The sequence below is a fragment of the Salmo salar genome, chromosome 01 (assembly GCF_965601325.2).
Source record: "Salmo salar chromosome 01, fSalSal1, whole genome shotgun sequence".
Classification (NCBI taxonomy): domain Eukaryota; kingdom Metazoa; phylum Chordata; class Actinopteri; order Salmoniformes; family Salmonidae; genus Salmo; species Salmo salar.
Window position 1 is genome coordinate 7,626,365 of NC_138291.1, and position 72,089 is coordinate 7,698,453.

The following is a 72,089-nucleotide window of genomic DNA, read 5'->3' on the forward strand; positions in this document are numbered from 1 at the left end:
TTAGACTGATCCAATGAACCATTGCATTTCTGTTCTAAATTTTGTAACAAGACTGCCCAAATGTGCCTAATTTGTTTATTAATAACTTTTTATGTTCAAAATTTTGCACTCTCCTCAAACAATAGCATTGCATTATTTCACTGTAATAGCTACTGTAAATTGGATAGTGCAGTTAGATTAATAAGAATTTAAGATTTCTGCCCTTATCAGATATGTCTATGTCCTGGGAAATGTTCTTCTTACTTACAACCTCATGCTAATCATATTAGCCTATGTTAGTTCAACTGTCCTGTGGAAGGGACACCAATCCCAAAGAAGTTAATTAACAACGTCTACACTGTATTTCTGATCAATTTCATGTTATTTTAATGAACAATTTTTGATTTGCTTTTGTTTAAAAAACATGGACATTTCTAAGTGACCCCAAACTTTGAACGTTAGTGTATGTACACAAACAAGTGTGCAGTTACAATTGGCAAGAAATACACAGATTTCTTTCCTCAGTGCCGTGGGGTGAGACAGGGATGCAGCTTGAGCCCCACACTCTTCAACATATATATCAATGAATAGGCGAGGGCATTAGAACAGTCTGCAGCACCCGGCCTCACTCTACTGGATTCTGAAATAAAACGCCTACTGTTTGCAAATGATCTGATGCTTCTGTCCCCAAACAAGAAGGGTATAAGGCAGTACCTAGATCTTCTGGACAGATTCCGTCAGACCTGGGCCCTGACTGTGAATCTCAGTAAGACAAAAATAATAGTGTTCCAAAAAAGGTAAAGTAGAAAAGACTAGAAACTGTTGTCCCAAAAAGAATTACACCTACCTAAATATCAACACCACAGGTAACTTCCTCAAGGCTATGAATAATCTAAGAGATAAAGCAAGAAGGGCCTTCGATGCCATCAAAAAGGAACATGAAACTCAACATCTCAATTAGGATCTGGCTAAAAATACTTAAATCCATTATCAAACCCATTGCCCTTTACGGTTGTGAGGTCTGGGGTCCGCTCACCATACAAGAATTCACAAAATGGGGAAAAACACCCAATTGCAACTCAGCATGCAGAATTCAGCAAAAATACACTTTGCGTACAATGCAAAACCCCAAACAATACAGAGCAGAATGAGGACTATACACACTAGTTGTCAACATACAGAAAAGAGATGTTAAATTCTACATCCACCTAAAAGGAAGCGATGCCCACATATTCCACCACAAAGCCCTGACCTACAGAGAGATGAACGTAGAGAAAAGTCCCCTCAGCCTGCTGGTTCTGGGGCTCTGGTCACAAACACAAACAGACCGCACACAGCCCCAGGAGGGAAACACATTTACACTCAACAAAATTATGAGAAAACAAAAAGAACTATTTATTTGACACACTGGAAATAATCAACCAAAAAACAGAGCAAATTGGAATGCTATTTGGCCCTAAACAGAAAGTACACGTGCCAGAATACCTGACCACTTTGACTGACCCCAAATTAAGAAAAGCCTTGACTATGTACAGACTCAGTGAGCATAGCCTTGCTATCGAGAAAGGAGTGCCGTAGGCAGACCTGGCTCTCGAGAGATTAAAGGCTATATGCACATGGCCCACAAAATGAGATGGAAACAGAGCTACAATTCCTAACCTTATGCCAAATGTATGACCACATTATAGACACATATTTCCCTCAGATCACGCAGACCCACAAAAACAAATCAAACATTGATAAACTACCATATCTGTTATGTGAAATACTGCAGTGTGCAATCACAGCAGCAAGATGTGTGGCCTGTTGCCATGAATTAAGGGAAACCAGTGGAGCACAAACAACATTGTACAAATAAAACCTATTTTTATATATTTATTTTCCCATTCATACTTAAACTACTTGCACATTGTTACAACACTAATAATATGTGTGTATTATTAACCAGTTATGTGTGTATTATTAACCAGTTATGTGTGTAATATTAACCAGTTATGTGTGTAATATTAACCAGTTATGTGTGTAATATTAACCAGTTGTGTGTAATATAACATTTGAAATGTCTATATTCTTTCATGTTTACCTTGTTTATCTATTCCACTTGCTTTGGCAATGTAAACATACATTTCCCATGCTAATAAATCCCCTTAAATTGAATTGAGAGACAGAGAAACAGAGGGAGGGGGAGAGCGAGAGAGAGAGAGAGAGAGATACGGAGAAAAAGAGGGAGAGAGTGATGAACAGAGAGACAGTGAAAGAGATTAACAGAGAGAGAGGGGTAAGGGTATGTGTTTGTGTTAAGCCCCCGTGTGTGCTGATGTGTGTTAGTGTATCTACCATCAGCTCCGGTGGGAAGATGATCTCCTGAGTGGGGTCCAGAGGGAGGAAGTCAGCTGGGTTGTAGAGAGGAGCAGGAAACACTGAGGTCCTCTGAGATCAATGAGACACGCCATTGAAACATTATGAACTAGTTATATGTACATTATTAACCAGTTATATGTACATTATTAACTAGTTATATGTACATTATTAACCAGTTATATGTACATTATTAACTAGTTATATGTACATTATTAACCAGTTATATGTACATTATTAACCAGTTATATGTACATTATTAACTAGTTATATGTACATTATTACCTACCCAGTTATTATACATTATTAACCAGTTATATGTACATTATTAACCCGTTATATGTACATTATTAACTAGCTATATGTACATTATTAACTAGTTATATGTACATTATTAACCAGTTATATGTACATTATTAACTAGTTATATGTACATTATTAACCAGTTATATGTACATTATTAACCAGTTATATGTACATGATTAACTAGTTATGTACATTATTAACCAGTTATATGTACATTATTAACCAGTTATATGTACATTATTAACCAGTTATATGTACATTATTAACTAGTTATGTACATTATTAACCAGTTATATGTACATTATTACCTAGTTATATGTACATTATTACCTAGTTATAGGTACATTATTAACCAGTTATATGTACATTATTAACCAGTTATATGTACATTATTACCTAGTTATATGTACATTATTACCTAGTTATAGGTACATTATTAACCAGTTATATCTACATTATTACCTAGTTATAGGTACATTATTAACTAGTTATATGTACATTATTAGCTAGTTATATGCATATTATTATTATTTAACAGTTACATGTATATTATGAACTGTTTAAGAGTTGTATTTATTTTTATTTTTTTCGTTCATTTATGTTTCCTCTTTTATTTATAATTCAAACATTTTATTTGAAGTTAAAATTTGTATTTTTTTATAATATAGCGCTAAAGTCGTGACTGCATGTCACCTGTGTGACAGCACGGGTGGGATTGGAAAATAACTGTGGAACATTTCTCCAGTCATCCAACAGACATTAGAACCTTCATGTACAAGTGTGTGTCTGACTCACGAGGTCTACCCATCATGCCTTGTGGTTGTGATACAGGCACGGATAATCCATTTCTTCTCGGTTCTGTCATAATACTGTTCTTAATGTGTTAGAACACAGTTCTTTGTCACTTAAAACATATCTGAGTTTCTCAACTTTTACATGAATAACTTCAGCTATATGAGTTAAACTTGTTTTGTAAAGGCTTTTATGTAAAAAAAAAAAAGTATATCTCTGAGTTTTAAATGCAGGACTGTGATGGTATAACTCCTTGTTGGGCTTGGCTATCCAGCTGGCTAATGTATTTATTCAAATTTCAACTGGACATAGAACTGGCTTTTTTGTTTCACCTGCCAGTTCCTGGAAGGACAAGGACTGTGTGTGGAGATGGGATGACTGTTCAGGCTCATAGTTGCCTAGAGACGTGTATGTGAAGTGTGGCGTGCTTTGGCGATGCAGCTACCAAGGCATCATCCAGGTGGGTGCTACGCTTTCAGCCATAGAGGACTAGATATGTACCTAGAAGCAGCTTCCTCAGAGACGGTGAGTTGCCCTCGTGAAGACCAACAGACCAACAGCTCCGGTCAAACCAACAGACCAACAGCTCCGGTCAAACCAACAGACCAACAGCTCCGGTCAAGCCGACAGACCAACAGCTCCGGTCAAACCAACAGACCAACAGCTCCGGTCAAGCCGACAGACCAACAGCTCCGGTCAAACCAACAGACCAACAGCTCCGGTCAAACCGACAGACCAACAGCTCCGGTCAAACCAACAGACCAACAGCTCCGGTCAAACCGACAGACCAACAGCTCCGGTCAAGCCGACAGACCAACAGCTCCGGTCAAACCAACAGACCAACAGCTCCGGTCAAACCAACAGACCAACAGCTCCGGTCAAACCAACAGACCAACAGCTCCGGTCAAGCCGACAGACCAACAGCTCCGGTCAAGCCAACAGACCAACAGCTCCGGTCAAACCAACAGACCAACAGCTCCGGTCAAGCCGACAGACCAACAGCTCCGGTCAAACCAACAGACCAACAGCTCCGGTCAAACCAACAGACCAACAGCTCCGGTCAAACCAACAGACCAACAGCTCCGGTCAAGCCGACAGACCAACAGCTCCGGTCAAGCCAACAGACCAACAGCTCCGGTCAAACCAACAGACCAACAGCTCCGGTCAAACCAACAGACCAACATCTCCGGTCAAACCAACAGAGCAACAGAAGATGATGAACGTTACTACTAGTTACTTCCATCAATTTCATTCATTGCTTTGACCTACTGTATATATTTAGTTTACTGTGTTTTGGAATAGTATTTGGTTGATTTAAATTATACTCGCAATTCAGCCTGTTTCTGCCAGTTGTACAATGTTGTTGAAGAACAGTAAAAAAAAAAAAAAATAGAATGTGTCTGTCCCGCTCTCTTTCTTTTTGAATCAAACAGTCGAGTTCACTGCAGTAGTTGACGTTGTCAATGGTCATATTAATAAATAGTAGACTTCCAGATTGTTTGATAAATCCTGTTATATTGATGACTATTGTATTGATAGTTACTCTACGTTTTTAAATCTATATCTTTTTTTGGGGGGGGGGGGGTATTATGACACTTCATTGAGAAAGCATAGAAATCACATGAATCAGTAGAGAAGACGGATGCAGGGATTGACCTCAGGTCTCCAGTGGGGAGATTTGTACATGTGATTTATGCCAGCAATGTTACCAGTCAACCATGGCTCTGCACACTGGCTATTGAATGAGTATACTTACGGTGACATGATCGTCAGTGTACCCTTTAGTCTTGTCACCGTCGGTCATGCAGCAGCCGTTTTCCTTCCCCTTGCCACCACAACACGTCCTCTCCTGTGGCACGCAGATGGACACACACACACACACACACACACACACACACACACACACACACACACACACACACACACCACAGATTGGAGAAGAAATGATGGAAGTGAAAGCAGGAGGAAGACGATGCTTCTTACTCATCCTCGGGATGCTGCATGACGATCAGGGTGTGTTTGTGTGGTCTTACTTTGGTGAATGTCTTGTACCCCTCCAGAATTGGTCTGTAACCAGTACAGCGACACAGGTTCCCTGTGGGGACAACAACAGTACAACATTACCTGGCTCAAACCTGTCGTTGATGTGTGGTTCAAATGGGTCGAAATGTCTAAATATACATTGGTGAGGTTTTTTTTGCCAGGAAGACACTAGTTTGTAGGGCTGCAAAATTCTCATAACTTTTCCAAAAAGTCCTGGATTTACGAGAAATTGTGATTGGTTTTGCAACCTAAATGTTGCAACCCTACTAGTTTGACATCCAATATACCTTGGAAGGCCTCCTCTATGTCGGCCATGCGTGGTGTAGGGTTGTTCCTGAGCAGAGAATACATAGACATGACGATACCTGGGGTACAGAACCCACACTGAGAACCATGAGACTTAGCGATACGCTCCTACACAGAGAGAGAGAGAGAGAGAGAGAGAGAGAGAGAGAGAGAGAGAGAGAGAGAGAGAGAGAGAGAGAGAGAGAGAGAGAGAGAGAGAGAGAGAGAGAGAGAGAGAGAGAGAGAGAGAGAGAGAGAGAGAGAGAAGTTATGGAAGGCTTTGACTATGTACAGACTCAGTGAGCATAGCATTGCTATTGAGAAAGGCTGCCGAAGGAAGACTTGGCTCTCAAAAGAAGACAGGCTATGTGCAACACTGCCCACAAAATTAGGTGGAAACTGAGCTGCACTTCTTAACCTCCTGCCAAATGTATGACCATATTAGAGACACATATTTCCCTCAAGTCACACAGATCCACAAAGAATTAGAAAACAAATCCAATTTTGATAAATTCCCATATCTATTGGGTGAAATACCACAGTGTGTCATCACAGCAGAAAGATGTGTGACCTGTTGCCACAAGAAAAGGGCAACCAGTGAAGAACAAACACCGTTGTAAATACAACCATTATTTACGTTCATTTATTTTCTCTTAAACTATTTGCACATAATATGAGATTTGAAATGTCTTTATTCTTTTGGAACTTATGTGAGTGTAATGTTTAATGTTAATTTGTATTGTCTATTTTACTTGTGTTTATTATCTACTTAATTAACTTGCTTTGGCAATGTTAACATATGTTTCCCATGCCAATAAAGCCCTTACATTGAATTGGATTGATTTGAGAATGACAAAGAAAGGGGAGAGAGAGAGACAGTTAGGCGGGAGGGGAGAGAAGCGAGAGAGAGAGAGAGAGAGAGGGAAGGAGAGAGAGAGGGGAGAGAGAGGAGAGAGAGGAAGAGGAGGGGGGAAGGGGGGAGAGAGAGAGGGGGTGAGAGAGTGAGAGAGAGAGAGAGAGAGAGAGAGAGAGAGAGAGAGAGAGAGAGAGGGAAGGAGAGAGAGGAGGAGAGAGAGGAGAGAGAGGAAGAGAAGGAGGGGGGAAGGGGGAGAGAGAGAGGAAGAGAAGGAGGGGGGAAGGGGGGAGAGAGAGAGGAAGAGAAGGAGGGGGAAGGGGGGAGAGAGAGGAAGAGAATGAGGGGGAAGGGGAGAGAGGGAGGAAGAGAAGGAGGGGGAAGGGGGAGAGAGAGGAAGAGAATGAGGGGGAAGGGTGGAGAGACAGAGGCGGGACAGAGTTTTGGCTGCGGTGTGTATATGTGAGCGTACCTCCACGCGGTCTAAGACACTGTTCTTACCTGCACAGGGTGTAGTTTCCCTGCCACGCTGCCGATCCCTTCCACCGTCGTGACAGCACAGTGATGGAGAGAACACAGAGGGGCCAGACACCCATTCACCGAGTGGTGACTGGAGGGTTAAGTTAAACACACTCTCTCTCTCTCACACACACACACACACGACACTCAAGTACACACACACACACACTAACACACACACACACACACACACACACCACACACACACACACACACACACACACACACACACACACACACACACACACACACACACACACACATGACACTCAAGTACACACACACACACACACACACACACACACACACACACACACACACACACACTCTCTCTCTCGCTCTCACACAAACACACACCACACACAGATTGCTATTGCTATTTGAGTTAAGGATACAGCACTCTTCTGAGGTGGGGCTGATATTTGGAGAGCATCACAGTACAGGCTCCACATCCTCCCTCTGCACAGCCTAGCTTAGTACCTGTCAAACCCACTGGTACACACAGTCAAGGAACAACTGGATGGGGGGGGGGGGGATAGGGGAGAGAGGTAGAGTGTGTGAGGGAGAGAGGGACAAGAGGGGAGAAAGAGATGAAAAGAGATGAAAAGAGAGAGAGAGACAGTCGGAAGGGAAACAGAGATAAAATTGACACATCCCCTCAAATCAATACAGGAAAAATTCAATCTTAGCTTGAATTACCACTGCGACTATTACTGGAGGTTTTAACTTGACCCAGGAATCGTACCGGAAGGAATAACTTGACCCAGGAGTCATACGGGAAGCTTAACTTGACCCAGGAGTCGTACTGGAAGGAATGACTTGAGCCAAGAGTCATACTGGAAGCTTTAACTTGACCCAGGAGTCGTACTGGAAGGAATGACTTGAGCCAAGAGTCATACTGGAAGCTTTAACTTGACCCAGGAGTTGTACTGGAAGGAATGACTTGAGCCAAGAGTCATACTGGAAGCTTAACTTGACACAGGAGTCGTACTGGAAACATTAACTTGACCCAGGAGTTGTACTGGAAATAACGACTTGACACAGGAGTTGTTCCTGTCAGTTGTGTGCTGATTACACCTGCATCAGCCAAGCTGCTCTTTCCTGGACGTGTTTATTTGTTTAATTATATTATTCAACCTTTACTTTATAAGACGGTTGATACGTCCCCCCAGGGGCCAGAACTGTGATGGACCGATATTTAAAACTTTTCAGTATATTAATCTACCTCTCTGCTAAATTTGGTGCATGTTATCACAAAATGTGCATTAGTAATGGAAAAGTCATTTTAGCTCTGTTTATACAGAAAGGACAGTGTCATAACAGTCTATGTTATTCATTAACTTATGAATGTTTAAACCTTTGGAACAACCAATCCTCTGGCTTCTCTCCAAAACCATTCTTTCTCTAGCCGTGCAGACCAGCCCTGCAGACCAGCTAGAAAGGTCATATCTCTCTGTAGACCAGCTAGAAAGGTCATGTCTCTCTGTGGACCAGCTAGAAAGGTCATATCTCACTGTAGACCAGCTAGAAAGGTCAAATCTCTCTGTAGACCAGCTAGAAAGGTCATATCTCTCTGTAGACCAGCTAGAAAGGTCATATCTCTCTGTAGACCAGCTAGAAAGGTCATACCTCTGTAGACCAGCTAGAAAGGTCATATCTCTCTGTAGACCAGCTAGAAAGGTCATATCTCTCTGTAGACCAGCTAGAAAGGTCATATCTCACTGTAGACCAGCTAGAAAGGTCATATCTCTCTGTAGACCAGCTAGAAAGGTCATATCTCTCTGTAGACCAGCTAGAAAGGTCATATCTCACTGTAGACCAGCTAGAAAGGTCAAATCTCTCTGTAGACCAGCTAGAAATGTCATATCTCTCTGTAGACCAGCTAGAAAGGTCATATCTCTCTGTAGACCAGCTAGAAAGGTCATATCTCTCTGTAGACCAGCTAGAAAGGTCATATGTCACTGTAGACCAGCTAGAAAGGTCATATCTCTCTGTAGACCAGCTAGAAAGGTCATATGTCACTGTAGACCAGCTAGAAAGGTCATATCTCTCTGTAGACCAGCTAGAAACATAATATCTCACTATTTTCGTCCTGCTCCGTTGAACGTTGTGAAATATTGTCTATACTGTCTACTGTCTATTCAGAACAAATAGCCAACTGTCCAAAGTTCTGCCTCCATAAAACCCCAGAGAGAGTGAAAGTTCCTACAAGACAAACAACTGAAAGCACAGAACATTCAGAGCAGGCATGGCACAATGGGGCATTTTCCCCCTCAATATTTTAAGTGAACAAATGACATACATGTACTTTTATCAGGTGTGTGTGTGTGAATAGCAGAGGGAAGATTTATATATATATAAAACTATATATATATATATATATACTGCTCAAAAAAATAAAGGGAACACTTAAACAACACATCCTAGATCTGAATGAAAGAAATAATCTTATTAAATACTTTTTTCTTTACATAGTTGAATGTGCTGACAACAAAATCACACAAAAATAATCAATGGAAATCCAATTTACCAACCCATGGAGGTCTGGAATTGGAGTCCCACTCAAAATTAAAGTGGAAAACCACACTACAGGCTGATCCAACTTTGATGTAATGTCCTTAAAACAAGTCAAAATGAGGCTCAGTAGTGTGTGTTGCCTCCACGTGCCTGTATGACCTCCCTACAACGCCTGGGCATGCTCCTGATGAGGTGGCGGATGGTCTCCTGAGGGATCTCCTCACAGACCTGGACTAAAGCATCCGCCAACTCCTGGACAGTCTGTGGTGCAACGTGGCGTTGGTGGATGGAGCGAGACATGATGTCCCAGATGTGCTCAATTGGATTCAGGTCTGGGGAACAAGCGGGCCAGTCCATAGCATCAATGCCTTCCTCTTGCAGGAACTGCTGACACACTCCAGCCACATGAGGTCTAGCATTGTCTTGCATTAGGAGGAACCCAGGGCCAACCGCACCAGCATATGGTCTCACAAGGGGTCTGAGGATCTCATCTCGGTACCTAATGGCACCGAGAGGCTACCTCTGGCGAGCACATGGAGGGCTGCGCGGCCCCCCAAAGAAATGCCACCCCACACCATGACTGACCCACCGCCAAACCGGTCATGCTGGAGGATGTTGCAGGCAGCAGAACGTTCTCCACGGCGTCTCCAGACTCTGTCACGTCTGTCACGTGCTCAGTGTGAACCTGCTTTCATCTGTGAAGAGCACAGGGCGCCAGTGGCGAATTTGCCAATCTTGGTGTTCTCTGGCAAATGCCAAACGTCCTGCACGGTGTTGGGCTGTAAGCACAACCCCCACCTGTGGACGTCGGGCCCTCATACCACCCTCATGGAGTCTGTTTCTGACCGTTTGAGCAGACACATGCACATTTGTGGCCTGCTGGAGGTCATTTTGCAGGGCTCTGGCAGTGCTTCTCCTGCTCCTCCTTGGACAAAGGCGGAGGTAGCGGTCCTGCTGCTGGGTTGTTGCCCTCCTACGGCCTCCTCCACATCTCCTGATGTACTGGCTTGTCTCCTGGTAGCGCCTCCATGCTCTGGACACTACGCTGACAGACACAGCAAACCTTCTTGCCACAGCCCGCATTTGATGTGCCATCCTGGATGAGCTGCACTACCTGAGCCACTTGTGTGGGTTGTAGACTCCGTCTCATGCTACCACTAGAGTGAAAGCACCGCCAGCATTCAAATGTGACCCAAACATCAGCCAGGAAGCATAGGAACTGAGAAGTGGTCTGTGGTCCCCACCTGCAGAACCACTCCTTTATTGGGGGTGTCTTGCTAATTGCCTATAATTTCCACATGTTGTCTATTCCATTTGCACAACAAACAGCATGTGAAATTTATTGTCAATCAGTGTTGCTTCCTAAGTGGACAGTTTGATTTCACAGAAGTGTGATTGACTTGGAGTTACATTGTGTTGTTTAAGTGTTCCCTTTATTTTTTTGAGCAGTGTATATATTATTATTATTTATTTTTTTTCTTCTATTTTTTATTTATTTTTTGCCCGCAAACAGAATATATGGGTCTGTTAATACAGGACTAGTAGAGACCCAGCACTACAGACTATATGTGTCTGTTAGATTAATTAATACAGGACAAGTAAAGGCCTAGTGTACTACTTTACTGAAGGAAAAATGTAATTATATGTTTTTTCTATTTAGATTTTTCAAGGGGTGCTGCAGCACCCTCAACACCTCTACTTCCCGGGACCATGGTATTAATTCAGCACCCTCAACCCCTCTAATTCCTGTGTCTATGGTATTAAATCAACACCCTCAACACCTTTACTTCCTGTGGCTATGGTATTAAATCAGCACCCTCAACACCTTTACTTCCTGTGGCTATGGTATTAAATCAGCACCCTCAACACCCCTACTTCCTGTGGCTATGGTATTAAATCAGCACCCTCAACACCTCTACTTCCTGCGGATATGGTATTAAATCAGCACCCTCAACCCCTCTAATTCCTGTGGCTATGGTATTAAATTAACTCCCTCAACACCCCTACTTCCTGTGGCTATGGTATTAAATCAGCACCCTCAACACCCCTACTTCCTGTGGCTATGGTGTTAAATCAGCACCCTCAACACCTCTACTTCCTGTGGCTATGGTATTAAATCAGCACCCTCAACACCTCTACTTCCTGTGGCTATGGTATTAAATCAGCACCCTCAACACCTCTACTTCCCAGGGCTGTGTGTGAGTGGTATTTCAGGATACACTTTCTCCTGAGGTATGTCAGCAGTGTCATCTCTGGATCAGCATGCTTCTCTGTTATCTGGAGAGATAACATGTATAGTATGTATATCATGATATACATGTACACATATATGAAATATTCAGTACCTGTCAACAGTTTGGACACACCTACTCATTCAATGATTTGTCTTTGGTGTTTACTATTTTCTACATTGTAGAATAATAGTGAAGACATCCAAACTATGAAATAACACATATAGAATCATGTAGCAACCAAAAAAAGTGTTAAAAAAATCAAAATATATTTTCTATTTTACATTCTTCGAAGTAGCCACCCTTTGCCTTGATGACAGCTTTGCTCACTCTTGGCATTCTCTCAACCAGCTTCAATTAACTGGTTTCCCTTGTTAAAAGTTCATTTGTGAAATTTCTTAATGCGTTTTAGCCAATCAGTTGTGTTTTGACAAGGTAGGGGTGGCATATTTTGTAAAAGACCAAATCCATATTATATCAAGAACAGCTCAAATAAGCAAAAGGAAATGACAGTCCATCATTACTTTAAGACATGAAGATCAGTCATTCCGGGAAATTTCAAGAAAATGTCTTCAAGTGCAGTCGTATAAACCATCAAGCGCTATGATGAAACTGGCTCCCATGTGGACCACCACAGGAAAGGAAGACCCAGAGTTACTCTGCTGCAGAGGATAAATTAAGTCGTGTTACCAGACTCAGAAATTGCAGCTCAAATAAATGCTTCACAGAGTTCAAGTAACAGACACATCTCAAAATGAACTGTTCAGAGGAGACTGCGTGAATCAGCCCTTCATGGTCAAATTGCTGCAAAGAAACCATTAATAAAGGACACCAATAATAAGAAGAGACTTGCTTGGGGCAAGAAACACAAGCAATGGACATTAGAACGGTGGAAATCTGTCCCTTGGTCTGATGAGTCCACTTTAGAGATTTTTGGTTCCACCCGACGGTTCTTTGTGAGACGCAGAGTAGGTGAACGGATGATCTCCGCATGTGTAGTTCCCACCGTGAAGCATGGAGGAGGAGGTGTGAAGGTGTGGAGGTGAATGGATGATCTTTGCAAATGTGATTACCACCATGAAGCATGGAGGAGGAAGAGGTGTGACGGTGTGTGGGTGTTTTGATGGTGACACTGTCTGTGATATATTTAGAATTCAAGGCACACTTAACCAGCATGGATACCACAGCATTCTGCAGCGATACGCCATTCCATCTGGTTTGCGCTTAGGCTGGCTGTGTAAGGGCTATTTGACCAAGAAGGAGAGTGATGGAGTGCTGCATCAGATGACCTGGCCTCCACAAATACCCAACCTCAACCCAAATGAGATGGTTTAGGATGAGTTGGACTGCAGAGTGAAGGAAAAGCAGCCAACAAGTGCTCAGCATATGTGGGAACTCCTTCAAGACTGTTTGGAAAAGCATTCCAGTTGAAGCTGGTTGAGAGAATGCCAAGAGTGTGCAAAGCTGTCATCAAGGCAAAGGGTGGCTACTTTGAAGAATCTAAAATGTAAAATATATTTTGATTTGTTTAACATTTTTTGGGGTTACGACTTGATTCCATATGTGTTTTTTTTCATTGTGTTGATATCTTCACTATTATTCTACAATGTAGAAAATAGTCAAAAATAAAGGAAAAACCCTTGAATGAGTAGGTGTGTCCAGACTTTTGTCTGGTACTGTATTTCCCCACATAACCATATACACAGTATGATTAGGTAATTTGTTCTTATGGCGATAAATTTGAGTAAAGTTACTGAGAATGAAGAAGTAAGATAATAAACATTTCCCGTAGTGTTAAACATCTTTAGCCATTATATTTCAAATGCACAATTATCAAATGTATAGATCTTTATTAAGCATAGTCTCAGTAAAGTGTTACCCTACCAGCCCACCTACCATTATAAGTGGCTTACTGACCAACTATTGATCAAGTTGACTTGAAAGAAAAGTTGTGAATCTTACCTTTTTTCCATTTACAAAGAAAACAAGTTCATCTCCGCTCATGTTGTGATCCGTCAGATTATTCCTGTTAGTCTGCTCTCCGTAGGTCAGGTCCGACATGTTTAGGCTAGTGGTTTGCGCGCTCTACTGTTGTCAGTGAAGACTGCTATGTTATCGTGTGACAATGAATATGCTCATTCAGTCACCCTGTATCACCCTCTCTCTCTCCCGCTCTCTCTCCTTTTGTCTTTCTCTCTAGACCTTTTAAAGTTTAACTCCCTACGTCCGCCTGTCCCTGTTCCCTCTATATCTCTGTCTTCATGTAGCTAGACAAGAAGATATAAGCGTCATAAAAGGATAAAGTCTCCAACTTTGGACTGAATATGAGGATGACACACAGCAAAGTCATGTGTCACACGGGATGTGAGGCGGGAGATGACATAAGACAAACACATGATAGCATGTTATTGATTATGGATTAGCCTTATGGCCATGCATGGTGAGTAGTGTACTCATGAGGTGGCTTTCTGTCACTGACCTCCCGTCCTGTTTTTCTTTTGGTGTTTCAGACCAGACACTTCTTAATAAACATTCACTAACACTAAAAAGAGCTAGGCTTGGCATGAGCCGTGTGAGACAGCTGGAAGTATGTAAAACACAGGAGAGAGAAATGCCAATGCTAAGATTAAGACATGATTTATTCTTTAAAATAGATGAATGAATGAATGAATGAGTCATATGTCAAAAGAGAGTGAGAGTCAGAGATGACAATTCATTTTGACAAAACAGACAGTGTGATTGTTTTCTAATTTTATTGAATAGATTTGTAGTTTGTGTCAAGAGTTATGTTTCTTGAATACAAAACATTTATATTTAAATAAGTCTCCAGATATTAATTGTATCAGTTTCTCACAGCAGGAAAATAATCTTGCAGCAACAGGAAATCTGATTTATTGTGCGGATTATAATTAATGGATATTTTGGTATATTTTTAGTTAGGGGAAATCAAATCAGAAATTACCAACTTAAGAATCTGTTTAAACCTTGAATAAACTGCAAGTTTTCATGTCCTGCAACAACAGAGTGATCAAAATAAGATTTAATTTACTTTAGTTCCTTCTCACGCAATGCATTCAAATGTTACTCATAGACAGAGCTCTAGGATCAGCTTTCAGCTTTTCCACAAATCCTATGTCACGCATGTGTGTAGGAACGGACCAAGGCGCGGCGTGCGCATCGTTCCACAGCTTTATTATATTGTGAAACTTAGCCAAACAAACTATAAACAAACCGTGACGACAGCCGTGCACCATGCACTAATTCAAAATAATCTCCCACACACACCGGTGGGGAAAAACAACTACTTAAATATGATCCCCAATTAGAGACAACGATGACAAGCTGCCTCTAATTGGGAATCAAACAAAAACCCCACATAGAAAAAAGGAACTAGAACACAACATAGAAAAAAGAAACTAGATAAACCCCCCCAGTCACGCCCTGACCTACTCTACCATAGAAAATAAGAGCACTCAATGGTCAGGACGTGACATCCTAATTTATTCCAAGACACAGATCTAGGATCAGGGTCCATATCCACAAAGCATCTCAGAGTAGGAGTGCGGATCTAGGATCAGGTTTGCCATTTAAATCTTAATGAATGAGACTATATGGACAGATCCTAGATCAGCACTCAAACTCTGAGATGCTTTGTAAATATAGGCTTATTTTACATTCCTCAAATCCTTATTAGCCATATAGAGTATAGTACTGACTGTTACCATTAGAGGAGATAAAGCAACAGTCTAAAGCAACAAACCGAAAGCAAAATGGTTTAGAATGTCCTGGATAGATATGCCCCGCCAGCCGTCCCGAGGTATTAAAGTGCGTACAGTAAATGTTACAGATAGTTTATGACTGTTGAGGTTAATTATAAGTCAGTTCCATTTCAACTGTATTGCTATCGGGTTGCAAACAGCAGTGTATATAATCAAATGAATTGGGTTTGGTGTACTGTAGAGTCGTTAGCTCTACGCTGTTGTCCATGTCCTCCTGTATCACATCACATTGGATTTCTCATATGCTTCATAAACATCAGGTGTAGACTAACAATGAAATGTTTACTGACAGAGCCTTACCAACAAAGCATAGAGAAAAATAGAAAAATATTAGGAAGATAATAAAAACACAATGAGTAATGATAACTTAGCTATATCCACGGGGTACCAGTACCGAGTCGATGTGCAGGGGTCCGAGGTAAATGAGGTATATCTACATTTAGGTAGGGGTAAAGTGACTAGGCAACAGAATAGATAATAGACAGTAGCAGCAGCGTATGTGATGAATCAAAAAAGTTAGTACAAAACGTGTCAATGCAGAGTGTCCAGGTAGCTACAGTTCATTCAGAAAGTATTCAGACCCTTTTACTGTTTCCACATTTTGTTACGTAACAGCCTTATTGTAAAATGAATTAAATAAAACATTTTCCTCATCAATCAACACATAATACCCCACAATGAAAAAGGGTAAAACAGGTTTTTAGAACATTTTGCCAATGTATTAAAAATAACAACTGAAATACCTTTTTATATAAATATTCAGACTCTTTGCTATGAGACTCAAAATTGAGCTCAGGTGTATCCTGTTTCCATTGATCATCCTTGAGATGTTTCTACAACTTGATTGGAGTCCACCTGTGGTAAATTCAACTGATTGGAACATGATTTGGAAAAGCACACAACTGTCTATATAAGGTCCCACAGTTGACAGTGCATGTCAGAGCAAAAAACCAAGCCATGAGGTTGAAAGAATTGTCCGTAGAGCTCTGAGACAGGATTGTGTCGAGGCACAGATCTGGGGAAGGGTACCAAAAAATGTCTGTAGCATTGAAGGTCCCCAAGAACACAGTGGCCTTCATCATTTTTAAATCCCTACGGTGAAGAATGGAGGTGGCAGCATCATGCTGTGGGGATGTTTTTCAGCAGAAGGGACTGGAAGACTAGTCGAAATCGAGGGAAAGATGAACGGAGCAAAGTAGAGAGAGATCCTTGATGAAAACCTGCTCCGGAGCGCTCAGGACCTCAGACTGGGCGACGGTTCACCTTCCAACAGGATAACAACCCTAAGCAGACAGCCAGAGCCCGTTCTTGAACCTGATCGAACATCTCTGGAGAGACCTGAAAATAGCTGTGAAGCGACGCTCCCCATCGAGTTTGACAGAGCTTGAGAGGACCTGCAGAGAAAAATGGGAGAAACTCCCCAAATACAGGTGTGCCAAACTTGTAGAGTCATGCTCAAGAAGACTGGAGGCTGTAATCGCTACCAAAAGTGATATTTCAGTTTTTTTATTTGTAATAAATTTGCACAAATTTCTTAACTTGTTTTTTTGTTTTGTCATTATGGGGTATTGTGTGTAGATTGATGAGGCAGGAAAAAACTATTTAATCCATTTTTGAATTGTCACGTATACTCCCTCTCTGGCCTCTAGGTCACCAGACTGCTGATTATTACTCACACCTATCACCATCGTCACGCGCACCAGCGCTTATTAACACTCACCTGGACTCCATCACCTCCTTGGTTGCCTTTTTATGTCTCTCCCTTTGGTTCCTTCCCCAGGCGTTATTGTTTCAGTTTCATGTCTGTTTGTGTTTCTTGTTTTGTATTATGTTTCGTTCATTTATTAAATTATTCATTCCCTGAACTTGCTTCCTGACTCCCAGACCACAAGAATACGGCTGTAACAAAATGTGGAAAAAGTGAAGGGGACTGTATACTTTCTGAATGTACTGTATTTGGTTAACTATTTAGAAATATTGGGGGTATACGCTGTTCAGGGTACTGTTGGTTCCAGACTTGGTGCATCGGTACTACTTGCTGTGCAGTAGCGGAGAGAACAGTCTATGACTTGGGTGGCTGGAGTCTTTAAACATTTTTAGAGCTTTCCTCTGACACCGGCTGGTATAGAGGTCCTGGATGGCAGGAAGCTTAGCCCCAGTGATAAAACGCCTTGTGGTAAAATGCCAAGCGTAGCCATAACAAGTGGTGATGCAGCCAGACATCGTGTAGCTGTAGAATTGTACATTTGATTTGTGCCAGCAATGTTACCAGTCAACCATGGCTCTGCACACTGGCTATTGAATGAGTGTGTTTACGTTCTCATCAGTGTACCCTTTGGTCTTTACTTCGTTGGTCATGCAGCAGCCGTTTTTCTTCCCTTTGCCACCACAACACGTCCTCTCCTGTGGCACGCGGACGGACACACACACACGACCCCCTCCCCCCCCCCCCCCCTCCCCCCAACACACACACACACACACACACCACAGATTGGAGAAGAAATTATGGAAGTGAAAGCAGGAGGAAGACGATGCTCCTTACTCATCCTCGGGATGCTGCATGACGATCAGGGTGTGTTTGTGTGGTCTTACTTTGGTGAATGTCTTGTACCCCTCCAGAATTGGTCTGTAACCAGTACAGCGACACAGGTTCCCTGTGGGGACAACAACAGTACAACATTACCTGGCTCAAACCTGTCGTTGATGGGTGGTTCAAATGGGTGGAAATGTCTAAATATACATTGGTGAGGGGAGAAAGAAGGAGAGGAATGAAAAGAGAGAGAGAGACAGTTGGAAGTGAAACAGAGAGAAACTGACACATCCCCTCAATACAATACAGGAAAAATAAAATATTAGCATGTATTATCACTGTGACTATTACTGGAAGCAATGACTTGAACCAGGAGTAGTACTGGAAACAATGAATTGACCCAGGAATCATACTGGAAACAATGAATTGACCAAAGAGTCATACTGGAAAGAATGACTCGACCCAGGAGTCATACGGGAAGCAATGACTTGACCCAGGAGTTGTACTGGAAACAATGACTTGACCCAGGAGATGTACTGGAAACAATGACTTGACCCAGGAGTTGTACTGGAAACAATGACTTGACCCAGGAGTTGTACTGGAAACAATGACTTGACACAGGAATGAACATAAGTAATCGAAAAGTCATTTTAGCTCTGTGTATACAGAAAGGACAGTGACATAACAGTCCATGTTATTCATTAAGTTATGTTCAAACCTTTGGAACAACCAATCCTCTGGCTTCTCTCCAAAACCATTCTTTCTCTAGCCGTGCAGACATTTACATTACATTTACATTTTAGTCATTTAGCAGACGCTCTTATCCAGAGCGACTTACAGACCAGCCCTGTAGACCAGCTAGAAAGGTCATATCTCTCTGTAGACCAGCTAGAAAGGTCATATCTCTCTGTAGACCAGCTAGAAAGGTCATATCTCTCTGTAGACCAGCTAGAAAGGTCATATATCTCTGTAGACCAGCTAGAAAGGTCATAGCTCTCTGTAGACCAGCTAGAAAGGTCATATCTCTCTGTAGACCAGCTAGAATGGTCATATCTCTCTGTAGACCAGCTAGAAAGGTCATATCTCTCTGTAGACCAGCTAGAAAGGTCATATCTCTCTGTAGACCAGCTAGAAAGGTCATATCTCTCTGTAGACCAGCTAGGAAAGTAATATCGCACTATTTTCGTCCTGCTCCGTTGAACGTTGTGAAATATTGTCTATACTGTCTACTGTCTATTCAGAACAAATAGCCAACTGTCCAAAGTTCTGCCTCCATAAAACCCCAGAGAGAGTGAAAGTTCCTACAAGACAAACAACTGAAAGCACAGAACATTCAGAGCAGGCATGGCACAATGGGCATTTCCCCCCTCAATATTTTAAGTGAATAAATGAAATACCTGTAATTTTATCAGGTGTGTGGGTTTGAATAGCCGAGGGAAGATTTTTTGGGGGTCCCGCAATACAGACTATATGGGTTTGTTAGTACAGGACTAATATAGGCCTAGTGATACAGACTATATGGGTCTGTTAATACAGGACTAGTAGAGACCCAGTGATACAGAATATATGGGTCTTTTAGTACAGGACCAGTAAAGGCCCAGTGATACAGAATATATGGGTCTGTTATTACAGGACTAATAAAGGCCCAGTGATACAGAACATATGGGTCTAGTTGATTAATTAATACAGGACTAGTAAAGGCCTAGTGCACTACTTTTGTAAAGGAAAAATGTAATGCTGCACCATCAACACCCCTACAGTGGGGGAAAAAAGTATTTGATCCCCTGCTGATTTTGTACGTTTGCCAGCTAACAAAGAAATGATCAGTCTATAATTTTAATGGTAGGTTTATCTGAATAGTTAGAGACAGAATAACAACAAAAGAATCCAGAAAAAGCATGTCAAAAATGTTATAAAATGATTTGCATTTTAATGAGGGAAATAAGTATTTGACCCCTCTGCAAAACATGACTTAGTACTTGGTGGCAAAACCCTTGTTGGCAATCACAGAGGTCAGACGTTTTTTGTAGTTGGCCACCAGGTTTGCACACATCTCAGGAGGGATTTTGACCCACTCCTCTTTGCAGATCTTCTCCAAGTCATTAAGGTTTCGAGGCTGACGTTTGGCAACTCGAACCTTCAGCTCCCTCCACAGATTTTCTATGGGATTAAGGTCTGGAGACTGACTAGGCCATTCCAGGACCTTAATGTGCTTATTCTTGAGCCACTCCTTTGTTGCCTTGGCCGTGTGTTTTGGGTCATTGTCATGCTGAAATACCCATCCATGACCTATTTTCAATGCCCTGACTGAGGGAAGGAGGTTTTCACCCAAGATTTGACGGTACATGGCCCCGTCCATTTGATGCGGTGAAGTTGTCCTGTCCCCTTAGCAGAAAAACACCCCCAAAGCATAATGTTTCCACCTCCATGTTTGACGGTGGAGATGGTGTTCTTGGGGTCATAGGCAGCATTCCTCCTCCTCCAAACACGGCGAGTTGAGTTGATGCCAAAGAGCTCCATTTTGGTCTCATCTGACCACAACACTTTCACCAGTTGTCCTCTGAATCATTCAGAGGTTCATTGGCAAACTTCAGACGGGCATGTATATGTATTCTTGAGCAGGGGGACCTCAAGTCTTTCACGGCATAGTGTGTTACCAATTGTTTTCTTGGTGACTATGGTCCCAGCTACCTTGAAATCATTGACAAGATCCTCCCGTGTAGTTCGGGGCTGATTCCTCACCGTTCTCATGATCATTGCAACTCCACGAGGTGAGATCTTGCATGGAGCCCCAGGCTGAGGGATATTGACATTTCTTTTGTGTTTCTTCCATTTGCGAATAATCGCACCAAATGTTGTCACCTTCTTACCAAGCTGCTTGGCGATGGTCTTGTAGCCCATTCCAGCCTTGTGTAGGTCTACAATCTTGTCCCTGACATCCTTGGAGAGCTCTTTGGTCTTGGCCATGGTGGAGAATTTGGAATCTGATTGATTGATTGCTTCTGTGGACAGGTGTCTTTTTTACAGGTAACAAGCTGCGGTTAGGAGCACTCCCTTTAAGAGTGTGCTCCTAATCTCAGCTCGTTACCTGTATAAAAGACACCTGGGAGCAAGAAATGTTTCTGATTGAGAGGGGGTCAAATACTTATTTCCCACATTAAAATGCAAATCAATTTATAACATTTTTGACATGCGTTTTTCTGGATATTTTTGTTGGTATTCTGTCTCTCACTGTTCAAATAAACCTACTATTAACATTATAGACTGATCCTTTCTTTATCAGTGGGCAAACATACAAAATCAGCAGGGGATCAAATACTTTTTTCCCCCACTGTACTTCCCAGGGCTTTGGTATTAAATTAGCACCCTCAGCACCCCTACTTCCTGTGGCTATGGTATTAAATCAGCACCCTCAGCACATCTACTTCCTGTGGCTATGGTATTAAATCAGCACCCTCAACACCCCTACTTCCTGTGGCTATGGTATTAAATTAGCACCCTCAGCACCCCTACTTCCCAGGGCTATGGTATTAAATCAGCACCCTCAACACCTCTACTTCCTGTGGCTATGGTATTAAATCAGCATCCTCAACACCTCTACTTCCTGTGGCTATGGTATTAAATCAGCACCCTCAACACCCCTACTTCCTGTGGCTACGGTATTAAATCAACACCCTCAACACCTCTACTTCCTGTGGCTATGGTATTAAATCAGCACCCTCAACACCACTACTTCCTGTGGCTATGGTATTAAATCAGCACCCTCAACACCCCTACTTCCTGTGGCTACGGTATTAAATCAGCACCCTCAACACCCCTACTTCCTGTGGCTATGGTATTAAATCAACACCCTCAACACCCCTACTTCCTGTGGCTACGGTATTAAATCAACACCCTCAACAGCTCTACTTCCTGTGGCTATGGTATTAAATCAGCACCCTCAGCACATCTACTTCCTGTGGCTATGGTATTAAATCAGCACCCTCAGCACATCTACTTCCTGTGGCTATGGTATTAAATCAGCACCCTCAACACCCCTACTTCCTGTGGCTATGGTATTAAATCAGCACCCTCAGCACATCTACTTCCTGTGGCTATGGTATTAAATCAGCACATCTACTTCCTGTGGCTATGGTATTAAATGAACTCCCTCAACACCCCTACTTCCTGTGGCTATGGTATTAAATCAGCACCCTCAACACCTGTACTTCCCAGGGCTGTGTGTGAGTGGTATTTCAGGATACACTTTCTCCTGAGGTATGTCAGCGGTGTCATCTCTGGATCAGCATGCTTCTCTGTTATCTGGAGAGATAACATGTATAGTATGTATATCTTGTTATATATGTACACATCCATGAAATATATATTTCCCCACATAATCATACATACTCTGAACAGGCAATATGTTCTCCTTGCGATTAATTACGGATTAAGTTACTAAGAACGAACTAACATAATACAAATATTATATAGTGTTATACATTTGTTTAACCAATACATTTCAAATGGATAATTATCAAATCTATAGATCTTTAAACATAGTCTCAATAAAGATTATTTCTGGCTGGTTACTCTGCTGACATAATCTAATGTTTTGCTTTCGTTGTAAAGCCTTTTTGAAATCGGACAGTGTGGTTAGATTAACGAGAGTCTTGTCTTTAAAATGGTGTAAAATAGTCATATGTTTGAAAAATTGAAGTTTTTGCATTTCTAAGGTTTTTGAATAACGCGCCACGGGATTCCACTGGCTGTTACGTAGGTGGGACGATTTGGTGCCACCTATCCTAGAGAGGTGTTAGGGCTAGGGGGCAGTATTGACACGGCTGGATAAAAAACGTACCCGATTTAATCTGGTTACTACTCCTGCCCAGTAACTAGAATATGCATATAATTATTGGCTTTGGATAGAAAACACCCTAAAGTTTCTAAAACTGTTTGAATGGTGTCTGTGAGTATAACAGAACTCATATGGCAGGCCAAAACCTGAGAAGATTCCATGCAGGAAGTGGCCTGTCTGACAAGTTGTGTTTCATCTGGGCTCTTTTTATTGAAGATTTAGGATCTTTGCAATAACGTGACACTTCCTACGGCTCCCATAGGCTCTCAGAGCCCGGGAAAAAGCTGAAGGATATCGAGGCAGGCTCTGGCTGAAACTCATTATCGCGTTTGGCAAGTGGCCGCTCAGAGTACTGTGGGCTTAGGCGCGTGCCCGAGTCGACCGAATGCTTTATTTTCTTTCCTCTGTTTACCTAAATGCAGATTCCCGGTCTGAATATTATCGCTTTTTTTACGAGAAAAATGGCATAAAAATGGATTTTAAACAGCGGTTGACATGCTTCGAAGTACGGTAATGGAATATTTACATTTTTTTTGTCACGAATTGCGCCATGCTCGTCACCCTTATTTACCCTTTCGGATAGTGTCTTGAACGCACAAACAAAACGCCGCTGTTTGGATATAACTATGGATTATTTTGAACCAAACCAACATTTGTTATTGAAGTAGAAGTCCTGGGAGTGCATTCTGACGAAGACAGCAAAGGTAATAACATTTTTCTTATAGTAAATGTGACTTTTCTGAGTGCTAAACTTGCTGGGTGTCTAAATAGCTAGCCCTGTGATGCCGGGCTATCTACTGAGAATATTGCAAAATGTGCTTTCACCGAAAAGCTATTTTAAAATCGGACATATCGAGTGCATAGAGGAGTTCTGTACCTATAATTCTTAAAAACGTGCTATTAAGTGTCTATAATCAGCACAATTGCTTTCATTGCGTATTATTAATATTATTTAAATTACATAGTTATGTTTCAGTGATATATTGGGGGGGAGAAATCATATTTTTCCCAGGATGGGGGGGTCGTGTCCCCCCCGTCCCCCCCGGGATTTCCGCCCTTGATGATAGCATGTTATTGATTATGGATTAGCCTTATGGCCATGCATGGTGAGTAGTGTACTCATGAGGTGGCTTTCTGTCACTGACCTCCCGTCCTGTTTTTCTTTTGGTGTTTCAGACCAGACACTTCTTAATAAACATTCACTAACACTAAAAAGAGCTAGGCTTGCCATGAGCCGTGTGAGACAGCTGGAAGTATGTAAAACACAGGAGAGAGAAATGCCAATGCATATCATCTATTCTTTAAAATAGATGAATGAATGAATGAATGAATGAATGAATGAATGAATGAATGAGTCATATGCCAAAAGAGAGTGAGAGTCAGAGATGACAATTCAATTTGTCAGAACAGACAACTTGATACTGTTACTGTTCTTGTATACAAAACATTTGTATTTAAATAAGTCTCTGGATATATTCATTTGATCAGTTTCTCACAGCAGGAAAATAATTCTGCAGCAACAGGATATCTGATTTATTGTGTGGATTATAATCAATGGACTTTTTGGTAGGGGTTGGTATATTTATTTAGGGCAAATCAAATCTGACATTAAGAAGCCTTTTAAAACCTTGAATAATCTACAATGTTGCATTTCCCGCTGACAATTCCTGCAACAACAGTGATCAAATGAAGATTTTATTCATACTGAAGAAAAAAAGTAGGGGCGTGGATCAGAACACCAGTCAATATCTGGTGTGACCACCATTTCTTTGCCTCATGTAGCACGACACATCTCCTTCACATAGAGTTGATCAGGATGTTGCTTGTGGCCTGTGGAACGTTGTCCCACTCCTCTTCAATGGCTGTGCGAAGTTTCTGGATATTGGAGGGAACTGGAAAGCGCTGTCGTACACGTTCGATCAGAGCATCCCAAACATGCTCAATGGTATTTGTATTGGTTGTCTGTAGCTTTTGGCTGCCCATACCATAACCCCACCGCCACCATGGGGCACTCTGTTCACAACGTTGACATCAGCAAACGACGCCATGCATGTGGTCTGTGGTTCTGAGGCTGGTTGGACTTACTGCCAAATTCTCTAAAACGAAATGAACATTCAATTCTCTGGCAAAAGCTCTGGTGGACATTTCTGTAGTCAGCATGCCAATTGCTTGCTCCCTCAAAACTTGACACATCTGTGTTTGACATTGTGTGACAAAACTGCACATTTTAGAATTATTGTCCCCAGCACAAGGTGCAACTGTGTAATGATCCTGTTTAATCAGCTTCTTGATATGCCACACCTGTGAGGTGGATGGATTATCTTGGTAAAAGAGAAATGCTCACTAACAGGGATGTACACAAATTTGTGCAATTTTTTGTTGTTGATAAATACACTTTTTGTGCATGTGGAACATTTCCAGGATCATTTATTTTAGCTCATGAAACATGGGACCAACACTTTACGTTTACATTATTGTTCAGTATATTTTAGTTCCTTCTCAGGCAATGCAATAACACACGTTACTCCTAGACAGAGCTCTAGGAACAGCTTTAACTTTCCCAATTCCACGTTGCATTGTTGGTAATCAGGTGCACTGTTGTGTCGTCTGCAAATTTGATGATTGAGTTGGAGGCGTGCGTGGCCACGCAGTCATGGGTGAACAGGGAGTACAGGAGGGGGCTGAGCACGCATCCTTGTGGGGCCCCAGTGTTGAGGATGAGCAATTTGAGCAATTTGAATTGACGGCAGTAAAGTCAGGAAGTAAATTCAAATTTCAATTCAATAATTGGAAAAAGTAAAACGATTTTCAATGAATTCTCAATAAACTGAAAATTAAAAGCAATTTATTTCATTTAATTTTAGATTTAAATCATTTCGCTGACTTGACTGTCTTTAATTCAAATTGACCACAACCCTGGTTTCAATGGAACAGTTAGAAAACTGTGTCACTGCTGTGTCTCCCACTGTGTTCCAGTTGTCATGGTGTAGACTGTTGTCATGGTGTAGACTGTTGTCATGGTGTAGACTGTTGTCATGGTGTAGACTGACTCCAAGTCTATATGTTGCTTCTTGACGTATCTAGGTGGTGCGTGATCAGATGGCAGTGTGCCTGACCTGCTTTACTCAGCCTGATCAGCCAGATTCTTCTTGACCATCAGCCTGTTATTCAGATTATAACCAGCATGCCATTGCCTTGAGGTCAAGGGTCACCCAATCACATCCTGCCCCCAAGAGGCCAGCCTCTAACACACACACACACACACAGTAGATTTGGTAAACAGCCTGTGACACATTGCCATGATCAGAGATATGGACCAAGCAGTTTTTTTTTTTTTTCTTCTTCTGTTTATTATACAAAAACAGTCACAACAGCAACATGCAGCACATTATCAAACCTAGTGGATAGACTGCAGATACACAGACAGGAAGGTTAAACCCTGGAGTCATTATCAGCATCATGGTGTCTCACTCTCATGACAAACAAACAAGCACAACACAACACACACATACACCAAAGACCAAACACAGCCATGCCTGGAGTGTAAAACACACTGTCACTACACACACTCACCTCTTTCTGAGAGAGAGAGAGAGAGAGAAAAAAAAAGACAAGATTTAAATAAATATGTAAGGAGATTTTGTGTGTGTGTGTGTGTGTGTGTGTGTGTGTGTGTGTGTGTGTGTGTGTGTGTGTGTGTGTGTGTGGGCTGCACGCTGTCGTGGGATGAGTGCGACCTTTAATTCCAAATTGACACAGTCAACCCAGCCAGCCCACAGTTGGATACAGTTGACATTAACCTCCAGGCACAGCTTCACACTTACTAAAGCATCAAAGCTAACACATCGTTAACCCATTATTCACACACACACACACACACACACACACACACACACACACACACACACACACACACACACACACACACACACACACACACACACACACACACACACACACACACACACACACACACTTAATCAAGGTAATACACTGTATCGAAGCTAACGCCACTAGCCACCACAAGGTATCAAAGCTAATGATCCCTCACTCGGTTGTCACTGTTCACTCACTGTGCTCTGCATGGTTCAAAACATGCTACAATTCAGCCTAAATAAATACCCTCTTATCAAATAGAAAACATCACCATATATATTCACATACTGTCCAGTACCTTCGGAAAGTATTCAGACCCCTTGAATTTTTTTACACATTTTGTGATGTTACAACCTTGTTCTAAAATGGATTAAAATAATACAAATCCTCAATCTACACACAATAACCCATAATGATAAAGCGAAAACAAGTTTTTTGAAATGTTTGCAAATGTATAAAAAAAATAATAATAATGAAATACCATATTTACATAAGTATTCAGACCCTTCGCAATGACTTGAAATTGAGCTCAGGTGCATCCTGTTTCCTTTGATCATCCTTGAGATGTTTCTACAACTTGATTGGAATCCACCTGTGGTAAATTCAATTGATGGGGCATGATTTTGAAAGGCACACACACCTGTCTATATAAGGTCCCACAGTTGACAGTGCATGTCAGAGCAAAAACCAAGCCATGATGTCGAAGGAATTGTCCATAGAGCTCCGAGACAGGATTGTGTCGAGGCACAGATCTGGGGAAGGGTACCAAAAAACATCAGCAGCATTGAAGGTCCCCAAGAACACAGTAGCCTCCATCATTCTTAAATGGAAGAAGATTGGAACCACCAAGACTCTTCCTAGAGCTGGTCGTCCGGCCAAAACTGAGCAATTGGGGGAGAAGAGCCTTAGTCAGGGAGGTGAACAAGAACCTGATAGTCAATATGAGAGAGCTCCAGAGTTCCTCTGTGGAGATGGGAGCACCTTGCAGAAGGTCAACCATCTCTGCAGCACTCCACCAATCAGGCCTTTATATTAGAGTGGCCAGACAGAAGCCACTCCTCAGTAAAAGGCACATGACAGCCCGTTTGGAATTTGCCAAAAGGCATCTAAAGACTCTCAGACCATGAGAAACAAGATTCTCTGGTCTGATGAAACCAAGATTGAACTCCTTGGCCTGAATGCCAAGCGTCACATCTGGAGGAAACCTGGCACCATCCCTACGGTGAAGCATGGTGGTGGTAGAATCATGCTGTGGGGATGTTTTTCAGCGGCAGGGACTAGAAGACTAGTCAGGATCGAGGTAAAGATGAACGGAGCAAAGTACAGAGAGATCCTTGATGAAAACCTGCTCCAGAGCGCTCAGGACCTCAGACTGGGGCGAAGGTTGACCTTTCAACAGGACAATGTCCCTAAGCACACAGCCAAGACAACGCAGGAGTGGCTTTGGGACAAGTCTCTGAAAAAGTAATTGAGTGGCCCAGCCAGAGCCCGGACTTGAACCCGATCGAACATCCCTGGAGAGACCTGAAAATAGCTGTGCAACTTTGTTATTATGGGGGATTGTGTGTAGATTGATGAGGGGGAAAAAAAACAATTTAAATCAATTTTAGAACAAGGCTATAACCTAACAAAAGTCAATGGTCTGAATACTTTCCGAAAAGGAGAAAATTATCAATCATAATTCAATACATACACGTATAACATATAAATAGTATGGATAGTATTTCATATACATGCAACATCTGTCTCCGTGTTTAAAGAGATTCTCCGGTACTTTTGTATACTTTTCAGCCACTAGTTCTGAAAGTAACGCTCACGAGCCAAAAGTGGTCCCCGAAAATAGCATACCACGTTACATATGAGCAGATATGTACACCACGTCATCGCTCTCTCTCTCTCTCTCTGTCTGTCTCTCTCTGCCTCTCTCTCTCTGCTAATGGGCCCACCCTGCAACCTCATTGGATAATGTTGGAAAGGCCTCTTGCTAGATGTCACTGAAATGCGAGGGTCTGAAGCTCATTGCCTAGAACTTCAAATGCTAGGGGGAAATTTAGGGAAAATGGCACAGCACAACTTCCAGAAAACTGTCGCATTCAAACTAGGGATTTTAGTGTCTAACTGAGGTGAAACAGTAATTCTGTTCATAGATTATGTATGTATGTATGTATGTATGTATGTATGTATGTATGTATGTATGTATGTATGTATGTATGTATGTATGAACTACACATTGACACATCCAGCCCAAAGCGGGAGGTTTAAAAAAATGTTTTTAAATAAAAGACTTACTAGTCGCCAAAGTACCGGAGCATGTCTTTAAATACAGTTCTCGCTGCTTGGACTAAATCAGATTCTATATTCAGATGTGTGTCTTAGTTGTACCTTAACATGTCAGTCACTTGGCACAATGGGGAACAGTAAACGAACACCTTTGTCCTTTAAAAAAAAAAAAACTCAATGAATAGAAAGCTTTCATTCAGTCATGTGTGTCTATAAAATAAATAACCAGAGGGCTGTATCACAAAGCACACTCACTAAAGTTAACCTGCTCACTTTAACAAGTTCTCAATCATATTCTTTTTTAAAAGTTAAAAACTTTTGATGAGTAAATTATATCATGCCATTTTCAAGTATAACTTTCAACAAAAAAAAAAGATATATATATATATACACACATAATAATAGAACAGGGTAAGTCATTGAATATGATTTGTCACGGACTAGTACGTTTGTCATGTTCCAGGTTCTCATAACTATAGAAATATAATCTATAGAACAGGCTTCCACCTATTCAAGTTAATAGGGTTAGAGGCTCTAGGACCCCTCTATAGACTCTATTTCTATGACCTTAACCTCTTCTATCGTCTTCTTCTTCATGTAAACACCACTGTTAAGGTTGGTACTGCTGATGTCACAGCTCTATCCACCAGTAAGGTGCTCTGTAAGCTATGAAGTCACCAGCGAGACATTTCAGTACTTGTTTGAAGGCGGTATAATTCATAACATTTTTTCATCATCTAAAACAATATATGAATATGAAAATATATAGTAAACTTTTCAGTGGATGAATATTGTTATAGTTGTATCTTCCAGTATGACTGATGATCCAGGCTGGTATAACAAACTGTCTATAACTACTGGGATTTGGCAACGGGTTTGGTTTGGTGGAGTATATAAATAGTATGGATTTCATATACATGCCACATCTCGTCAGTGTTTGCTACTAAATCAGATTCTATCTTCTGGTGTTTTAGTTGTACCTTCTCAAACATGTCAGTCAATTGGTCCAATCACACAGTAAAAACACTGTAATGGGAACTGGGGGTCTGTAGTGGACAGTAGTGAGACCTGAGGTTTTGTAGTGGACAGTAGTGAGAACTGGGGTTCTGTAGTGGACAGTAGTGAGAACTGGGGTTCTGTAGTGGACAGTAGTGAGAACTGGGGTTCTGTAGTGGACAGTAGTGAGAAATGAGGTTCTGTAGTGGACAGTAGTGAGAACTGAGGTTCTGTAGTGGACAGTAGTGAGAACTGAGGTTCTGTAGTGGACAGTTGTGAGAACTGGGGTTCTGTAGTGGACAGTAGTGAGAACTGGGGTTCTGTAGTGGACAGTAGTGAGAACTGGGGTTCTGTAGTGGACAGCAGTGAGAAATGAGGTTCTGTAGTGGACAGTAGTGAGAACTGGGGTTCTGTAGTGGACAGTAGTGAGAACTGGGGTTCTGTAGTGGACAGTAGTGAGAAATGGGGTTCTATAGTGGACAGAAGTGAGAAATTAGGTTCTGTAGTGGACAGTAGTGAGAACTGGGGTTCTGTAGTGGACAGTAGTGAGAACAGGGGTTCTGTAGTGGACAGTAGTGAGAACAGGGGTTCTGTAGTGGACAGTAGTGAGAAATGAGGTTCTGTAGTGGACAGTAGTGAGAAATGAGGTTCTGTAGTGGACAGTAGTGAGAACTGGGGTTCTGTAGTGGACAGTAGTGAGAACTGGGGTTCTGTAGTGGGTGATGGTGGATATACAGTACCAGTCAAAAGTTTGGACACACCTACTTACTCAAGGGTTTTTCTTCATGTTTTACTATTTTATACATCATAGAATAATAGTGAAGACATCAAAACTAGGAAATAACACAATTGGAAACATGTAGTAACCAAAAAAAGTGTTAAACAAATTTTATATTTGACTTCTTAAAGTAGCCAGTGGCCACCCTTTACCTTGATGACAGCTTTGCACACTCTTGGCATTCTCTCAAACAGCTTCATGAGGTAGTCACCTGGAATGCATTTCACTCAAAGTTAATTTGAGAAATTTCTTTCCTTCTTAATGCATTTGAGCCAATCAGTTGTGTTGCGACAAGGTAGGGATGGAGACACAACAGTTTGCTGTTTGGTGTGACAAGTTTGCTGACGACACAACAGTGGTAGGCCTGATCACCGACAACGATGAGACGGCCTATAGGGAGGAGGTCAGAGAACTGGCAGTGTGGTGCCAAGACAACAACCTCTCCCTCAATGTGAGCAAGATAAATATGTTCTTCTTCTTGAACTGCACTGTTGGTTAAGGGCTTGTAAGTCAGCATTTCATGGTGAAGTCTACACTTGTTGTATTCGGCACATGTGACAAATAAAGTTTGATTTGATATACAGAAGATAGCCCTATTTGGTAAAAGACCAAGTCCATATTATAGCAAGAACAGCTCAAATAAGCAAAAGAGAAATGACATTCCATCATTACTTTAAGACATGAAGGTCAGTCAATCCGGGAAATTTCAAGAACATTGAAAGTTTCTTCAAGTGCAGTCGCAAAAAACATCAAGCGCTATGATGAAACTGGCTAGAAACCACTACTAAAGGACATCAATAAGTAGAAGAGACTTGCTTGGGGCAAGAAACACGAGCAATGGATATTAGACTGGTGGAAATCTGTCCTTTGGTCTGACGAGTCTAAAATTGCGATTTTTGGTTCCAACCGCCGTGTCATTGTGAGACGCAGAGTAGGTGAATGCATGATCTCCGCATGTGTGGTTCACACCGTGAAGCATGGAGGAGGAGGCGTGATGGTGCTTTGCTGGTGACACTGTCAGTGATTTATTTTGAATTCAAGGCACACAACCAGAATGATTACCACAGCATTCTGCAGCGATACGCCATCCCATCTTGTTTGTGCTTAGTGGAACTATCATTTGTTTTTCAACAGGACAATGACCCAACACACCTCCAGGCTGTGTAAGGGCTATTTGACCAAGAAGGAGAGTGATGGAGTGCTGCATCAGATTACCTGGCCTCCACAATCACCCGACCTCAACCCAATTGAGATGGTTTAGGATGAGTTGGACCGCAGAGTGAAGGAAAAGCAGCCAAGGGCTCAGCATATGTGGGAACTCCTTTAAGGCTGTTTGAAAAGCATTCCAGGTGAAGCTGGTTGAGAGAATGCCAAAAGTGTGCAAAGCTGTCATCAAGGCAAATGTTGGCTACTTTGAAGAATCTAAAATATATTTTGATTTGTTTAACACTTTTTAAATTACATGATTCCACGTGTTATGTCATAGTTTTGATGTCTTCAATATGATTCTATGATGTAGAAAACAGTTTTTTTTAAACGTTTAAAAAAAAACATGAATGAGTAAGTAAGTGTGTCCTAACTTTTGACTGGTACCATACGTATGACCCTCTAGAGCCAGGATGACACTTGCTTAGGAGGTTAGTGTGCTGTAGTTTCCCCATCTCTGCTAGTTTTCATACCCCTCAGTGCATCTGCTGTATGTATGTACACTGAGGTTGTCAGGAGTTCACCTACGGGTCATGATAGGGGCTGTACCAAATGTTTGATGTATTATAATAATTGATAATACTTATGTTGTATTAATAGAAGGGAAGGGGTTATAAGACCCCCGCCCTCCTTACATTTATAGGGTCCTAGACTACAGATTAACAATATATATATATATATATATTCATTATAGAGGTTTAATATTGTTCCACAGTCTTTTTTAATTTCTCCCTCTTATAAAGAAACTGTCTGAGAAATGTGTGACTGTGAAGACAGAACTCTGCAGGGTTGTGTAAGAGGTAAGAGACTAGTCAGACATTCCACTATCAATCAACTTGGACATTTACTGCTAAGCTTTTAGATAACACTAAAACTCTTGTTTATATAGCTATGTAGGCATGGTTTTGGTCTCATGAGTAGAAGGTAATGACGTAGGCAGTTACATCACAGGGGGTTGACTACAAGCATGATAAAAGCAACTTGGGACCTTTTCTATTTCGCAGAACTTACTCGAAAACGTGTGCTATGTTCCTGTTGTCAACTTCTGTCTGCAATTGCATTAATAAATGAATGAATGGGTTACTTAAAGATATTGTCTGAATGCTAATTTCACCAATGAGCCAATGATTGACAAGGAACAAGAAACGAACCCCAACAAGGTCTACTGTACGGGGCTGGCTGGGGTAAGCATGTTCAGAGGGCAGAGTAGGGAATGTAGTGTAGTATGGACAGTAAGTTAGTGTAGGGATGTATGACACTGGCTTAAGTATGGATATAAGTATGTACTAGTTTATGACTAGGGGATCAGCTTGCCCAGAGAGTCAGAGAGGGTCAGAGACCCCCAGTAAGATCATTAGATCACAAGAATCAACCCAGACACATTACCCACCTTCTGACAACCACCCCTTACGACAACCACCCCTTACGACAACCTACCATTCATGTTTACACATATATAGCTCTTGTCCAGGGCATTACGTGCGGCTTGCTGATGCTGAGCCTTCCTTAAAACAGGAAGTCAACAAGCCGCTTGAAGGCTCTGGACCAGAGAAAACACAACTGACCAAGCAGATGACACACCCAGTCTTCCAGTGACTTCTCTCGCTCTCTCACGTGTGTGAAAGACTACAGTGTAAAGCACTGATAGTCTTCCGTACAGAGAGACTGAGTTGCTGTGGCACATCATCAGTAGTGACTTTATAAAACTCTGTTGTAGCAAAATGTCATGGCATCTGGTGTGAGAGGAGGGGGGTGGGAGAGATGGAGAGCAGAGAAGGGGGAAGGGTTGGTTTTGGGGTTTGGGAGGGGGTAGAGAGGCTGATGATGTTCTGAAGGTGGGGTGGTATTAGAGGAGGAAACATGGCGAGGCGTTAGGGGTCAGGGTGAGCAGTCCCTAGCTGGCGTCTACTTGATGTTCTTGAGCAGGGAGGTGCGAGCGTTCACCACGGCCTTGAAAGCATCCTCGCTGCCCGGGGCAACGCACTTATCCGGATGGAGCAGCACTGCCAGCTTCCTGTATGCCTTGTTAACCTCTTCCCTGGAAACACAAACAGGAACAAAATTTAGATCAAGAGGAGGGAGCTGTTGAAGCTGCTTTGTGTGTGTGTCAGAGTTGATTGTCAGGTGGATGGACTATAATGAGATTTCCCACTGTTCTCCTAATCCCCTCGCTTAATCCAAGCCCCCAACCTGCTCAATATATCAGGGAAGATAGGGATTCGTTTAGTGAGAGGTCAGTTTAAGAAAGACTCACTTTCACTATGGTGAATAACTAAAACAGTACAGAAATGCACTAAGAAAAAATAAGTAACAGCACGTCAGAAAACAGCTCATTGTGATTGAAGAATTAACAGAATCTAAGCACTTCTGGGAAAACTGGAACACACTAAACCTACAACAACACGAAGAGTTACCTATCCAAAATGGAGATGTACGGATAAACCACTTCTCAAATATTTTCAGCTCTATAAAAAAGAACAAACAGCAAAAACATATATGATCAATTACAAATCTTAGAATCAGCTATTAAAGATTACTGGAACCCGCTGGATTCTCCAATTACATTGAATGAGTAGGACAAAATACAAACCCTCCAACTCAAAAAGGCCTGTGGTGTTGATGGTATCCTAAATGAAATAAAATATACAGACCATAAATTCCACTTGGCTATACTTAAACTCTTTAACATCATCCTTAGCTCTGGCATCTTCCCCACTGTTTGAAACCAAGGACTGACCACCCCAATCCACAAAAGTGGAGACACATTTGACCACAACAGTTACTGTAGAATCTACATTAACAGCAATCTCTGAGAAATCCTCTGCAGAACCATCAACTGCAGACCAACATGGCCTCAGTGAAAACAATGTCCTGAGCAAATGTCAAATTGGCTTCTCACCAAAATACCATACAACAGACCACGTATGCACCCTGCACACCTTATTGACAAACAAACAAAACTAAAGCAAAGTCTTCTCCTGCGTTGTTGATTTCAAAAAAGATTTTGACTCAATTTGGCATGAGATTCAGCTATACAAATTGATGGAAAGCGGTGTTGGGGGAAAAACATATGACACAAAATCAACGTACACAAACAACAAGTGTGCGTTAAAATTGGTAAAAAAACAGATTTCTTTCTTCAGGGCCGTGGGGTGAGACAGGGATGCAGCTTGAGCCCCACCCTCTTCCTTCAACCTACCTACCTACCTACCTACCTACCTACCTACCTACCTACCTACCTACCTACCTACCTACCTACCTACCTACAGTGCCAGTCAAAAGTTTGGGCACATACTCATTCAAGGGTTTTTCATAATTTTTACTATTTTCTACATTGTAGAATAATAGTGAAGACATCAAAACTCGAAAAAAAAATACATATGGAATCATGAGGGGTTACAAAGTGTCAGAAACTTTCTGGATTTTTTCCTGAAGTTTTCCATAAGAAGTTAAGCAACTCCTATTACCAGTCTGTTCAACCTCTCTTTCATTTCGTCCGAGATCCCTATCATTTTACAGATTTTTTGGGAGACGTGATGGATCATTGGGGATCCTTCAATATTCCCTTTCTTTTGTTGTTCAGTGAAATCATTCCATGTGAAGAGTCAACTAATTTAATTAAAGTTCAATTCGTAACAAAATTGTTTTATTTTTTTATTTCTATTGGAAGGATTTAATCATCTGCAATTATGTCTACTCATGATAAGGTAAAAGGTTTATGTTTCTGTCTCCATATTACTTTCCACAGAAAGTTTCCACCTCTGAATATTCCCCAAATGTGCAACCCAATTTAGTAACCAAAAAAGTGTTGAACAAATATTGGTATTCTTCAAAGTAGCCACCCTTTTCCTTGATGACAGCTTTTCACACTCTTGGCATTCTCTCAACCAGCTTCATGAGGTAGTCACCTGGAATGCATTTCAATTAACTTCTTATGGGCAGGTGGGATGGTAGCGTCCCACCTGGCCAACATCCGGTGAAATTGCAGAGCGCTAAATTCAAACTATAGAATTACAAATATTTAACTTTCATAAAATCACAAGTGTAATACATCAAAATAAAGCTTAACTTCTTGTTAATCCAGCCGCTGTGTCAGATTTCAAAAAGGCTTTACGGCGAAAGCACACCATGCGATTATCTGAGGACAGCGCCCCGCATACAAAAGCATGAAAAACATATTTCAACCAGGCAGGTGCGCCACGAAAGTCAGAAATAGCAATATACTAAATGCCTTACCTTTGATGATCTTCTTCTGTTGGCACTCCAAAAGGTCCCAGATACATCACAAATGGTCCTTTTGTTCGATAATGTCCTTCTTTATATCCATAAAAACTCAGTTTAGCTGGCACGCTTCAGTCAATAATCCACCCAATTTCCCTCCATCAAAATGCATACAAAATGAATCCCAAACGTTTCTAATAAACTTTTCCAAACAAGTCAAACAACATTTATAATCAAACCTTAGGTACCCTTATACTTAAATAAACGATCAAATTTAAGACGGAGAATCGTTATTGTCTTTACCAGAGAAAAATACCAAAGAACGCTCTCTCTTCCACGCGCTTGGAAACACTACAGCCAAAATGGGATCCACTTAGAAAAACTACAATTTCTGTCACATTTTTCAAAAAACCAGACTGAAACTCTTTCTAAAGACTGTTGACATCTAGTGGAAGCACTAGGAACTGCAATCTGGGAAGACTTGGCCTTATAATAAAAGTGACAGCCATTGAAAAGTGGTAGGCTGAATTATTTTTGGGGGGGATGATTTGTCCTCGGGGTTTCGACTGCTATATCAGTTCTGTTATACTCACAGACATAATTTTAACAGTTTTAGAGTGTATTCTATCCAAATCTAACAATTATATGCATTTCCTACCTTCTGGGCCTGAGTAACAGGCAGTTTACTTTGGGCATGCTTTTAATCCGGACATGAAAATACTGCCCCCTACCCAAGAGAGGTTAACAGGTGTGCCTTGTTAAAAGTTGATTTGTGGAATTTCTTTCCTTCTTAATGAGTTTGAGCCAATCAGTTGAGTTGTGACAAGGTAAGGGTATACAGAAGATAGCCCTATTTGGTAAAAGACCAAGTCCATATTATGCCAAGAACACCTCAAATAAGCAAAGAGAAATGACAGTCCATCATTACTTTAAGACATGAAGGTCAGTCAATCAGGAACATTTCAAGAACTTTGAAAGTTTCTTCAAGTGCTGTCGCAAAAAACAGCGCTATGATGAAACTGGCTCTCATGAGGACCGCCACAGGAAAAGAAGACCCAGATTTACCTCTGCTGCAGAGGATAAGTTCATTAGAGTTACCAGACTCAGAAATTTCAGCACAAATAAATGCTGTACAGAGTTCAAGTAACAGACACATCTCAACATCAACTGTTCAGAGGAGACTGTGTGAATCAGAACTTCATGGTCAAATTACTGCAAAGAAACCACTACTAAAGGACACCACTAAGAAGAAGAGACTTGATTGAGCCAAAAAACACGAGCAATGGACATTAGACCAGTGGAAATCTGTCCTTTGGTCTGATGAGTCCACATTTGAGATTTTTGGTACCAACTGCCGTGTCTTTGTGAGACGCAGAGTAGGTGAACGGATGATCTCCGCATGTGTAGTTCCCACCGTGAAGCATGGAGGAGGAGGTGTGAAGGTGTGGAGGTGCTTTTCTGTTGACACTGTTGGTGATTTATTTAGAATTCAAGGCACACTTAACCAGCATGGTTACCACATTATTCTGCAGCGATACGTCATCCGATCTGGTTTACGCTTAGTGAGACCATCATTTGTTTTTCAACAGGACAATGACCCAACACACCTCCAGGCTGTGTAAGGGCTATTTGACCAAGAAGGAGAGTGAAGGAGTGCTGCATCAGATTACCTGGCCTCCACAATCACCTGACCTCAACCCAATTGAGATGGTTTGGGATGAGTTGGACCGCAGAATGAAGGAAAAGCAGCCAACAAGTGCTCAGCATATGTGGGCACTCCTTCATGAATGTTGGAAAACCATTCCAGGTGAAGCTGGTTGAGAGAATGCCAAGAGTGTGCAAATCTGTCATCAAGGCAAAGGGTGGCTACTTTGAAGAATCTGAAATATAAAATATATTTAGATTTGTTTAACACTTTTTGTTTACTACATGATTCCATATGGGTGATTTCATAGTTGTGATGTCTTCACTATTATTCTACAATGTAGAAAATAGACAAAATAAAGAAAAATCCTTGAATGATTAGGTTTGTCCAAACTTTTAACTGGTACTGTATATATCAATGAATTGGTGAGGGCACTAGAACAGTCTGCAGCTCTCGGCCTGACCCTGCGAGAATCTAAAGTCGATATGTCTACTGTTTGCTGATGATCTGGTGCTTCTGTCCCCAACCAAGGAGGGCCTACAGAAGCACCTAGATCTTCTGAACAGATTCTGTCAGACCTGGGCCCTGACAATGAACCTGTTCCCAAAACAATGGTTTTCCAAAAATAATGGTGTTCCCAAAATAATAGTGTTCCAACAAATATAAATTATATCTAGACACCGTTGCCCTAGAGCACAAAATCAAGAAAAGAGCTGTTAAATTCTACAACCACCTAAAAGGAAGCGATGCCCACACATTCCACCACAAAGCCATCACCTACAGAGAGATGAACCTAGAGAAGAGTCCCCTCAGAGCCCTCACCTACAGAGAGATGAACCTAGAGAAGAGTCCCCTCAGCCTAGCTGGTTCTGGGGCTCTGTTCACAAACACAAACAGACCCCACAAGACAGCAACACAATTAGACCCAATCAAACGATGAGAAAACATAAATATTAAATATTTGACACACTGGAAAGAATCAACCAAAAAACAGCCAACTGGAATGCTATCTGGCCCTAAACAGAGAATACACAATGTCTATTGTGACTGACCCAAACTTAAGGAAAGCTTTGACTATGTACAGACTCAGTGAGCATAGCCATGCTATTGAGAGAGAAGTGCCATAGTCAGACCTGGCTCTTGCGAGAAGACCGGCTATGTGCCCACAAAATGAGGTGGAAACTGAGCTGCACTTCTTAACCTCCTGCCAAATGTATGATCACATTAGAGAGACATATTTCCCACAGATCACAGAGACCCACAAAAAATTTGAAAACCAATCAAACATTGATAAATGTCCATATCTGTTAGGCGAAATAGCGCAGTGCTATTTCGCCTAACAGATATGGACATTTATCAATGTTTGATTGGTTTTCAAATTCTTTGCGGGTCACAGCAGTAAAATGTGACCTGTTGCCTATGGGAAATGGAACAACTACTACTATTTGCACATTGCTAAAACACTGTACATAGCTGATAATATAACACCTGTCTATCTTTTTTCAAACCTTTTTGAGTGCAATATTTTCTGTTAAATTCAAAAAGTTGTTGATGTTGTTTTGTGTCTTCTCACTTCTGTTTGTTTATTTCACTTGGTTTAGAAATGTAAACACATTTCTCATGCCAATAAAGACCTTTTGAATTGAATTGAGAGAGAGGAGAGAGAAATAGAGAGAGATAAAACGATACAGAGAAAGAGACCGAAAGAAAGAGAGTTACTCCCTTCTTTTGACAATATGAACCTGCGCATGTCATGTTAATGCAGCACATTGCATTGAATTGAGAGGGAGTGTAGATCAGATTGTGGAGGATAGGATTGAGAGGGAGTGCAGATCAGATTGTGGAGGATGAATTGAGAGGGAGTGCAGATCAGATTATGGAGGATAGGATTGAGAGGGAGTGCAGATCAGATTGTGGAGGATAGGATTGAGAGGGAGTGCAGATCAGATTGTGGAGGATGAATTGAGAGGGAGTGCAGATCAGATTGTGGAGGATAGAATTGAGAGGGAGTGCAGATCAGATTGTGGACGATGGGGTTGCGTGACTGAGTGAGCTGTTGGAGTGGGACTGCATGGTAACATGGTAACATGGTAACAGGGTCTAATTGCAGTAATAGACAGGAAGGGGTTAAGAAGATATGATCTTTCCTCCTCCTGATCTTCTTAACCCCAAGCTTCAGCCTGACTGAGGCCCAGTTGAAGTATCAACCTCTAGACAACACGGGGAGTGTTTCCACCTCACCAACAACACGGGGAGTGTTTCCACCTCACCAACCTCTAGACAACACGGGGAGTGTTTCCACCTCACCAACAACACGGGGAGTGTTTCCACCTCACCAACCTCTAGACAACACGGGGAGTGTTTCCACCTCTCCAACCTCTAGACAACACGGGGAGTGTTTCCACCTCACCAACAACACGGGGAGTGTTTCCACCTCACCAACCTCTAGACAACACGGGGAGTGTTTCCACCTCACCAACCTCTAGACAACACGGGGAGTGTTTCCATCTCACCAACCTCTAGACAACACGGGGAGTGTTTCCACCTCACCAACCTCTAGACAACACGGGGAGTGTTTCCATCTCACCAACCTCTAGACAACACGGGGAGTGTTTCCACCTCACCAACCTCTAGACAACACGAGGAGTGTTTCCACCTCACCAACCTCTAGACAACACGGGGAGTGTTTCCACCTCACCAACCTCTAGACAACACGGGGAGTGTTTCCACCTCACCAACAACACGGGGAGTGTTTCCACCTCACCAACCTCTAGACAACACGGGGAGTGTTTCCACCTCACCAACAACACGGGGAGTGTTTCCACCTCACCAACCTCTAGACAACACGGGGAGTGTTTCCACCTCACCAACAACACGGGGAGTGTTTCCACCTCACCAACCTCTAGACAACACGGGGAGTGTTTCCACCTCACCAACAACACGGGGAGTGTTTCCACCTCACCAACCTCTAGACAACACGGGGAGTGTTTCCACCTCACCAACAACACGGGGAGTGTTTCCACCTCACCAACCTCTAGACAACACGGGGAGTGTTTCCACCTCACCAACCTCTAGACAACACGGGGAGTGTTTCCACCTCACCAACCTCTAGACAACACGGGGAGTGTTTCCACCTCACCAACCTCTAGACAACACGGGGAGTGTTTCCACCTCACCAACAACACGGGGAGTGTTTCCACCTCACCAACCTCTAGACAACACGGGGAGTGTTTCCACCTCACCAACCTCTAGACAACACGGGGAGTGTTTCCACCTCACCAACCTCTAGACAACACGGGGAGTGTTTCCACCTCACCAACCTCTAGACAACACGGGGAGTGTTTCCACCTCACCAACCTCTAGACAACACGGGGAGTGTTTCCACCTCACCAACCTCTAGACAACACGGGGAGTGTTTCCATCTCACCAACCTCTAGACAACACGGGGAGTGTTTCCACCTCACCAACCTCTAGACAACACGGGGAGTGTTTCCACCTCACCAACCTCTAGACAACACGGGGAGTGTTTCCATCTCACCAACCTCTAGACAACACGGGGAGTGTTTCCACCTCACCAACCTCTAGACAACACGGGGAGTGTTTCCACCTCTCCAACCTCTAGACAACACGGGGAGTGTTTCCACCTCACCAACAACACGGGGAGTGTTTCCACCTCACCAACCTCTAGACAACACGGGGAGTGTTTCCACCTCACCAACCTCTAGACAACACGAGGAGTGTTTCCACCTCACCAACAACACGGGGAGTGTTTCCACCTCACCAACCTCTAGACAACACGAGGAGTGTTTCCACCTCACCAACAACACGGGGAGTGTTTCCACCTCACCAACAACACGGGGAGTGTTTCCACCTCACCAACCTCTAGACAACACGGGGAGTGTTTCCACCTCTCTAACCTCTAGACAACACGGGGAGTGTTTCCACCTCTCTAACCTCTAGACAACATGGGGAGTGTTTCCACCTCTCTAACCTCTAGACAACACAGGGAGTGTTGTCTAGGGGTTCCAAAACTTTTACACTCAGGCCCCTCTTCCAGCATTGGGGAACATGGATTGCGTATGTGTGTCATTCAGAGGGTGAATTGGCAAGACAAATTTTTTTTTGTGCCTTTGAACGGGGTATGGTAGTAGGTGCCAGGCGCACCGGTTTGAGTGCGTCAAGAACTGCAACGCTGCTGGGTTTTTCACGTTCAACTGTTTCCCGTGTGTATCAAGAATGGTCCATCACCCAAAGGACATCCAGCCAACTTCACACAACTGTGGGAAGCACTGGAGTCAACATGGGCCAGCAACCCTGTGGAACGCTTTCGACAACTTGTAGAGTCCATGCCCTGATGAATTGAGGCTGTTCTGATGGAAAAAGGGGGGTGCAAACTCAATATTAGGACTCAATGTTCCTAATGTTTTCTACACTCAGTGTATAATGACAGAAGAGAAGCTGCATGTATCTAACTACAGACAAGATGACTGACAAATACCCTATCCAAAATGTCGGAAATTATAAGCAGAAAAATACGTAAATCAGGCAAACAAACAAAATATCCTTCACCCTCTGTCAAAAAAATCTGCTGTCTCCAAATGTAGCCTACAGTGCATTATCAGCAGGTTAGGGTCGTGTGAGGTGTTTAGGTTCAGAACGGCTGTCAGTCAAAACCCATGCAGCACTGTGAAGCGCAGAACCAGAGCTGCATAACATGTTACTACTGTACTGCCACTGTGTTCCGATTTAGACATCAGTCTGCCATTTCAACCCATATATGGGTACAAGTGTAAAGAGCTACTTTGCCACAAACTGAAAGGAAATAACAAAAACCAGCAGAGACATGGAATGTGTTTGACCCCTGTTTCTCGACTGGGCTTAAAGGGCTCCAGGTTTGACCTTTGACCCCTTGTCTTACCGTGTGGCTCCAGGTTTGACCCCCAGCATATCCCAGGAGTCCTTGCTGTTGCGTATGCGTCGGATGGTGTCGGCCTGCTCCTTGGTGAAGCCGACACTGACCTCTGCCACCGGGCGCTTCCCGCCGTTCTCACACATGTCCGTTATGGAGGAGAAAAACGCCTGGAGAACACACACACAGATCAGTACAATCTATCTCTGTGTGTCTGTGTGTGTGTGTGTGTGTGTACATACATACCTGGAACATCTCACTGATGCCCTCTCCGCTCTGTGCTGACGTCTCAAAGTAGTGGAACCCTCTAGACTCCGCCCACAGCCTACCCTCTCCCTCGTCTACCACACGACGCTTAGTCAGGTCCACCTGGAGCGTGCGCACGCACAGACACACACACAGACACACACACAGACACAGACACAGACACACACACACACACACACACACACACACACACACACACACACACACACACACACACACACACACACACCACACACACACACACACACACACACACACACACACACACACACACACACACACACACACCTAAGTCCAGTGAACCTGGTACACAGAAAAGCACAATCATACACACACATACCTTGTTGGCACAGACGACAAAAACGATGCTCTCCATGTTAGCCTGGGAGCCCATCTCCTGTTTCATCTCACCCAGCCAGTTGTCCAGCGCATCAAAACTCTCCCTCAGACCTACATCATACACCAACACCACTCCCTGGCTGTCCTTATAGAACTCATTACGAACCTGCAGAGAGAGACACACAGAGAGAGAGACACACAGACAGACAGAGAGAGAGACACACAGACAGACAGAGAGAGAGAGACATACAGACAGACAGAGAGAGAGAGACAGATAGCGAGCAAGACAGACAGACAGACAGACAGACAGACAGACAGACAGACAGACAGACAGACAGACAGACAGACAGACAGACAGACAGACAGACAGACAGACAGACAGACAGACAGACAGACAGACAGACAGACAGACAGGTAGAGAGAGACAGATAGCGAGAGAGAGACAGATAGCGAGAGAGAGACAGATAGCGAGAGAGAGACAGATAGCGAGAGAGAGACAAAGAGAGAGAGAGAGAGAGACAGACAGAGACAGATAGAGAGCGAGAGATAGAGAGAGAGAGAGAGAGAGACAGACAGAGAGACATATAGAGAGACAGACAGCGAGAGAGACAGATAGATAGAGAATGAGAGAGAGAGACAGATAGAGAGAGCGAGAGAGAGAGAGAGAGAGAGAGAGAGAGAGAGAGAGAGATACAGAGACACACACAGAGACAGAGAGAGAGACGGATAGAGAACGAGAGAGAGAGAGAGACAGATAGAGAGAGAGGGAGAGAGAGAGAGAGAGCGCGAGAGAGAGACAGAGACACACAGAGACAGACAGATGAAATAGGCTAAAATTGAATAAAACATGAGTTGCACTTCTTCAGTACTGTGTTTGACTTAATGATTATTTGTGTAAAAGCAGCACCCCTGACTAGAAAATAATGAACTGCTCCACAATAACAGCAGTACGTGTCAAAGCACAGCATCCCGGAGTCGCCTCTTCACTGTTGACGTTGAGACTGTTGTTTTGCATGTACTATTTAATGAAGCTGCCATTTGAGGACTTGCGAGGCGTCTGTTTCTCAAACTAGACACTCTAATGTACTTGTCCTCTTGCTCAGTTGTGCACCGGGGCCTCCCACTCCTCTTTCTATTCTGGTTAGAGCCAGTTTGTGCTGTTCTGTGAAGGGAGTAGTACACAGCATTGTATGAGATCTTCAGTTTCTTGGCAATTTCCCTCCAGATACTCAACCAGTCTAAAGAAGGCCAGTTGTATTGCTTCTTTAATCAGGACAACAGTTTTCAGCTATGCTACTTTAACATAATTGCAAAAGGGTTTACTAATGATCAATTAAACTTTTAAAATGATAAACTTGGATTAGCTAACACAACGTGCCATTGGAACACATGGTTACTGATAATAGGCCTCTGTACGCCTATGTAGATATTCCATTAAAAAAAAATCAGCCATTTCCAGCTACGATAGTCATTTACAACATTAACAATGTCTACACTGTATTTATGATCAATTTGATGTTATTTTAAATGGACAAAAAATGTGCTTCTCTTTCAAAAACAAGAACATTTCTAAGTAACCCCAAAAATTGAACAGAAGTGTGTATATATATATTTTTTTTTTAAAAGAGAGAGAGACTGGCCTCTTGCTGGCAGGATGCATGTCTGGACATGAGGGTGCAGCCGTTTATCTGGTCCGACATGTGTAACATGATGTTCCAGTATGTTAGGACGTAGATCCAACATGACCAAGGTAGTAAGGTACTGACCTCGTAGAAGAACGGGTGTCCTGCCATGTCAAAGATGTTCACTTTGATCTCCCTGTCACGCACCTGGACTCTGATGGACAACAAACACTCAAATCAGTCACACAGACTTCAGAAGTCTCCAAATCAGTGGTTCTCAACCTGGGGAACTAGTAGAATTACTGGTAAAATGAACATGAAGAGACCTATATCCATCCTACCCTGCCTTTCTAAGGTGTTCGAAAGCGAAGTTAACAAACAGATCACCGACGATTTCGAATCCCACCGTACCTTCTCTGCTATGTAATCTGGTTTCTGATCTGGTCATGGGTGCACCTCAGCCACACTCAAGGTACTAAACGATATCATAACCTCCATCGATAAGAGACAATACTGTGCAGCTGTATTCATAGACCTGGCCAAGGCCTTCGACTCTGTCAATCACCGCTTTCTTATCGGCAGACTCAACAGCCTTGGTTTCTCAAATGACTGCCTCGCCTGGTTCACCAACTACTTCTCTGATAGAGTTCAGTGTGTCAAATCAGAGGGCCTGTTGTCCGGACCTCTGGCAGTCTCTATGGGGGTGCCACAGGATTCAATTCTCGGGCCGACTCTTTTCTCTGTATAGGTCAATGATGTCGCTCTTGCTGCTGGTGACTCTCTGATCCACCTCTACGCTGACGACACCATTCTGTATACATCTGGCCCTTCTTTGGACACTGTGTTAACTAACCTCCAGACAAGCTTCAGTGCCATACAACTCTCCTTCCGTGGCCTCCAACTGCTCTTAAATGCAAGTAAAACTAAATGCATGCTCTTCAACCGATCGCTGCCCGCACCTGCCCACCATCACTACTCTGGACGGTTTTGACTTAGAATATGCGGATAATTACAAATACCTAGGTGTCTGGTTAGACTGTAACTCTCCTTCCAGACTCACATTAAGCAAAATTAAATCTAGAATCGGCTTCCTATTTCGCAACAAAGCATCCTTCACTCATGCTGCCAAACATACCCCACCGATCCTTGACTTCGGCGATGTCATTTATAAAATAGCCCCCCAACACTCTACTCAGCAAATTGGATGCAGTCTATCACAGTGCCATCCGTTTTGTCACCAAAGCCCCATATTCTACCCACCACTGCGACCTGTATGCTCTCGTTGGCTGGCCCTCTCATATTCATCGCCAAACCCACTGGCTCCAGGTCATCAATACGTCTTTGCTAGGTAAAGCCCCGCCTTATCTCAGCTCACTAGTCACCATAGCAGCACCCACCCGTAACACGCGCTCCAGCAGGTATATTTCACTGGTCACCCCCAAAGCCAATTCCTCTTTGGCCGCCTTTCCTTCCAGTTCTCTGCTGCCAATGACTGGAACGAATTGCAAAAATCACTGAAGCTGGAGACTCATATCTCCCTCACTAACTTTAAGTATCAGCTGTCAGAGCAGCTCACAGATCACTGCACCTGTACATAGCCCATCTGTAAATAGCCCATCCAACTACCTCATCCCCATATTGTTATTTTTTTTTGCTCCTTTGCGCCCCAGTATCTCTACTTGCACATTCATCTTCTGCACATCTATCACTCCAGTGTTAATTGCTAAATTGTAATTACTTCGCCACTACGGCCTATTTATTGCCTTACCTCTCTAATCTTACCTCATTTGCACACACTGTATACAGACTTTCTCTATTGTGTTATTGACTGTACGTTTGTTTATTCCATGTGTAACTCTGTGTTGTTGTTTGTGTCGCACTGCTTTGCTTTATCTTGGCCAGGTCGCAGTTGTAAATGAGAACTTGTTCTCAACTGGCCTACCTGGTTAAATAAAGGTGAAATATATATATATTATTTATATATTTTTTTTAAGAGGTAGTTCAGGGGAACTAATAGGATTACTGGTAAAATGAACATGGTGGAGAACCACTGCTCTACATTACACTGGTCTCCTCCCCTTTATCTGGAATCATCTGACAGCAATGGAACTGAACTGTGCATCTTTGGTCTAAAAATGATTTAATTATTTTAATGTATTCGTCATCACAACTTACTTGGTGACCCCATAGTCAATCCCTATGGTGGCCAGATACTTGGGCACAAACCTCTTCTCACAGTATCGCTTGATGATGCAGCTCTGCAATGAAGAAACCACGAGCTATATCAACTAGGCTTAGATAGAGCAACATTACACATGCAAACTAAAGTCAGATTTCATTCTCTGCAGCAGTGGCCTGTGAAGGAATGGGTGCTCATTGGTGATGGTAAACAAATTCGTTCATTGGCTACCCTAGAAATTCAAAATGTCACCTAGTTGGACCATTATTGTCGTTCCAGCTGGCTGATAGGCCTTATTAGGTAGGTCATGTTAAGCATAGCACAGAGAATTTTCGACCAACCTTTACTTGCAGATACTTCCTCAATTCCAGACTTACAAGAAAACACATCTTTTAAACTTCCATGTCTAGTTGCAGGGAGGTTCGTTTGAATTTAGAAAATGCTCTGTTATTAATAAAAAAATAAACATGTTTTGCTCCATGAAGTAATCCAACAATGTGTACGCCTCCATCTTGTCTATTTCAAATATTTTCTCCATTGATTGAGATAGGTGAGTATCATCATGACATGCAGCACTTTGGGGTGGACACATTGTTGGACCACTTTTTCTAAATTCAAATGAACCTCCCTGCAACTAGACATGGAAGTCTAGAAGACGTGTTGTCCTCCAACTTGGAAATTGAGGAAGTACCGTCAAGTAAAAGATGGTAGAAAATTATCTGTGCTACAGTTAACATTACCTACCTAATAATGCCTATCGGCCAGCTGGAACAGTAATAATGGTCTGGCTGGCAGCTGGCTGGCATGCTGTGGAGGAGGACATATCAGTGTTGAATACAGTCTGATTAATATGGCAGTAATACACAATTAATTGCTATATACAGCCTGAAACTAATGCCTGCAAAATCGTGTAAATGTCACTTACAAGCCAGAATGTTGATTACACCTTTAACAGCCAGTTGGTACTGTACATGTTCCCTTCTACACCGAGGGAAAATTAGTTTTATATTGGATATTAGATTATCCCCTGGTTCAGAATATACCGTTCAATGTCATGGTATGATTGGTTCATTTGCTATTGATGAGAGACAACACTGAATATCCAATATAAAACTAGGCTTAATTGTACATGCCTGCTGTCTTGGGTAAACAATACTTTCCTGTGGATATTTTGTCAAAAGATTTAGAGCAGCTGAAGGACAAACTGCACAGGCCAACGGTAGAGTAAGTTTAAATGGTATTTTATTCAACATTCTGGCTAGTAATATAAGGAACATTTTACACAATTTCGCAGGCATTAGTTTCAGGCTGTGTTGAATATTGCATTAAATCATTGACATGCAGCTGTCCAGTGGAGGCGTTTGCTCCAGCTACCCCTCGACATCTTCACGCTTGTGACACTTTTGAATGTGGGTCAAAAGGAAAATAAAAGTTTTATCTGAGTGTTTTCACTCTCCCGGTATCTTCCTTGCTACCTTGCGAGAGCGACATCGGTAGACTCTCCCGCCTGCTGAACACATGTCCTCACCGTCGTTAATAACAGAAAAGTGGGAAAACAGTGGCTGACAGGCGGGGACGAAGGACACTATCAACCGGTGTAAGACTAGCTAGCTACTGTTGTCGAAACCCAACATTTCTTCTGTTGTATTTATCGGCGGCTGGCATCCAACGTTACTGCGCGTTAACTGTACCTGGAGCGCCCCCACCTCCTGCCTTTATTAGCTTCAAAATCGACCAATAGATACACATGGCGAGGCATGGCTTAATGTGACCACGCCACCAAGTACAACCGTAGGGTACAGCCGTAGGGTACTCCCTTTACACTCCTATGTTACATTTCCTACTCATAACCCGACAACGAATGTATTCTTTTTTATTATTCTATAAACATGTTTAACATACTTCCAATGTCGTCTACATCAACAAACTATATCATACCTAAAAAAAAAAACACTGATTCTAAACGTAACATTTTTTGCATGAACAGACTGTCGCATGGAATGCACGTCACGATCCAGTCTTTGTTGTGAAGTCAGGGTCAACTTCTCTAAATACTTATTAAAACCGTTCAAGGGCAGGCAAAGACCGGAAGTATATAGTTACTTGGCATATCTAAGACAAGTGAATTATATTTTACATGAACTTCTCTCGCTAACCAGCCAGCTAACGTCAGTAAACCGGTGAAAAAGCTAGGGGGAAAACAAACAGTGACGTAAGTATAATGCGACAGATTTACTAGCTTTACTTTCAGTGTTAGCAGGTCGGGTAACACACTAGTGGCAGAATAAGTATCATACAGATCATTTGTTGTGGTGACAGCCAAGTATGTTGTTAACGACATGTGACGCTGTTGAAAAACGTTTATTGAAACGACAACAACAAAAAAGTGTCAGGAGTTTGCTTAGGAGGAAGCGAAAGTTAGGCTAATTACATGGGAGCAATGGGAAAGTTAGGCTAATTACATGGGAGCAATGGGAAAGTTAGGCTAATTACATGGGAGTAATGGGAAAGTTAGGCTAATTACATGGGAGTAATGGGAAAGTTAGGCTAATTACATGGGAGTAATGGGAAAGTTAGGCTAATTACATGGGAGTAATGGGAAAGTTAGGCTAATTACATGGGAGCAATGGGAAAGTTAGGCTAATTACATGGGAGCAATGGGAAAGTTAGGCTAATTACATGGGAGTAATGGGAAAGTTAGGCTAATTACATGGGAGTAATGGGAAAGTTAGGCTAATTACATGGGAGCAATGGGAAAGTTAGGCTAATTACATGGGAGTAATGGGAAAGTTAGGCTAATTACATGGGAGTAATGGGAAAGTTAGGCTAATTACATGGGAGCAATGGGAAAGTTAGGCTAATTACATGGGAGTAATGGGAAAGTTAGGCTAATTACATGGGAGCAATGGGAAAGTTAGGCTAATTACATGGGAGCAATGGGAAAGTTAGGCTAATTACATGGGAGTAATGGGAAAGTTAGGCTAATTACATGGGAGTAATGGGAAAGTTAGGCTAATTACATGGGAGCAATGGGAAAGTTAGGCTAATTACATGGGAGTAATGGGAAAGTTAGGCTAATTACATGGGAGTAATGGGAAAGTTAGGCTAATTACATGGGAGCAATGGGAAAGTTAGGCTAATTACATGGGAGTAATGGGAAAGTTAGGCTAATTACATGGGAGCAATGGGAAAGTTAGGCTAATTACATGGGAGCAATGGGAAAGTTAGGCTAATTACATGGGAGTAATGGGAAAGTTAGGCTAATTACATGGGAGTAATGGGAAAGTTAGGCTAATTACATGGGAGCAATGGGAAAGTTAGGCTAATTACATGGGAGTAATGGGAAAGTTAGGCTAATTACGTGGGAGCAATGGGAAAGTTAGGCTAATTACATGGGAGTAATGGGAAAGTTAGGCTAATTACATGGGAGTAATGAGAATACCCTACGTCTGTACCCTACTCGGGGGAGTGGTCACGTTAAACCACACCTCATCGTGTGTTTCTATAGAATTATAAAGAGGGGTTCCTGCAGATGCAGGAATGCCCAGAATTGCAGCCCCCAATTGCACCCTTCTCGGAGGCGCTCAAGACAGCGGCATGAGAAGGGTGTAATATTTCTAGCTGAGGAACAATTTTATGCTTTTCTCACAAAGTTTATAGTTTTAAACTGCAGTTGCAATTTGTTTTTCACAAAAAAATGATATCTAACCATACAATGTAGCTATTTTGAATGATTTTGTAATTAATCAAACCATTGAAATATATTTTTGACGATATCCAACGAACAAGCTAGCTATCGAAAAGTTTCAGCGTGTGTAGTTATTAAGTTAGCCTACTAACGTCTTCATAGCTAGTAGCATGGAATCAGGACATGACCAAAATGTTGCTGAGATAATGGATGTTGAAACTTATCAAGGAGAAAAGAGACATTGTTGAAACTCACTCATATGCTTGCAGTGTAAAACAGGGGGGTGAATGTGATTCATACCCGAATACTCCAGCCAAGGAGCAACTTCCACAGAAGCTGAGAAGTGAACCATCACTGAGCCAGCTACAGGACAACATCGTCCGTATCCTCACGGCTAAAATCAAAAGAGAGCGCAGATGACATCATGGATTTGGTGAAAAATAACACTATCAGCATCAACCTGAAGAGAGAGATTGATTTCAGTGCTGAGGACGTAAAAACCTCTGAAGCAGCAGAACGCAACATTGAAAATTCAGGTTGCAAAGCAGGAGAAGAAACTCATTGAAATGGACTCAAAAGGTAAACGAGAATGACCTGTATGGTCGGAGATGGAATCTTCGAATTTATGGAATAGAAGAAAAAATTTGACGAGAACATCAAAGCAAGAGTGAAGGACATTTAGTCCAGGAGGAGGAGTGAAATGTCGTTGCAGGTTCTCTGGATGTAGTGCACCGCCTGGGTAGGCTGAGAGATGGGGAAAACAACCAGTCACCATGACCAGTGATCATGAGATTCATCTCCAGGACAGCGAGGGATATGACATGGAAAAGTGCAAAGAAAAATGACTATTTAAAGAAGAACAACCTGAGGTTCAAGGAGGATCTGACAGCATTTGACAAAGAAGCTCGGAATCGTCTGTGGCAGATGATTGCGAGAGCAAGTAGGAAGGGAAAAGTGCATACTTTGCGGGAGCTAAGGCTTTTGTAAATGGAAGTGAAATTCACGCTGACGCCTAGCTTGTTGACTGCTGGATTTATCAAGTGAGTTGTGCAGGACTGAGTTTTCTTTGCATCTGATAAAACTTTATATTTCTTGAGGAAAGAGCATTGTTTGTGAGCCAAACTTTTTTTTATATATACATATATATATATATTTTTTTTATGGCAGGGAAATTCGCAATGACACTTCATGTTAGCTTGATGGCTATTCGTTTTACCAATCTATGGTACAATGTTATTTGCAATTGTATAAAAATATATATATAATTTAGGTCAATTACTTGCGTGTTGCAAAGGATTGTTTTTATTTGCAACAAGTAAGAACTTTTCTTCCTGTGAGAACCCGGTTCATGTGAATGTATACAAGTTTAACATTCTTCATATAGTCACTGTGTGTCACGCCCTGACCATAGAGAGGGTTTTATTCTCTATTTGGTTAGGCCAGGGTGTGACTAGGGTGGGCATTCTATGTCCTTTTTTCTATGCTTCGTATTTCTTTGTTTTGGCCTGGTATGGCTCTCAATCAGGGACAGCTGTACATTGTTGTTGCTGATTGGGAGCCATACTTAGGCAGCCTGTTTTCCTTTGTGGTTTTGTGGGTAGTTGTTTTCTGTCTTGTGTGTGTTCACCTGGCAGAACTGTTGGCTTTCGTTTTGTTGTTTTATTTAAAGTGTCATTAAAGTTAATATGAGCACTTACCACGCTGCATCTTGGTCCCCTCTGTCAGACGATCGTTACACTGTGATAGTAAATGTCCATTTCTGTTTTTTCTATTAATGCCAGGGGAATCCGTAATATTTTGAAAAGGAAATCTTTATTTTTGTATTGTAAGGGTAAGAGTGCCGACTTTTATTTCATTCAAGAAACTCATGCCTGTTCCACAGATACTGCGTTTTGGAAGTGTCAGTGTGGGAATGATATTTGGTTTTCATTTGGTACTAATCGGTCAGCAAGTGTCGCTATTTTAAAAAAAAAGCAACTTTAAGGGTCATGTATTGAGTCATGAAGCAAATAATACAGGGAGATGGATTATACTATTGATAGATGTCAACCACATTCAATTCATTGTTGTAAATACTTACGCTTCCAATAAGTCAAGTAACTGTATTTTATTTAGAGACATTGAGAGGAAAATAAGTACAATTATGTCTAAATTTCCATTGGCCAAAGTAATATGGTTGTGGAGATTTTAATACAGTATTACATGATAATCTAGATAGATGGCCTCCTAAGGATAGCAATTATTTTTGTGAGATAAGGAATATATGTCTAAGGTTAGGTGTTCTAGATATTTGGAGACATAAAAACCCAGATAAGATTATGTTTACATGGAGTACCAAAGAGTTATCTATACAATCCTGTATTGATTTCTGGCTGATATCTGAAGATATGGCTGACAAGGTTGATACAGTCTCGATTGAACCATCAAATTTAACAGACCACAAAGGGATCTCAATAAAGATAAATATGCATGGTTTGTCAACAACAAAAAGTTAGTAAAGGTTACTGGAAAATGAACAAGACTTTACTAGAGAATTAAGTATTTAAGAAGGAAGTAGCAGGAATTATTGATAAATACTGTAATTGTGCCTATGTTATGAATACGTTTGGAAGTTACTGGGAGCTAATGAAATTTGATATAAGGCTTTTGGCTATTTCAATGGGGAAAGAAATTGCTTTTGCCAAGAGAGAGAAAGAATATGACATCATAAAGGGAATAATGGATTATACAAAAAAAAACTGAACAAACTAATCAGGAATTACTGGAACTATCATCATTACAAATGCAGTTAGACTGTATCTACGAGGAAAAGGCCCGGGGAGCGTTTGTAAGATCAAGACGAAAATGGATGGAAGAGGGAGAGAAAAATACAAAATATTTCTTTAATTTAGAAAAAAGGGCAGGCGAAAAGACTTCCACATGTAAATCAATGATTAATAATGCTCCCAATGAAAATCCAAAAGAAATCTCTCAGCGTGTTGCCCAGTTTTATCAGAATCTGTATGCATCAGCCCAGTCAACTTCCAATATGGATATTTTCTTAGACAATGTAGCAAACATTGCTAAGAAGATAGATAATGATTTCAGGGATTTCTGTGATGATGAGTTATCTGAAATTGAGATAAAAGACAGTATTAAAAGCCTTAAGGACAATAGGTCCCCTGGAAATGATGGTTTAATAAGCGAGTTTTATAAAGCATTCAATGATCAATTGATTCCTTTCATTCTTGCTATGTTTCAAGAATCAATAGAAAAAAGGGGAGTTACCGGCTTCCTTAAAGCAAGGTGTAATTACTTTGATTCCCAAACCTAATAAGGATACTCTTTATATAGACAACTGGAGACCCATTAGCCTGTTGAATAATGATGGGAAATTATTTGCCCTTGTATTTGCTAAGAGGTTGAAACAAGGCTTGCATCATATAATTGATGAAGAACAATATGGTTTTATACATGGTCGACACATCAGTAATAAAATCAGGTTGATCTTAGATATGATTGACTATAATGACCTCATCCTTGATAATAGTTTTCTTATGTTTGTTGATTTTATAAAGCTCTTGACACTGTAGAACATGAGTTTATGTCCAAAGCAATACGTTTTTTGGGGGGGGGATTTGGTAACTTTTTTTTAAAGCAGTCCAAACTTTATATAATGGTTGTACTAGCTCTGTAAAATTAGCTCACGGGACATCCCAAAGATTTGATATTGGCCGTGGCATTCGGCAGGGCTGCCCAGTTAGTCCATTTTTATTTGTTACTCAAATTATGGCTCTTCATATCAAGAAAGGGAATTTTCAAGGTGTTTCAGCACTTGGCAATGAAATTAAACTATGTCAACTGGCTGATGATACCACCATATTTTTAAGAGACAGGAATGAGGTTTCTAAAGCAGTTTCCTGTATTGAAGACTTTTCCTTAGTTTCGGGTTTGAAAATTAATATCAATAAGTCAGTCTTATTTCCACTCAAGGACTGTATTTTACAGGAAGGATATGGTATCCCAATTAAAGATAAGGTTACTTATCTTGGAATTGTTATATGCAAGGATGGGGGGGAAAAGGAGTGAATTAAACTTCAACCCCATTATTGAGAAAACAAAGAAGAAATTGAACCTCTGGTTGCTGAGAGATATTTTGTTATACGGTCGGGTTTTATTGTCCAAAGCTGAAGAGTTATCCAGATCAGTTTATGTCTCGTTATCACTTGAATTATCACCTGAAATTGTAAAGGACTTAGATACGATTCTTTATAATTTTATTTGGAGGAACAAGCCTCATTATCTACAGAAAGATATTCTCACTAATACCCAAGAACAAGGTCTTGAGGTTTTAGATTTCAATACTCTAAATAATACTTTTAAAATTAATTGGATTCTGAAGTATGTTAAGAACCAGAACAGTATTTGGAATGTCTTCCCTAAGTATTTATTTCACTCTGTTGGTGGTTTTACATTTTTGCTTCGATGTAATTTTTGATGTTGATAAAATCCCAGTAAAGTTTGCCAAATTCCATAAGCAGGCAATTTTAGCTTGGGTGTTAGCGTATAAACACACTTTTTCCACTCATAGATACTTTATATGGAACAACAAAGATATACAATTTAAAAATATGTATCTTTTTTTTCGTAACTGGTTTGAGAATACAATTATTTTGGTTGGTCAGTTACTGAATGAGGATGGATATCTACTCACATATGGGGAATTTCTTGCTAAGTTTAAATTTCCAATAACCCTGAAAGAATATGCAATTGTTTTTGATGCGATTCCAAGAGCGGTTGTATCTCTTTTAAATTCCTCTGTGGTTGATGTAAGTAACATAGATTTACATGAAAATATATTAATTGGCAATATTAACATCAAAGATAAATGCAGTAATAAACAGATTAGGAATATTGTTTGTGATACTACAATTCCCTCAGCAAGATAATTTTGGTCAAATATCTATGGTGATATACAAATGGGGCGGCAGCGTAGCCTAGTGGTTAGAGCGTTGGACTAGCAAGTTTGAATCCCCGAGCTGACAAGGTAAAAATCTGTCGTTCTGCCCCTGAACAAGGCAGTTAACCCACTGTTCCTAGGCCGTCATTGAAAATAAGAATTTGTTCTTAACTGACTTGCCTAGTTAAATAAAGGTAAAATAAAATTTAAAAAATGCAGGAAAGCATGGAAAATTGCTAACAAATGTTGTATCAGTAACAAGGTAAAGGAAGTTTCATTTAAAATGTTACATAGAATTTATCCTGTGAAACATGTTTTGGAAAGATTCAAGCTGAATATTGACTATAAATGTGATTTCTGTGGAATGGAGGAGGAGACCATTTTGCATTTGTTATTTGCCTGTATTTATAGCAGAATGTTTTGATTTGACATACAGAATTTCTTACAAAATAAATAGGACCGGTTGTACTATTTAATGGTTTTGATACAATGATTTATTTCAGAAATTCTGACATAGATAAAAAATGTAGTATATTTAATTCAACTGCTAATAATACTAGGTAAATTTCATATTCACAAATGCAAATGGTCTAATTCAAAACCTAACTTTTTTCACTTTATAAATGAATTTAAACAATTTAAACAACTACTTTAACTAAAATGGAAAAACAAAAAGGCAATTAAAACTTGTATTATTAATGAATATGATTTGTTTGTTTAGGATTCCTGGCAATGTAAATAGTTTGTATGTATGATTGTTTGCATGTGACTATTCCTCTTTTGTTTGTTGATATTGTTAAAAAAATAAAATATATAATAATATATCTATCTATCTAGATAGATAGATCTATTTATATATATATATATATATATATATATATATATATATATATATATATATATATATATATATATATAATTGCACCCTTCTCGGCAGCTGGTGATATTGGAAAGGCTCAATATCACCATCTGCCGGCTTTTGGGCTATAGCAGAGATCGTCTAGGCTACATTATAACGCTAAGGGCTTTGGCTGCAGCCATTTAACGTTACTCCCTGGGTCATTCATACTGTAGATACCTGATACTAGTTTGCCAGCGCTGGCTAGCAGAATAGCTAACTTAAACGTTAGTTGACTCACCTTGCCCACCTCGGCATTGCCAAGGCTGATCACTTTTACACGCAGTGATTTCTTGTTCTCACGTCTCTTCTGCACATTCGTGTCCATGCTGTTGATATTTAGCTATGTTAAATATTGTTGTTTGTTTGTTATTTACGTCGTCGATGATGGCTGTGAAGCTGGAATTCCACTAAAGTTAGATTTGTACAGTACGCCCAGCCTTAACTGGCTAGCAGACATTTACTCAATCTTAAACAACCTCGTTTACAATTGTATAAGCCGCGCATCGTTATGGATCTGAATAAATATTAGACAAGCTATTCTGGACGAGTGAGACATGTATTTGATGGGTTAGCAATCTAGCCTTCTTTGCTAGCGCCGCTGTTTTGCACAGCTTTGTCTGTCAATTTCTCGTTCGCGGAGGCAGATTCGTTATGAAGTCAGATTTAACAGAACTCTAATTCAGTTATGTTTTTACACATTTAATAATCAAACACAGCTGTTTGTAAATCAAGAAAAAGTATATTATCTACAGCTAGTTATCTTCATATAAACGTTGTTTTTTTTAACAATAGATTTTAAAGAGTATAATCTGTTTTTAAAACGTGGAAGCAGTTTCTATGGCAACAACGAGACGTGACAGCAGATTCGCGATGTTTCCTGCACTGAAACGTGAATTATTTTTTGTGTGTTTATTTCGTTTATTTTACCATTTTTTAAAACACAATAGAACCACACACACGAATAGAGTACAATGCCATTACAATTATCGAACATGACACACAAAAGTTGAAAAACGTATTTTCCATTGTGGTCCTCCCAAAATACATTGCCTTCAGAAAGTATTCACACCCCTTGACTTTTTCTACACATTTTGTTGTGTTAAAATGGATTAAATGTAGACTTTTTTGTCACTGGCCTTCACAATACCCCATCATATCAAAGTGGAATTATGTTTTATTTTTTACAAATTAAACATTAAAAGCTGAAATGTCTTGAGTCAATAAGTATTCAACCCCTTTGAAGTTCAGGAGTAAAAACTTGCTTAAACAAGTCACATAATAAGTTCCCAGATCATCTCCACTACTGCGGGATGTATTGTATCCTCTAGGCTTAACGAACAGGGCCTCCTCTGGAGCGAAGATCTGCTGCCTGATTCTCCACACAGGTAGGTGTATTTAAGGTGTCTGTTTGCCCAAAGCAGTAATTCCCTTGATGTGTGCAACCATGGTCCATATCAAATCAAATTTTATTTGTCACATGCGCCCGAATACAACAGGTGTAGGTAGACCTTACAATGAAATTCGTGCTTACAATCCCTTAAACAAAAATGCAGTTTTAAGAAAAATAATTGTAAAGTAAAAAATATATTAGTAAAACATTTAAAATAAAAGTAACAAATAATTAAACAGCACCAGTAAAATAACAATAGCGAGGCTATAGACAGGGGGTACCGGTACAGAGTCAATGTGCGGGGGCACCGGTTAGTCGAGGTAATTGAGGTAATATGTACATGTTGTCCTCTAAGTACTGTGAGGAAGTGCCGGAGTGCAATGTGAACCGCCTTAAGCTACAGTACATTGATGTGAGCTATTGTCAATGGTGCTAACCATACACCATTGACCCCTGTAGGGAGGCGTCTGTGGTCAAAGTCATCTGAACTGCATCTAAGAGAACTCAAATCAAATCAAATGTATTTTTATATAGCCCTTCGTACATCAGCTGATATCTCAAAGTGCTGTACAGAAACCCAGCCTAAAACCCCAAACAGCAAGCAAAGCATGTGAAAGAAGCACGGTGGATAGGAAAAACTCCCTAGGAAAAACTCCCTAGAAAGGCCAAAAACCGAGGAAGAAACCTAGAGAGGAACCAGGCTATGAGGGGTGGCCAGTCCTCTTCTGGCTGTGCAGGGTGGATATTATAACAGAACATGGTCAAGATGTTAAAATGTTCATAAATGACCAGCATGGTCAAATAATAATAATCACTGGGAGTTTGAAGTGCTAGACACCTTCATTGTATTGCTCAACCAGCAACTCATTGAAATTGTCAGCTTTTTGTGTTTGTCCCTTCTGGGACATAGATTGGTGTCTGTTGTAGCATTGCTGGATTAGCTGTACAACATGGACCTCAGCAGATAGGAGGCCAAGGAGTCTCTGACTCTAGCACGGTCACCTGTTGTCTCAGTTTTAAATGTTGAAAGACAATTTGTCAATGATACCACTCTTTCTGGAGAGAGTGTTGCTCGCATGATTTGAGTGTCCAGTGTCAAGCCCAGGAAGTGCACACTGAATGGGGACCAGAAAACTATTTTCCAAGTTCATTGTTAGTCCCAACTCGGAGAGGTGATGTGAGACCATGGATGTGTGTGCCAAAGCTTGGCTTTGTGTCCCTGCACATATTAGCCAATTGTCTAAGTAGTTCAGGACCATGACTCCTCTTTGGCGATGGAGGGCTAGCGCTGCGCTTATACACTTTGTGAAAGTGCGAGGGTCGAGTGAAAGGTCAAAGGGTAGAACGCGCAACTGAAAAATATGTTTTTCGAAGGCAAATCTCTGGTATTTTCTGTGTGCTGGTAGTTTCAAGAACCTTGGTGTCCACATACGCACTATACACGCACATACAAAGGGATTTAGTACTGTAGATATGTGGTAGTGGTGGAGTAGGAGCCTGAGGGCACACAGTGTGTTGTGAAATCTGTGAATGTATTGTAATGTTCTTTAAATTGTATAAACTGCCTTAATTTAGCTGGACCCCAGGAAGAGTAGCTGCTGCCTTGGCAGCAGCTAACAGGGATCCATAATAAATACAAATACACATCACCAACAAACTATCCAACACACCAAGAAAGTTGTGAAGAGGGCACGACAACACCTTTTCCCCCTAAGGAGACTGAAAAGATTTGTCATGGGTCCCCAGATCCTCAAAAAGTTCTACAGCGGCACCATCGAGACCATCCTGACTGGTTGCATCACCATCTGGTATGGCAACTGCTCAGCATCCGACCGTAAGGTGCTAGAGGGTAGTGCGTACAGCCCAGTACATCACTGGGGCCAAGTGTCCTGCCATCCAGGACCTATATACTCGGCAGTGTGTCAGAGAAAGGCCCCAAAAAATTGTCAAAGATATATTAAGCATCTCAATCACATAGCGTAAAGGGGAAGTTCCCATAGGTCGTTCAGCAGCCTCTTCCAAAAAAACTAAAGAGATCAGACGGACAGAGTGCCCTAACTGTAGCAGTAGGTTAAATCAGTGCTTTATTGTGTTTTTCTGTGTCATGATTCCATTACTGGACAAATCATCTGCATAGGATAGGCAGTTTCAGGTTACACTTAATACATTTCAATTCAATTCGATGTGAATTATGGAAAGATAGGGAGCATGTGATGGGCTTTAGAATGAAAACGTAAAGATCTATTAACCATGCGTCGAGAACTTTAAGCCTACTGTTTTACATGTGATTTTCTTGAGTAATCAAAACCACTAACATTTGCAGTGAAATTAGGCCTAAGTGATTTAAATTTGGCTTAGCACCACGACAATGGATATTTACCCAGAGGACACTGCATCGATCCTAATGCTTATACTTACCTATTTGGTTCATGCATAGGCCTAGTCCTTGATCTCATACAACTTTAGCCTAAAATTAAAAACTTAGATTCCACGGTACCGGTGCCCCCTGTATATAGCCTCATTATTGTTATTCTTATTGTGGTACTTTTTTTTATTTTAGTCTACTTGGTAAATATTTTCTTCTTCTTGAACTGCACTGTTGGTTAAGGGCTTGTAAAGTAAACATTTCACTGTAAAGTCTACACTTGTTGTATTCGGCGCAGTTTGATTTGATTTGACATGTGTAATGTGTGGTGTTGCATTGTCATCTTAAATTAATGAACATGCATATCAACATTTGGAACTACCAACTGTTACCGTTTGCCACGTGATCATCTTAAATACTAGGTGGGCATTTGGTTTGTGGGAGGCATGAGTTGGCATTCGTTTCGGTATAGGCTGGCTCAGCTGGGTCTTCAATGGCAAAAGGAAAGAGGTTTGTCTACCAGATGATAAAGACAAATTGGTAAGGAACCTGTTGTTTATAAACAGTATTCTATAGAGAAACTTTAGTGGATTAATCTTTATCTCTGTGGCTTCATTCACATTTCTATTATCTTCTTCCTCAAAATGTCTGGGATCGGACACTTCAATTTGAGTTCCAACTAGTGTCTGTTCCACAAGTCACCACCGGCTTAGACTTAGATGTTGAAATGCCTATTTACTCAGTTCCATCTCACTGTGCAATCCACTGTCTCATCAGCCCAGCCAGGCAATTTATAAACTTGATCTCCACTATAAAAAGCATATGGACATTATCTCACCTTTCTTTTCGATTAGCATTTAGTTTTCAACAGCGGAGATTTGTATAAATCTTGCTGTCTGCTACTATCCCTGCCAAAGAGACTAGCGAGGCCTATCCTCTAGTCTACTAGCCCTGCCAAAGAGACTAGCAAGGCCTATCCTCTGTAAGCTACTAGCCCTGCCAAAGAGACTAGCAAGGCCTATCCTCTGTAGGCTATTAGCCCTGCCAAAGAGACTAGCAAGGCCTATCCTCTGTATGCTACTAGCCCTGCCAAAGAGGCTAGCAAGTTCTATCCACAGTAGGCTACTAGCCCTGCCAAAGAGGCTAGCAAGGCCTATCCACAGTAGGCTACTAGCCCTGCCAAAGAGACTAGCAAGGCCTATCCACAGTAGTCTACTAGCCCTGCCAAAGAGACTAGCAAGGCCTGTCCACAGTAGCCTTCTAGCCTAGCCAAAGAGACTAGCAAGGCCGATCCACAGTACGCTACTAGCCCTGCCAAAGAGACTAGCAAGGCCTATCCACAGTAGGCTACTAGCCCTGCCAAAGAGCTACAGTATGGGCTACCAGGGAATAGGGCTGCCAGGGAATAGGGCTACCAGGGAATAGGGCTACCAGGGAATAGGGCTACCATGGAATAGGGCTACCAGGGAATAGGGCTACCAGGGAATAGGGCTACCAGGGAATAGGGCTACCAGGGAATAGGGCTACCAGGGAATAGGGCTACCAGGGAATAGGGCTACCAGGGAATATACCTACAGTATGGGCTACCAGGGAATAGGGCTACCAGGGAATAGGGCTACCAGGGAATAGGGCTACCAGGGAATATACCTACAGTATGGGCTACCAGGGAATAGGGATACAGTATGGACTACCAGGGAATAGGGCTACCAGGGAATAGGGATACAGTATGGACTACCAGGGAATAGGGCTACCAGGGAATAGGGATACAGTGTGGACTACCAGGGAATAGGGCTACCAGGGAATAGGGATACAGTGTGGACTACCAGGGAATAGGGCTACCAGGGAATAGGGATACAGTGTGGACTACCAGGGAATAGGGCTACCAGGGAATAGGGCTACCAGGGAATAGGGATACAGTGTGGACTACCAGGGAATAGGGCTACCAGGGAATAGGGATACCGTGTGGACTACCAGGGAATAGGGATACCAGGGAATAGGTCTACCCTATGGGCTACCAGGGAAAAGGTCTACAGTATGGGCTACCAGGGAGACAGGGTTGTTCAAACAATAGTGGATCTTATCTGTACTTTGCTCTCTGGTGATGAGAGGATTGAGCTTGTGTTGGTGACGTTTGAGAGAGAGAGAGTGGAAACTGAGCTACACTTCCTAATCTCCTGCCAAATGTATGACCATATTAGAGACACATATTTCCCTCAGATTACACAGAGCCACAAAGAATTCAAAAGCAAATCCAATTTTGATAAACTCCCATATCTATTGGGTGAAATACCACAGTGTGCAATCACAGCAGCAAGATGTGTGACCTGTTGCCTCAAGAAAAGGGCGACCAGTCAATAACCAACACCATTGTAAATACAACCTATATTTATGTTTATTTATTTTCCCTTTTGTACTTTAACTATTTGCACATCATTACAACACTGTATATAGACATAATGTGACATTTTAAATATTTTTTATTTTGGACCTTTTGTGAGTCTGTTGACTGTACATTTTTTTTATTGTTTATTTCACTTTTGTTAATTATCTATGTAACTTGCCTTGACAATGTTAACATACTGTATGTTTCCTATGCCAATAAAGCCCCTTAAATTGAAATTGAAAGAGGGAGAGAGAGGCTAACAAGCTAAGTGAGTGAAAAGAGGGAGGGAGGGAGGTATGAGAAAGTGTGAAAACGGAGGGAAGGAGGGAGGGAGGGAGGGAGGTGTGAGAAAGTGTGAAAACAGGGAGGGAAGGAGGGAAGGAGGGAGGGAGGGAGGTTTGAGAAAGTGTGAAAACAGAGGGAGGGAAGGAGGGAGGGAAGGAGGGAGGGAGGGAGGTGTGAGAAAGTGTGAAAACAGAGGGAGGGAAGGAGGGAGGGAAGGAGGGAGGGAGGGAGGTGTGAGAAAGTGTGAAAACAGAGGGAGGGAAGGAGGGAGGGAGGTGTGAGAAAGTGTGAAAACAGAGGGAGGGAAGTAGGGAGGGAAGGAGGGAGGGAGGTGTGAGAAAGTGTGAAAACAGAGGTCAGTTTGGTGAGAGGAGTGAAAGTAGCCAAGGCTAAACTCAGTCCTCCAACAACACCAGGCTGTTATAGAGCACGCAGTCTTTCTCTCTCGACCCCTGCTTTTTTCAGACACCCCATCTTCTCCTCCATTCTTCATCCTCTCCTCCCTTCCTCTTTCGCTGGCTTGGTGACCTCTGGTCTGCTTGTCACTTCCTGAGCCCTTTCACCTTTTACTCCCAGGGAGCGCCAGGAGACCAGCAATTCCTCAGGACAACATGCCCCTGACCCTCCCCAGCCTCCCTCGCCTCCCTCGTCGTCTCCCCCACCTCCCGTCTCTTCCCAGGCTGCATGGTGTGCCCATGCCCCATCTTCCCATTCTGCCTGGTCTCTGCCAGGGGCCTCGGAGGCTGCTGCTGGACTGCACCTCTATACTGGACCATCTCCCAGTTCCAGGTAGGTACCCTCTGACTATTCACCTCCCACAGGACCATCTCCCAGTCTCAGGTAGGTACCCTCTGACCCCTCACCTCCCACAGGACCATGTCCCAGTCTCAGGTAGGTACCCTCTGACTATTCACCTCCCACTGGACCATCTCCCAGTCTCAGGTAGGTACCCTCTGACCCCTCACCTCCCACAGGAACATCTCCCAGTCTCAGGTAGGTACCCTCTGACCCCTCACCTCCCACAGGACCATGTCCCAGTCTCAGGTAGGTACCCTCTGACTATTCACCTCCCACTGGACCATCTCCCAGTCTCAGGTAGGTACCCTCTGACCCCTCACCTCCCACAGGAACATCTCCCAGTCTCAGGTAGGTACCCTCTGACCCCTCACCTCCCACAGGAACATCTCCCAGTCTCAGGTAGGTACCCTCTGACCCCTACCTCCCACAGGAACATCTCTCAGTTCCAGGTAGGTACCCTCTGACTATTCACCTCCCACAGGACCATCTCCCAGTCTCACGTAGGTACCCTCTGACTATTCACCTCCCACAGGACCATCTCCCAGTCTCAGGTAGGTACCCTCTGACCCTTCACCTCCCACAGGACCATGTCCCAGTCTCAGGTAGGTACCCTCTGACCCCTCACCTCCCACTTGGTACAGACATCATTACAACATCTAGTTTTGAGTTACATTGGATTGAGTTGTCAACTACAGTAATTCAATGTGAAATCAACAAACATTTGAACCATTTCACTGGATTAAGGGTAGAAGTTGATTGGTCGAAAACTCCTTTATGGTGATACATTTTTTGCAAATCCAATCAGTATTCCACGTTGATTTAACATCATCACATAGATGTTTGTTGTTGTTGTTGAAATGAAGTGGAAACGACATTTATTCAACCTGTTTATGCCCAATGGGCGGTCTCAGGTAGGAACCATCTGACCTTTAACCTAATCTCAAATCCAAATCAAATGTTATTTGTCACATAAATGTGTTTAGCATCATTACACATTGACCTCCGTGACCCTTCGCCCTGTTGGAACATGACCTGGATTAAAAGAGAGAAAGAATCCATCTTAATTCACAGCTTTATTACCCATATAATACACCACTGTTGGGTGTCATATGAGATTTGCAAAGAGAGGTCTTCACCATATATTCCTTCAATTTCACCCTTATTTCAATAGTGTCTTTGTGAGTTGTTGCTGTGTTTGGACTGTTAGTATGTCTAGTTGTTGCTGTATTTGGACTGTTAGTATGTCTAGTTGTTGCTGTATTTGGACTGTTAGTATGTCCAGTTGTTGCTGTGTTTGGACTGTTAGTATGTCCAGTTGTTGCTGTATTTGGACTGTTAGTATGTCTAGTTGTTGCTGTATTTGGACTGTTAGTATGTCCAGTTGTTGCTGTGTTTGGACTGTTAGTATGTCCAGTTGTTGCTGTATTTGGACTGTTAGTATGTCTAGTTGTTGCTGTATTTGGACTGTTAGTATGTCTAGTTGTTGCTGTATTTGGACTGTTAGTATGTCTAGTTGTTGCTGTATTTGGACTGTTAGTATGTCTAGTTGTTGCTGTGTTTGGACTGTTAGTATGTCTAGTTGTTGCTGTATTTGGACTGTTAGTATGTCTAGTTGTTGCTGTATTTGGACTGTTAGTATGTCTAGTTGTTGCTGTATTTGGACTGTTAGTATGTCTAGTTGTTGCTGTATTTGGACTGTTAGTATGTCTAGTTGTTGCTGTATTTGGACTGTTAGTATGTCTAGTTGTTGCTGTATTTGGACTGTTAGTATGTCTAGTTGTTGCTGTATTTGGACTGTTAGTATGTCTAGTTGTTGCTGTGTTAAAGTGCTGTCCTGTGAGTGGAGTTGAAGCAGATTACGTCTGACTGAGCTGCTTCACATGCAAGGGATCTTTAGACCAGAGCCCTTTGGGATGCAGCCAACAACTCCCACACTGCTCTGAGGCTGGCACAACTGGTTGAAATTGGCCTAATTTTACACAACAACATGGAAGCCTTGGTGATCTTTTAACTGAATACAGTACAGTATGTTTGTCTGGAACACAACTCGTAGAACATCTCTTTAGAGCTGGTCTGGAAAAGGCTGTGGATCAGGATACTGTGGTGCTGTGGATCAGGATACTGTGGTGCTGTGGATGAGGATACTGTGATGATGTGGATGAGGATACTGTGATGCTGTGGATGAGGATACTGTGATGCTGTGGATCAGGATACTGTGATGCTGTGGATCAGGATACTGTGGTGCTGTGGATCAGGATACTGTGATGCTGTGGATGAGGATACTGTGATGCTGTGGATCAGGATACTGTGATGCTGTGGATCAGGATACTGTGATGCTGTGGATGAGGTTACTGTGATGCTGTGGATGAGGTTACTGTGATGCTGTGGATGAGGTTACTGTGATGCTGTGGATGAGGATACTGTGACGATGTGGATGAGGTTACTGTGATGCTGTGGATGAGGTTACTGTGATGTGTGGATGAGGATACTGTGACGATGTGGATGAGGTTACTGTGATGTGTGGATGAGGATACTGTGATGTGTGGATGAGGATACTGTGACGATGTGGATGAGGTTACTGTGATGTGTGGATGAGGATACTGTGATGTGTGGATGAGGTTACTGTGATGTGTGGATGAGGTTACTGTGATGTGTGGATGAAGATACTGTGATGCTGTGGATGAGGATACTGTGACGATGTGGATGAGGTTACTGTGATGTGTGGATGGGGATACTGTGATGTGTGGATGAGGTTACTGTGATGTGTGGATGAGGTTACTGTGATGTGTGGATGAGGTTACTGTGATGCTGTGGATGAGGATACTGTGACGATGTGGATGATGTTACTGTGATGCTGTGGATGAGGATACTGTGATGCTGTGGATGAGGATGTTATAGTGTGTGTGGATGAGGATGATGTGGATGATGTTGATGAGGATACTGTGATGGTGGTGCTTGCACACTCCTGTACTTCATGTTCACCTGTGACTGCGTGGCCACACACGCCGCCAACTCAATCATCAAATTTGCAGACGACACAACAGTAGTAGGCCTGATTACCAGCAATGCTGAGACAGCCTACATGGAAGAGGTGAGGGCCCTGAGAGTGTGGTGCCAGGAAAACAATCTCTCACTCAACGTCAACAAAACAAAGGAGCTGATTGTGGACTCCCCCCATCCACATCGACGGGACCGCAGTGGAGAAGGTGGAAAGCTTCAATTTTCTTGGCGTACACATCACTGACAAACTGAAATGGTCCACCCACACTGACAGTGTGGTGAAGAAGGCGCAACATCCCCTCTTCAACCTCAGGAGGCAGAATAAATTTGGCTTGGCATCTAAAACCCTCACAAACTTTTACAGATGCAAAATTGAGAGCATCCTATCGGGCTGTATCACCGCCTGGTACGGCAACTGCACCGCCCGCAACCGCAGGGCTCTCAAGAGGGTGGTGCGGTCTGCCCAACACATCACCGGGGGCAAACTACCTGCCCTCCAGGACACCTACAGCACCCGATGTCACAGGAAGGCCAAAAAGATCATCAAGGACAACAACCACTCGAGCCACTTCCTGTTCTCCCCACTATCATCCAGAAGGCGAAGTCAGTACAGGTGCATCAAAGCTGGGACCGAGAGACTGAAAAACAGCTTCTATCTCAAGGCCATCAGACTGTTAAATAGCCATCATTAGCATATTAGAGGCTGCTGCCCTATATACATGGACTTGAAATCACTGGCCACTTTAATAATGGAACACTAGTCACTTTAATAATGTTTACATATTTTGCATTACTCATCTCATATGTTTATACTGTATTCTACTCTACTGTATTTTAGTATTTGCTCATCCAAATATTTCTATATTCTTAATTCCATTCATTTACTTTAGATGTGTGTATACTGTGTGTAATGTTGTGAATTTGTTCGTTATTACTTGTTAGATATTACTGCACTGTTGGAGCTAGAAACGCAATCATTTTGCTACACCCACAATAACATCAGCTAAACATGTGTATGTGATCATTTGATTTGATTTTGTGCTATTTGTGGATGAGAACATTTATTAATCAGTGTAATACTCAGTTCTGAGGACTGGGGGGAGGGAGGACTGGGGGGAGGGAGGACTGGGGGGAGGGAGACTGGGGGAGGGAGGACTGGGGGAGTGTGGACTGGGGGAGGGAGGACTGGGGGGAGGGAGACTGGGGGAGGGAGGACTGGGGGAGGGAGGACTGGGGGGAGGGAGACTGGGGGAGGGAGGACTGGGGGAGGGTGGACTGGGGGAGGGAGGACTGGGGGAGGGAGGATTGGGTGAGGGAGGACTGGGGGGAGGGAGGACTGGGGGGAGGGAGGACTGGGGAGAGAGAGGACTGGGGGGAGGGAGGACTGGGGGAGGGAGGACTGGGGAGAGAGAGGACTGGGGGGAGGGAGGACTGAGGGAGGACTGGGGGCAGGAGGACTGGAGGAGGGAAGATTGGGGGAGGGAGGACTGGGGAGGGAGGACTGGGGGAGGGAGGACTGGAGGAGGGAGGATTGGCGAGGGAGGACTGTGGGGCGGGAGGATTGGGGTGGGAGGACTGGGGGGAGGGGGGAAACAGTGATGAAGGTACTGCTACGCCAATTGATTTTCTTTCTGGCTTTTTCTGTCACGTTATCTCTTCCTGTGTCACTCCCTATCTATCTCTCTCTCTCACTTCAATTCAATTCAAAGGGCTTTATTGGCATGGGAGACATGCTTCTCTCTTTCTCTTTAATGTGCCTGCTCACTCCAGCACGGCCTGTCTCTCTCTCTCTCTCTCTCTCTCTCTCTCTCTCTCTCTCTCTCTGTCTCTCTCTCTCTCTCTCTCTCTCTCTCTCTCTCTGTCTCTCTCTCTGACAAGCCTGCTCACTCCAGAACGGTCTCTCTCTCTCTCTCTCTGTCTCTCTCTTTGACTAGCCTGCTCACTCCAGAATGGTCTCTCTCTCTCTCTCTCTCCTCTCTCTCTCTCTGTCTCTCTCTCTGACAAGCCTGCTCACTCAGCACGGTCTCTCTCTCTCTCTCTCTCTCTCTCTCTCTCTCTCTCTCTCTCTCTCTCTCTCTCTCTAAGCGCCTGCTCACTCAGCACGGTCTCTCTCTCTCTCTCTCTCTAAGCGCCTGCTCACTCAGCACGGTCTCTCTCTCTCTCTCTCTCTAAGCGCCTGCTCACTCAGCACGGTCTCTCTCTCTCTCTCTCTCTCTAAGCGCCTGCTCACTCAGCACGGTCTCTCTCTCTCTCTCTCTCTCTAAGCGCCTGCTCACTCAGCACGGTCTCTCTCTCTCTCTCTCTCTCTCTCTAAGCGCCTGCTCACTCCAGCACAGTCTCTGTCTCTGCTACCTCTGTAACTGCGCATGCATGAATGAAGAGTGGGGCGTGTGTTCTGTGCTGCGAGGATTAACATCACAGAGTACGGGGTATGTCTGGCTCTCTGAGGGTGTGTGTGTACCAGTGTGTGTGTACCAGTGTGTGTGTGTGTGTACACAGGCATTGTTCTCAAGCTCAGTGCTTCTGCAGCCAAGGTCATAGGAGCCTGGTCACATGCACAGTGTGTGAGTGAGGCAGCGAGGTAGCGAGGTAGCGAGGCAGCGAGGCAGCGAGCGAGCGAGTGAGTGAGTGTGAAGAGTAGCGTCTCTCTCGGTGTGGAAAGCAGGGGGTGGGAACCTCATCAATTCATCCATCCATGTACGGTAAGGATGGTGTTTGTGTGTGTGTGTGTAGAGTTTTTCCTCTGTTTCCTCTATGCTCTACATGTCTAGTTGGAGTCTGTCTCACTGGTGTCAACAGCAGGTGTTTTTGTCTGTGTGCTTTTGCATTGTGTGTGTGTGTGTGTGTCTGTGTGTGTGTGTGTGTGTGTGTGTGTGTGTGTGTGTGTGTGTGTGTGTGTGTGTGTCTGTGTCTGTGTGTGTGTGTGTGTGTGTGCGCACGCTCTGGGATTTCTTTCACTGTCATGGGAACGTGATGCTGAAGCAACAGATCGTGTGTGAATGGATTAGCTATTGTACATCTCACTGAAGCTAACTACTGTACACACACACAGAGCAGATGTTTAAACAAAACGGGAGACATGTTATCACAGGAAGCTGTGTTTGGTTAAGTCTATGCTTTGTTTTGTTACCCTTCATCGTAACACACACATACACACACAGGCAGCCTGTGCTAGCCACAGGGAAGTTAAATGAAGCCACTGATCGATCGATTGGCATGGAGTTTCTTCCCTGTCTCATTGGATTGGAGGAGAGAATGATTGACAAGCCGTTGTGTTCCTGGGATTCTAAAGTTGACATGCAGCATAGAGAGCATGCAGTCTGGAAAACGAGCGTTATTAAACCCCACTGTGTGGAAGGATTACTAAGCAGTACTGCAGTCAGTCAGAATGAAGGGTTTGTAAATCAGATATTACTGAGCTCTGCTTCTCTGTTCTCTGTCTGTCTCACTATAATCCTGACACCTGGCTTCTCCCTACATTCTATAATACAAGAGAGGGGAAGACAGAGAGAGGGGGAGAGAGGGGGAGAGAGAGAGAGAATGCCTACTCAATTGCACAATTGAATGCATTCAACCGAAATACACTACATGACCAAAAGTATGTGGACACCTGCTTGTCGAACATCTCACTCCAAAATCATGGGCATTAATATGGAGGTGGTTCCCCCCTTTTCCTGCTATAACAGCCTCCACTCTTCTGGGAAGGCTTTCCACTAGATGTTGGAACATTGCTTCGGGGACTTGCTTCTATTCAGCCACAAGAGCATTAGTGAGGTCGGGCACTGATGTTGGGTCGATTAGGCCTGGCTTGCAGTTGGCGTTCCAATTCATCCCAAAGGTGTTTGATGGGGTTGAGGTCAGAGCTCTGTGCAGGCCAGTTGAATTCTTGCACACCGACCTCGCTCTGTCCACGGGGGCATTGTCATGCTGAAACAGGAAAGAGCCTTCCCCAAACTGTTGCCACAAAGTTGGAAACACAGAATTGTCTAGAATGTCATTGTATGCTGTAGCATTAAGATTTCCCTTCACTGGAACTAAGGGGCCCGAACCATGAAAAACAGCCCCAGTGTCACAGTATCCACAGAAAATGGTGCCCCTCCTCGGCCGGGCGGCGCTCGGCGGTCGTCGTCGCCGGTCTACTAGCTGCCACCGATCTATATTTCTGTGTTCGTTGTGTTTTGTCTGTTTAAGTCCGCACCTGTTTCCTTTTCTGTAATTAGTAGGGGGGGGTATTTAGTTTGTTCCTTTTGGTTTGTGTTTTGTGCGGGATTGTTTATTCGTCAGCGGGCAGGTCTGTGAACGTTCTGTGTTTTTGCACATTTTTCCCCAACGGATTCTCGCTAGAGGAATGTTATAGTTGCCGGGCTGCGCCCCGTGCCTTTCTTTGTTTTCTCGGGGTTTACTGTGTTCCCGTGTGGTCTCTGGGCACACCCTATGCCCTTTTGTTACGCCAAGTGGTTTTTCGGTGCAATAAATATACCGTTCTGCGGCACTACTGGACTACGTCTCCTGAGTTTGACTCTGCCTTTTCCTCCTGCCTTACGGAATCCTGACACCCAGACCATTATTCCTCTTCCACCAAACTTTACAGTTGGCATCATGCATTCGGGCAGGTAGCGTTCTCCTGGCACCTGCAAAACCCAGATTCGTCCGTCAGACTTCCAGATGGTGAAGAGCGATTCATTACTCAAGAGAAAGCGTTTCCACTGCTCCAGAGTCCAATGGCGGCGAGCTTTACACCACTCAAGCCGATTCTTAGCATTGCGCATGGGGATCTAAGGCTTGTGTGCGGCTGCTCGGTCATGGATACCAATTTCATGAAGCTCCCAACGAACAGTTCTTGTGCTGACGTTGCTTCCAGAAGGAGTTTGGAACTCGGTTAAAGAGTGGCGCTTTGGTACTCTGAGGTCCTGTTCTGTGAGCTTTTGTGGCCTACCACTTCGCGGCAGAGCCGTTGTTGCTCCTAGACGTTTTCACTTCACAATAACAGCAC

The 72,089-nt window shown here is 42.5% G+C and overlaps 3 protein-coding genes across 4 annotated transcripts in view; 1 reads left to right on the top strand and 2 right to left on the bottom strand.

Annotated features, from left to right (window-relative positions):
* The window catches only part of xdh (xanthine dehydrogenase), a 63,261-nt gene extending 49,114 nt beyond the window's left edge, over positions 1 to 14,147 (bottom strand). The window contains exons 1-8 of the mRNA XM_082961196.1: positions 13,846 to 14,147; positions 11,872 to 11,929; positions 7,531 to 7,627; positions 7,118 to 7,226; positions 5,766 to 5,892; positions 5,469 to 5,530; positions 5,192 to 5,284; positions 2,317 to 2,409 (exon numbers count right to left, since the gene is read on the bottom strand). Of these exons, the coding sequence (XP_082817322.1) occupies positions 2,317 to 2,409; positions 5,192 to 5,284; positions 5,469 to 5,530; positions 5,766 to 5,892; positions 7,118 to 7,226; positions 7,531 to 7,627; positions 11,872 to 11,929; positions 13,846 to 13,944 (738 nt within the window). The 5' untranslated portion in view covers positions 13,945 to 14,147. The remainder of the gene's footprint in view (positions 1 to 2,316; positions 2,410 to 5,191; positions 5,285 to 5,468; positions 5,531 to 5,765; positions 5,893 to 7,117; positions 7,227 to 7,530; positions 7,628 to 11,871; positions 11,930 to 13,845) is intronic.
* A 15,027-nt stretch (positions 14,148 to 29,174) lies between these two features.
* On the bottom strand, positions 29,175 to 57,513 carry LOC106605409 (DnaJ (Hsp40) homolog, subfamily C, member 27). The gene is made up of 7 exons (XM_014201137.3): positions 57,114 to 57,513; positions 47,344 to 47,426; positions 45,313 to 45,382; positions 43,548 to 43,712; positions 43,187 to 43,309; positions 42,950 to 43,110; positions 29,175 to 34,203 (listed from the first exon to the last, which is right to left on the bottom strand). Exons 1-7 carry the CDS (start codon positions 57,198 to 57,200, stop codon positions 34,071 to 34,073), a joined length of 822 nt encoding a protein of 273 aa, XP_014056612.1. The 5' UTR covers positions 57,201 to 57,513; the 3' UTR covers positions 29,175 to 34,070.
* Positions 57,514 to 69,310: 11,797 nt separating this feature from the next.
* Positions 69,311 to 72,089, top strand: part of LOC106605188 (protein EFR3 homolog B) — a 39,365-nt gene continuing 36,586 nt past the window's right edge. For both annotated transcript variants that reach the window (XM_014200603.3, XM_045710369.2), the window contains exon 1: positions 69,311 to 69,798. In XM_014200603.3, the coding sequence (XP_014056078.2) occupies positions 69,792 to 69,798 (7 nt within the window). In that variant the 5' untranslated portion in view covers positions 69,311 to 69,791. The remainder of the gene's footprint in view (positions 69,799 to 72,089) is intronic.

Bases quoted from the DNA above. Each gene is read 5' to 3' on its own strand.
- LOC106605409 (XM_014201137.3), bottom strand. From the start codon at position 57,200: ATGGACACGAATGTGCAGAAGAGACGTGAGAACAAGAAATCACTGCGT. The intron at 43,713-45,312 runs GTCAGTACCTTA...CTCTCTCTGCAG, and splicing joins GACACCCGTTCTTCTACGAG to GTTCGTAATGAGTTCTATAA. The intron at 43,111-43,186 runs GTATGTATGTAC...TGTGTTCTCCAG, and splicing joins GCATCAGTGAGATGTTCCAG to GCGTTTTTCTCCTCCATAAC.